General features: G+C 37.1%; 2 protein-coding genes across 9 annotated transcripts; both read right to left on the reverse strand.

Moving 5' to 3' along the window:
• Nucleotides 1–43,554: 43,554 nt before the first annotated feature.
• On the reverse strand, nucleotides 43,555–46,504 carry LOC104086030 (rust resistance kinase Lr10-like). The gene is made up of 3 exons (XM_009590171.4): nucleotides 45,359–46,504; nucleotides 45,024–45,074; nucleotides 43,555–44,827 (listed from the first exon to the last, which is right to left on the reverse strand). Exons 1-3 carry the CDS (start codon nucleotides 46,092–46,094, stop codon nucleotides 43,722–43,724), a joined length of 1,893 nt encoding a protein of 630 aa, XP_009588466.2. The 5' UTR covers nucleotides 46,095–46,504; the 3' UTR covers nucleotides 43,555–43,721.
• A 128-nt stretch (nucleotides 46,505–46,632) lies between these two features.
• LOC104086031 (probable protein phosphatase 2C 3) lies at nucleotides 46,633–51,417 on the reverse strand. 8 transcript variants are annotated; one of them, XM_033653361.2, is made up of 10 exons: nucleotides 51,300–51,417; nucleotides 50,785–50,856; nucleotides 49,931–50,282; nucleotides 49,582–49,753; nucleotides 49,326–49,479; nucleotides 49,177–49,240; nucleotides 48,977–49,084; nucleotides 48,745–48,870; nucleotides 48,146–48,378; nucleotides 46,633–47,155 (listed from the first exon to the last, which is right to left on the reverse strand). In XM_033653361.2, the coding sequence occupies exons 3-10, from the start codon at nucleotides 50,141–50,143 to the stop codon at nucleotides 46,936–46,938; spliced, it is 1,290 nt and encodes a 429-aa protein (XP_033509252.1). In that variant the 5' UTR covers nucleotides 50,144–50,282; nucleotides 50,785–50,856; nucleotides 51,300–51,417; the 3' UTR covers nucleotides 46,633–46,935. The 8 variants fall into 8 exon arrangements, with proteins under 8 accessions (XP_033509252.1, XP_033509246.1, XP_033509245.1 ...); XM_033653355.2 differs by having other exon boundaries at nucleotides 49,931–50,548; XM_033653354.2 differs by having other exon boundaries at nucleotides 49,931–50,670.
• Between the last annotated feature and the right edge of the window lie 15,131 nt (nucleotides 51,418–66,548).

The following is a 66,548-nucleotide window of genomic DNA, read 5'->3' on the forward strand; positions in this document are numbered from 1 at the left end:
GTTAACAATAATTTTTATTAAACCAGCAGAAATAATTAAATTCCTTTAATCCGAATAAATTTCAAATTTATCAATTAGCCTCATTTACAGGAATAACAATAATTTCCTTAACAAGCAGAGATAATTAATTCTTTAGATTTCTAATAATTTCCAATTTATCAATCAAATTCCTTCAAGTGCAGCAATTTTTAATCTATTAATTAAATCGACAAGCTGCAATTAAAAATAGCAAAGTATCGTGTAATTATTATTATTAGGCACGATTTCTGTTGAGGTCGTACGACCCGATCCAGAGTGTCATGTACACTCTCGAGGGACGTGCGGCACGATCCATAGATGCATCTATCCTGCCAAGGCGTTCGGCCCGCTCCACAAGAAAGGAGGACATTTTCTTATGTACCTCCAGAAGGAGAATATATTTATTATAAGATAAATTCAGGAGGAAAGACAATTTCTCTTAACAATTAATTAATTTAAACAGAAAATCAAGTATATGAGATTTTCATCCTTTAATATATTTATCTAACAATTCATAATATACAATAGATATATATATATATATATATATATCAAATAATATTAATTAAACAAAGAATACAATTTACACAAGTAATTCATACTTTGAGTCCTAAACTACTCGGATTTTAGCATTAATAGTAGCTACGCACGGACTCTAGTCACCTCGTGCGTACGTAGCCCCCACAATTAGCAACAATTATTACTTTAATTACCTATGGGGTAATTTTTTCCTCATAAAATTAGACAAGAGACTTACCTCAATTTGCTCCAATTTAATCCAATAGGAGGTCTTTTCCATGATTATCCAACTCTGTATGGCTTGAATCTAGCCAAGAATAATTCGATACAATTACTAAAAATTATAGGAATCAATTCCATAAGAAAATACTATATTTTTCAATAAAAATCTGAAATTAACTCAAAAATAGACGTCTCGGAATCCGACGAAAGTTACGAAATATGAACGGCCACTCAACCACGAGTCTACCCATACCAAAATCACTAAATTCCGATAACAATTCGGCCCACAAATCCTCAAATCTATCCAAGAGGGTTTTCAAACTTTTCCAACTCAATTCACCAATTAAATGATAAAAACAGTGATGGATTCGGGTAATTTAACCAATATTGAGTTAAGAACACTTACCCCGTTTTCTCTGAAAATATCCCAAAAATCGTCCAAATCCGAGCTCCAAATCGTTAAAAATGGAAATTTTCAGAACTTAAACTCTCTGCCCAGTGATTTCTTCTACGTGATCGCGAACTTCCTCATGCGATCGCGTAGCACAAATTCTTCTGCCCAGAAAATAACTCTACGCGATCGCATAAAGTCTCACGCGATCGCGGAGCACAAGGTTCCAACTCAACGCGACCACATCCCTCTTCACGCGATCGCATAAAGCAAACGCGTGGCCAACTTCCTCTCCAGTTTCCCCTAAGCGATCGCAAATAATGCCACGCGATCGCGATGCACATGCTAGTCCAACCTAAGCGATCGCGTATGTTCCCTCGGGATCGCATAGAACAATATTTTCAGCTGCCCAAATTAAGCCTACGCAATCGCAACCCCATTCACGCGATCGCGTAGAACAAATTCACCTCTGCCCAAATTACCCTACGCGATTGTGTATAAGGAAATCAGAAGGAAAATACTAGCAACTATCAGCAGTCTCCCAAAGGACAAAAGTGATCTGTTAGCTGTCCGAAACTCACCCGACCCTCTCAGGACCTCAACCAAATATACCAACAAGTCCCAAAATATCACACGAACTTAGTCGAACCCTCAAATCACACCAAACAACGCTAAAATCACGAATCATCCTCCAATTCAAGCTTAATGAAACTTAAGATTTCCAACTTCTACATTCGGTATCAAAACCTATCAAATCAAGTCCAATTGACCTCAAATTTTTCACACAAGTCATAAATGACATAACGGAGCTATGAAAATTTTTGAAACTGGATTCCGACCCCGATATCAAAAAGTCAACTCCCCGGTCAAACTTTCAAACTTAAATTCTTGTTTTAGCCATTTCAAGCCTAATTTAACTACGGACTTCCAAATACAATTCCGAACAGGCACCTAAGTCCAAAATCACTATACGGATCTATTGGAATCGTCAAATCCCGATTCCGGGGTTGTTTTCTCAAAATTGTTGACCAAAGTCAAACTTGCCCCTTTTAAAGCCAAACTAAGGAACCAATTTTTCTGATTTCAACCCGCTCACGTCCAAATTCCGAACCAACCATCCCCGCAAGTCATAAATTAGAAAAGGCACATACAGAGAGTCTTATTTAGGGGAGCGGGATTCTAACAGTCAAAACGACCAGTTGGGTCATTATATTCTCTCCCACTTAAATATACGTTCGTCCTCGAACATGCTAAGGATTGTTCCGGAGTTGTCCCAAAATCACAGTTTAACACTTCGAGCACCTACCCGTGCTACCACACCCAATTGAGCACATTAGCTCAAGCAAATGTGAAGATTCTTCCTTTATTTAGGCAATTAAGCCTTAGAGCCCAATTCTAACATCCAGAATTCTCCACCATACCTGTTTCCAACCTACGAACACCGTATCAATCACTACACGATGCACCAATACAGGATTACATACTTTGGTTTAATTTAGACCATGCATCGCACCATTCACATGACCATAATAACATCCTACGATAACAATAGCCAAAATTCCACGAATCTGATGTCCACAACACACCTCATGATACATATAAGTCTTGTTCCAACTCTTGAAATGCTTCCACGTTGGAAGAAATGTGTAGAAATTCACAACCAACTGCCAAGTCAACAAATTATTGAGTTTCTCCTTCTGACAAGAACCATTGCCTCATTATGGACCAAATAATGGTATTTGCTCTTTATTATACTTCATATAATCTGATTGCACTGATCCCGGATCTAATAATCTCGTCTCCCCTAGCATGAGCTACTTATGCAATAAGCCATCTCAAACACGGCAAAAAGCCTCATAAGATGCCACAATGAGCTAATAAGCTACGGACTCGATTGTGATACATAAGGAAAACGAACTCTGGAAGGGATTACTCAACCCACGTGACTAATTAAACAACTGAAAAGGTGCTATGAACCTTCCTCAGAAAATGGGACATAAAACACAAAAAAAATAGAATATAGGGAACTGTACTCAACATCACACTGTTGCGGCGTGCAACCCGATCCAAACAACATACCCGTGGCGGCGTGCCACCCGATCCGCATAAAAAGAATCTATAAGGAAGTACTTACCGAGCTAGAATGCTCATTACTTACAAAATATCCGAATATCGGACACAAGCACGCTAAGTGCATTATACCATCCTTGGAAGGACCGACAGCGCCATACGCTACAAAACTCAAGCACAACTAAGGTGTGATATATGATCTGAATCTCGAGAGCCATCCTGCTCACATAACACCATCGCTACGCGAAACCTCAACACATAAGATATTTATCAAGCCATTTCACAACTCACACAGCATAATGTATTATTACATGAAATAGCCGACGACGAAACGACATCCAACGTCCGAATACTCCTCTATAAGGAGCGCTATACTGAATGAACACATCCGGCCTGATATAGAGTCCATATTCATATTTAAATCCATCCATAGACCTCAAGCCGATTCTGATCGCACCATACTAGGCTAATAACCCTTCAAGGATCCAAAATGACCCTTTTTCCCATAACACACAAGAACAACCATCATAACCGGAACAAACTTCCGTAGTCCACAACCAAATGAACCGAGCGCCCTCCAGACATAAATTCTCGAATTAGCGATATCGCCATAATCTTCATACTTGGTTTCAATCTTTACTCAATTAAGTGACTACATGCCACTCTTACACAATCTTTTCGTGGGACACGCTTCCATGACCTTCTGCACCAGGTAACAAGTCTGCATATCCATGCCACCGGTCACATTAATGTTGTAAAGCATTCAAGAATCCACAAATCAATACACAAGGTCTCTTACACCTTACATCGACCTTAGGTGACGCCGAAAATAATACCATCTTACTTTAAACATCTAAATCTTTTTCCTGCTCATCCGAGATCATGACATCCTTGTCAACATCGAACCGAAATCTTGAATCCTCAACTTTCGAATCCCATGCTACTTAGTGCACTTAATCACGCAAATGCGCAGGAGTACAAGAATTCTATCATAACTCCTGAACCACTAATGGGGTAAACACTTCATCATATAAAATCTTCTTCTTAATTCATTTCAAGAGAACCATTGCAACACGTGACTGAATTCTCATATCCGCAGAAAATACCAACCTCTAGTGGTGGTCTAAACCACCATAACTCTTCCGGGATCCCTCTACACATAACATGCCATAATACTTGAATTCCTCCAAATAAAACCAATTACGGCGGCCGACAAACCTCGCATGTACCGCCACAAATCACATGCATAACTCAATGCTCTGAAGGAACTAATCATTGTCACCATCATGCCAATTCAACCATTGTTAGTCGAGCCGTCTTTTCTCAATTTATTCTCAACTTGCCTTAGAAATAATAATAGTCCCATTCATTACATCAGGAACTCAAATCCGCACTCATCTCGAGTGACCTTATTTCACGAGACCACGCGGTTTCAAAACCCACGAATTGTCTTATACCCCTCCTTGTGCGCACTTTTACATCTTCAACTGGTACACCCATTCTGATACTTCTTTTATGAATTCGAAGTTATTTTCTTCCATTTCTCTAATGCTACACTACAACCTGAAGATAACGCAGAGTACTCCAAACCCCGTTTCATAATCTGCTGCAAAAGCTCGATACTAAACCATACTACGGACTCGAGATCCTTAGGAATCACACTTTAAATTTTTGAACCCACTAAGACCGTTATTGAGAGTCACTTGCTCTGACTTGTTCCCAAACCTGATCAACTCCAAGGCCCTGCTAGCACATGGACACTTTCTCAAGTAAACACCCGACTGTCTCACTTTTCCTGTGCATTACATCTACATGAAACATAAACTCTGAGTCTTCCCAAAGCTTGGACATGAATTGATAAGGCCAAATATGGCACACATTCCTCAAATCCTTTGCTCAAATTACCACCGATGTTTTCTTTCCTTAGTTGAAATGACCCACCAATACACCGATAACCAGAAACCTCACAAATATACAACCCTGCAATCCAATTGTAGACGGTGGGGTTCTCCCACTTATCTTGAAGCTAAAATTACAAAATTCTGGAATCCACCGAGATTCTTTCTTCATCATTAACATGATCCTGCACACGCAACTCGCCAAATTTCTCGAAATCCTTCTATTAACCTTTAATAAACACTCCGAACCAATAACCACATTTACATATTAAATCTCTTACCGGGTAGCCAGTAGAATTCTTTGTAGAAGCTTCATCAACACCACGCGGCCGCTAACCTTCTCACATGAGATAACCCACATGTGGAAATTACATGCTGACATATTCAAACGTCGCTGCACTGGGTGCAATTACTACGAAATCAGTAGATCATCCTGGGTCTGAGCTCATTCACCAGTTGCACCAGTCCGTTCACTCCTCATGGACGTCAACTAAAGGTGCGGCAATACATTCCAATCCAAAGTCATGTTGTATCTTTCTTCATATCAAGCAACTCCCTCCTATCACACCCAATCTTCCTCAATATAGCAGCCAATATTCCAAATTAAGCCCGTAGACCTAGTCACTGTCCACCATGAATCCCAAATCACTTCAAACTTTCCTCAAGCCGTGCAGTTATCCTACCACGTAATCCATATGCTACCTTGCCACTCTCCCACTTTGGTCAACCATCTCCTTTAAGCAACTACTCGACTTCTGTTTTCTTACACTTGGCCTTCTCGTAACCTAACACCACAATAGACATTCCACATGTCCTTCCTCATCCTTTGCTGCCCAGTTATTGCCTTAACTAAAAATCCGTCTCTGTAGTACTTGAACCAATAGGTCGTTGCCAGCTTTAAACCTTTCCGAGGATCATCTTTCTCGAGCCATCAATACTAGGAACACTGCTTCAATCCTGAACCACTACCCACCGCGATCTCCAACAACTGCTTCCCCTACACCAATTCCTAACACCTCGCCGTGAAGGCGAGTTGAAGAAAACTATAACACAGGCAAACCTTAACGCATTTAACAAAGCGATCACACCACATCAAAATTGACAACTCTACCACGCTTGAAAATATCAGGCTTCATTACTCCATCAACCTCAAAACTAAACATTCATAGTCCGATTGCCTTTTCTCTGCTGGAAATAAAACATGGAACCTCTGAATCATGTACTGGGAAAAATATTTTTTCAAGTCGTTTACTGCCCCGACACATAGACATGCATTCTACCATTACTTAAACACTGTGCGATAACAACGCATGAGCATAATAGCAATATGTGCATCGCCTTAAAGCTCCCAGAAGTACAGCTACTGAGCTGAAATGACAGAATATCTTTCCACAAGGCGACGACAATAGCCCAATCAATTACCTAGGGAGAAACATCATGCACTACATCTGTAGTACCATTAAAATTTTCCTCGATCCCCAAGTTATAACAAGCGCTTTACGTCGCATAAGATTGAATAGGAAGGAAATGAAGGCATAAGCCTTAAAGGAATCAAATCGCACGATGAGGAATCAAAAGGGAAGTATTCCTACCTGCCCTGTAGCCTCTTGAAGATAAGTACAGACGTCTCTGTATCGATCAACAAGACTCTACTAGACTTGCTCATGACTCGTGAGAACTAAGTAAACCTAGTGCTCTGATACTATGTTGTCACGACCCAAAATCTATTAAGGTTGTGATGGCACCGGACACCACTGTCAGGCAAGCCAACCATAATCAATTAACTTAATTACCCATTTTAGTATTTTTGAAATCAAAATTTCTTCAATAAAATAATAAAGATAGAACTCATAGAGTAAATGATAATTATTTTTAGCAACTAAATTTCTAAATAATTCACAACCATTCCCAAAACCCGGTATCACAAGTGCATGAGCATATACTAGGGAATTTAAAATAATAAAATACAGCATCTGTCCAGAATATAAATTAGACAGGAAAATATAATAACTTAGAAGGAGACTCTGTTGGCTGCGGATCGTAATACAGAATGCAGCTCACATATGTCCCCACAATTATTAACCACACATCTGCGCCCACAAAGCCGCTAGACATATATGTCCATGCACAGTAAAATATGTAGCAAGTGCAGTATGAGTACGAAAACAACGTATACCAAGTAAGTATCAAATCTAATCTCGAAATACCAAGTAAGTATCAAATCTAATCTCGAAGAGGTAGAGACGAGATGGCCGACTTTGACACTCACTATGGGTCAATAATATTAAGTAATCATGAAAATAGAAATATTTATATCAACGTGATTCACAGAGTTAACAATAATTTTTATTGAACCAGCAGAAATAATTAAATTCCTTTAATCCGAATAAATTTCAAATTTATCAATTAGCCTCATTTACAGGAATAATAATAATTTCCTTAACAAGCAGAGATAATTAATTCTTTAAATTTTCAAAAATTTCCAATTTATCAATCAAATTCATTCAAGTACAGCAATTTTCAATCTATTAATTAAATCCATAAGCTGTAATTAAAAATAGCAAAGTATCGTGTAATTATTATTATTAGGCACGATTTCTGCCGATGTCATACGACCCGATCCAGAGTGTCGTGTGCACTGTCGAGGGACGTGCGGCACGATCCATAGATGCATTTATCCTTGCGAGGCGTTCGGCCCGCTCCACAAGAAAGGAGGACATTTTCTTATGTACCTCCGGAAGGAGAATATATTTATTATAAGATAAATTCAGGAGGAAGGACAATTTCTCTTAACAATTAATTAATTTAAACAGAAAATAAAGTATATGAGATTTCCATCCTTATATATATATATATATATATATATCAAATAATATTAATTAAACAAAGAATATAATTTACACAAGTAATTCATATTTTGAGTCCTAAACTACCCGGACTTTAGCATTAATAGTAGCTACACACGGATTCTCGTCACCTCGTGCGTACGTAGCCCCCACAATTAGCAACAATTATTACTTTAATTACCTATGGGGTAATTTTCCCCTCACAAGATTAGACAAGAGACTTACCTCAATTTGCTCCAATTTAATCCAATAGAAGGCCTTTTCCACGATTATCCAACTCTGTATGGCTTGAATCTAGCCAAGAATAATTCGATACAATCACTAAAAATTATAGGAATCAATTCCATAAGAAAATACTACATTTTTCAATAAAATTTCGAAATTAACTCAAAAATAGACGTCTCGGAATCCGGCGAAAGTTACGAAATATGAACGCCCACTCAACCACGAGTCTACCCATACCAAAATCACTAAATTCCGATAACAATTCGGCCCGCAAATTCTCAAATCTATCCAAGAGGGTTTTCAAACTTTTCCAACTCAATTCACCAATTAAATGATAAAAACAGTGATGGATTCGGGTAATTTAACCAATATTGAGTTAAGAACACTTACCCCATTTTCTCTAAAAATCTCCCAAAAATCGTCCAAATCCGAGCTCCAAATCGTTAAAAATGAAAATTTTCAGAACTTAAACTCTCTGCCCAGTGATTTCTTCTACGTGATCGCGAACTTCCTCATGCGATCGCGTAACACAAATTCTTCTGCCCAGAAAATAACTCTACGCGATCACATAAAGTCTCACGTGATCGCGATGCACAAGGTTCCAACTCTACGCAATCGCATCCCTCTTCACGCGATCGCATAGAGCAAACACATGGCTAGCTTTCTCTCCAGTTTCCCCTACGCGATCGCAAACAATGCCACGCAATCGCGATGCACAGGCTAACCCATCCTACGCGATCGCGGACGTTCCCACACGATCGGATAGAACAATATTTCCAGCTCCCAAATTAAGCCTACGCGATGGCAACCCCATTCACGCGATCGCGTATAACAAATTCACCTCTGCCCAAATTACCCTACGTGATCGTAGACCAACTTACGCGATCGCGTATAAGGAAATCAGAAGGAAAATACCATCAGCTATCAGCAGACTCCCAAAGGCCAAAAGTGATCCGTTAGCCGTCCGAAACTCACCCGAGCCCCTCGTGACCTCAACCAAATATACCAACAAGTCCCAAAACATCATACAAACTTAGTCGAACCCTCAAACCATACCAAACAACGCTAAAACCACAAATCATCCTCCAATTCAAGCTTAATGCAACAACAACAACAACAATAACCCATTATAATCCCACTAGTGGAGTCTAGGGAGGGAAATGTGTACGCAGACCTTACTCCTACCATGAGCTAGAGAGCTGTTTCCAATAGACCCTCGGCATCCTTCCCTCCAAGAATTCCCCACCTTGCTCTTGGGGTGACTCGAACTCACAACCTCTTGGTTGAAAGTGGAGGTTGCTTACCATTAGAGCAACCCCTCTTGTCAAAATTCAAGCTTAATGAAACTTAAGATTTCCAACTTCTACATTTGGTACCAAAACCTATCAAATCAAGTCCGATTGACCTCAAATTTTGCACACAAGTCATAAATGACATAACAGAGCTATGAAATTTTTCGAAACTGGATTCCGACCCCGATATCAAAAAGTCAACTCCCCGGTCAAACTTCCAAACTTAAATTCTTGGTTTAGCCATTTCAAGCCTAATTTAACTACGGACTTCCAAATAAAATTCCGAACACGCTCCTAAGTCCAAAATCACCATACAGAGCTATTGAAACCGTCAAATCCCGATTCTGGGGTCATTTTCTCAAAAATATTGACCGAAGTCAAACTTGCCCCTTTTAAAGCCAAACTAAGGAACCAATTTTTCTAATTTCAACCCGCTCACTTCCAAATTTCGAACAAACCATACCCGCAAGTTATAAATTAGAAAAGACACATACGGAGAGTCTTATTTAGGGGAACAGGATTCTAACAGTCAAAACGACCGGTTGGGTCATTACATCTATGATGATGCTTCATGCATGCAATAGACTCTATTCATTATGAACTTTATTTTATTTGGAGAATTAGCAGCTGGAATATGACATTTAGCTTTGGGTCAGCAAATACGCCTAACAATATCTTGCAAATGAATTATCACTTGAACTTCAAGTTCACACTTTCTCCTACGAGGATCTAGATGTGCTCTAATAATTCATTACATGCATTACTTTTTCAGTTGCCCATTTTCTCTCTCTATTATTGGGATCACCAACACATATCCCTAGCCTTATTTGGGGATCCATCTTTGTGCATTGTGGTAGAACAATATATAGCACATTCATATTTCTTGATGGAAATTATTTGGTTCCTGACCCTGGACCGATTGTGATAGGGAGAACTTATCAGAATTTGGCTAGATGCGTACAAGTGTTGTTATATTAAATAATACATTACATACCTAATTTTATTTTGGCAGTTTTGCTCTCATAACCAATGGTTTAGCTATAATTGGAGGCATACAATTTCTGCTAAACCAACTTGGATTTAAACTAGTATATTCAAGATAAATCATTATAATTTATATTTTGGAACTGTGCTTTAATAATTAGAGCAATCAATCTTGCAAAATTCAAACTGCAAATTGATAACAAATGTACATGTGACCATAAAATAGATGCATCTATTAAAATCATAACATAGTAAACGGTCCACATGGCAGGTGACTGGGCCCATATATTTATCGCCTTTTATTCATTCCAGAAATCAAGGGATTCAATCCCAATCTTACTTGGTATATCATGAGAATAAGCATCACAATATAATTCTTGAAGAATCTTATATTTCTTCAATATATGCCAATGTAATTCTCAATTAATTTTTTGCATCATAATAGAACCGAGATGGTCAACCGGTCATGTCAACTAATATTATTTTCAGTAAACCTCTAGTTTACTTATGACATATGATTCCATCATTGTCACAACCCGAAATTTCCACCTTCGGGACCGTGATGACCCCTAACATTTCACTTCCTAGGCAAGCCAATGTTAGAATATAACTAGCCACTTTAACAAAATTTTAAATTAATTAATAACAAGGAAAGAAATGCGCAAATAAAGTCTGAAATAAAGTGAATAATCCATAATAATCGCGATATCTAAATACCATCCCAGAACTGGAGTCACAAGTGTACGAGCTTCTAGAATAATACAAATAAAGGTCTGAATAAAATTTAAGTTGTTTGAAATATAATACAAAACTGAGATAAGATATAAGGAGACTTCAGAACTGCGAATGCTATGCAGTTATACCTCAAGTCTCCACTGGTAGTTGTATCCGGGCAAATCTACAGTATGCCGCTGGGACCAACTGTGAAATCTACACAAGAAGTGCAGAGTGTAGTATTAGTACAACCGACCCCATGTACTGGTAAGTGCCGAGCCTAACCTCGACGAAGTAGTGATGGGGCTAAGGCAGGTCGCTTACATTAACATGTACACAATAATAATAATAATAATAACGGGAATAGTAGTAAGACCGGTAAATAATATCAACAATTGAAGTCAATTTAGCAGTCACAATCCCTCAACTTGTTTCCATTGCGGCGGGCAACCCGATCTCCCAATATAAACTTAGAATAAATCTGTTGCAGCGTGCAACCCGATCCTCTAATATAAACTTTTAAATAAATCTGTTGCGGTGTGAAACCCGATCTCCCAATATATTTAACAACTCTTAAATGTAATAAAAATAGTATAATAAATATCACGTTCAATGAGAAACTATTAAGCATCAAGGCATACAATAATTATAATTTATTTATGAAACAAACAATGACAAGTAGAAATATATTGTAGAAATCATGGAGAAAATAAGCAGTTTAATATTTAATATGCTAAATGTCAAGTATAAATTGAGACACATAAATCAAATAAGCATGTAACAATTATTGAAGAAATTCAAGAATTAATATTTGACAAGAAATAAGAAAGAAACAATTATTATAATAATTAATTTATATCTTGAAATAATTTAAGATATTTAAATAATTAAGCAAACAATTAATTTGACAAAGTATATGCACTCGTCACCTTGCCTATACATCGTTACACATGAAATTCACATAGCAAATAATTCAAGGGTTCTATTCCCTCAAGTCAAAGTTAACCACGACACTTACCTCGCTTTGCAACCAAGTTCAAGAATCCAATAAACCTTTGCCTTGTGAATTCGTGTCTAAAATCCTCAAATCTAGAGTCATAAATAATTCAATATACTCAATACAAATCGTAGGAATTAATTCCATATGAATTTACTAATTTTCCGAATTAAAATCCGAAATTCATCTCAAACATCGACAGTAGGGCCCACGTTTCGAATCTCAGAAAAACTTATGAAATCCAAACACCCATTCCAATACGAGTCCAACCATACCAAAATTATCAAATTCTGATGTCAAATGGACCTTCAAATCTTAAATTTTCATTTTTGGAAAGTTTTACAAAAATTCCAATTTCTTCCATTTAAATCCAAAATACATGATGAATATATACATGGATTTATGAAATATAATCACTTTTGGTTATAGAACACTTACCCAATTCAAAGTCGTGAAAAATCGCTTTGGAATCGCCTAAATCCGAGTCTCAAAACTCAAAAATGAGTAAAAATGGCTAACTCCCGATTTTTATGTGTTATGTCTAGCATTTCCACTTCTGCGGAAACTTGACCGCTTCTGCGAGCCCTCATCTGCGGTCTAAAATCCGCAGGTGCGATTACACCAGAAGGCCAAAATTTTAGATTTTTTCTTAAGTCCAAATTTTGATCCGTTAACCATCCGAAATCCACCCGAGGCCCCCGGGACCTCAACCAAATATACCAACAAGTTATAAAATATCATACGAACTTAGTCGAGACTCAAATCACATCAAACAACGCTAAAATTATAATTCACACCTCGATTCGAACTTTTGAGTTTCAAACTTTTCAATTTACAAATCTTGTACCGAAACATGTTAAATGAATCCGGAATGACTTCAAATTTGGCACACAAGTCATAAATGACATAAAGGAGCTATTCCAATTTCAAGAATCGAATTCCGGCCTCGATATCAAAAAGTCAAATCCGTGGTCAAACTTTGGAAATCTTTAGTCTATAAATTTCTAGTTTTCGTTAAATGGCCATAATTTGAGCTAGGGACCTCCAAATTAAATTCTGGGCATACGCCCAAGTCCCAAATCATAAGACGGACCAATCGGAACTGTCAAAACACTGATCCGGATCTGTTTGCTAAAACTGTTGACCAAAGTCAACTTAATTGAGTTTTAAGGTTGTATTTCACATTTTAATCAATTTTTTACATAAAACTTTTCCGGAAAATTATACGAACTGCGCACGCAAGTCGAGGAATGATAAATAATATTTTTCGGGGTCTTAGAACACAGAATTAATTATTAAATTTAAAGATGACCTTTTGGGTCATCACATTCTCCACCTCTAAAACAAACGTTCGTCCTCGAACGTAATTAGAAAAGTACCTAAGCTGGTAAAAAGGTGTGGATATTTACTCCGCATGTCTGACTCGGACTCCCAGGTAGATGCTTCTACCGGCTGACCTCTCCATTGTACCTGAACTGAAGGATAAATAGTAGACCTCAACTGTCGGACCTTCCAGGCTAGAATAGCTATTGGCTCCTCTTCACAAGTCAAATCCTTATCCAATTGGACTAAGCTGAAATCTATCACATGGGACGGATCACCATAATATTTTCGAAGCATAGACACACTGAACACCGGATGAACCGCTGATAAACTAGGTGGTAATGCAAGTCTGTAGGCTACTTCGCCCACCCTTTCAAGAATTCCGAAGGGTCCTATATACCTAGGGCTTAACTTGCCCTTCTTTCTGAACCTCATTACACCTTTCATAGGTGAAACCCGGAGCAATACTCTTTTTCCAACCATGAATGCAATATCACGAACTTTACTGTCGGCATAACTCTTTTGCCTTGACTGAGTTGTGCGAAGTCGATCCTAAATAATTTTGACCTTATCCAACGCATCCTCTACGAAATCGGTACCCAACAAACGAGCCTCTCCTAGTTCACACCAGCCAACTGGCGAATGAAATCGTCTTCCGTATAATGCCTCATATGAAGCCATTTGAATGCTCGACTGGTAGCTATTATTATAGGTAAACTACGCAAGTGGCAAGAATTGGTCCCAAGAACCTCCAAAGTCTATAACACAAGCTCGAAGCATATCTTCCAATATCTGAATGGTGCGCTCTGACTGTCCGTCTGTCTATGGATGAAATGATGTACTCAACTCAACACGCATGCCTAACTCACGTTGTATAGCCCTCTAAAAGTGCAATGTGAACTGTGTACCTCAATCAAAAATAATAGACACGGGAACACCGTGAAGGAGGACAATCTCAAGAATGTAAATTTCAGCTAACCGCTCTGAAGAATAGGTAACTGTCACTGAAATGAAATGTGCTGACTTGGTCAACCTGTCCACAATGACCCAAACTGCGTCGATTTTTCTCTGAGTCTGTGGAAGCTCAATAACAAAATCCATAGTGATACGCTCCCACTTCCACTCGGGAATTTCTAACTTCTGAAGCAAAACCACCAGGTCTCTGATGCTCGTACTTAACTTGCTGACAATTCAGACACCGATCTACATATGCAACTATATCCTTCTTCATTCTCCTCCACCAATAATGTTGCCGCAAATCTTGATACATTTTGGCGGCATCTGGACGAATAGAATACCTGGAACTGTGGGCCTCTTCTAGAATTAATTCAAGAAGTCTATCCACATTAGGCACAAAAATACGAACCTGCATTCGCAGAACTCCATCTTCCCCCACAGCAACATGTTTGGCATCACCGTGCCGCATTGTGTCCTTAAGGACAAGTAAATAAGGATCATCATATTGTCGCTCTCTGATGTGTTCATATAAAAAAGACCGAGCGATTGTGCAAGCTAGAACCCGACTGGGTTCTGAAACATCTAACCTCACGAACTGATTAGCCAAAGTCTGAACATCTAAAGCTAACGGTCTCTCACCAACCGGAATATATGCAAGACTGCCCATACTCACAGCCTTTCTACTCAAAGCATCGGCCACCACATTGGTATCATAGTCTTTCAACAACTCCAACCATCTTCTCTGCCTCAAATTAAGATCTTTTTGTTTGAACAGATACTGAAGGCTACAATGATCAGTAAATACCTCATACGAGACACCATTGAGGTAATGCCACCAAATCTTCAGCGTATGAACAATGGCTGCCAATTCTAAGTCATGAACATGATAATTCTTCTATGAACTTTCAATTGTTGCGGCGCGTATGCAATCACCCTGCCATCTTGCATTAATACTGCACCAAGCCCAATGTGGAATGCATTAAAATATACCGTATAGTATCCTGAACCTGTGGGTAATACCAATACTGGCACCGTAGTCAGAGCAGTCTTGAGCTTCTAAAAGCTCAACTCACACTCGTCTGACCATCTGAATGGGGCACCTTTCTGGGCCAGTCTGGTCAATGGGCTTGCTATAGATGAAAAACTTTCCACGAACCAACGATAATAATCTGCCAAACCTAGGAAACTCCGGATCTCTGTAACTAAAGTAGGTCTAGGCCAATTATGAACAACCTCAATCTTCTTAGGATCCACCTTTATGCCTTCTGCCGATACAACATGCCCCCAAAAGGCAACTGCGTTTAACCAAAACTCGCATTTTGAAAATTTAGCATATAACTTATTATTCTTCAAAGTCTAAAGCACACTCCGAAGATACTGCTCATGCTCCTCTCGACTGCTGGAGTAAATCAAGATATCATCAATGAATACAACCACAAAAGAATCCAAATAGGGCTTGAACACCCGATTCATCAAATCCATAAATGCTGCTGGGGCATTTTTCAATCCAAATGATATCACTAGGAATCCGTAATGCCCATACCGAGTCTGAAAAGCTGTCTTAGGGACATCAGATGCCCTAATCTTCAACTGATGGTAACCAGAACTCAAGTTGATCTTTGAAAACACCTTGGCACCCTGAAGCTGATCGAATAAGTCATCAATTCTTGGCAGTGGATATTTGTTCTTGATAGTAGCCTTGTTCAACTGCTGATAATCTGCACACATTCGCATTGAACCATCTTTCTTCTTTACAAATAACATTTGTGCACCCCAGGGTGAGACACTGGTCTAATGAATCCCTGATCAAGCAAGTCTTGTAACCGCTCCTTCAATTCTTTCAACTCCGGCGGGGCCATATGGTATGGTGGGATAGAAATGGGCTTAGTGCCCGGAGCTAAATCAATACAGAAGTCAATATCTCTGTCGGGTGGTATCCCCGGCAAATCTCCAAAAAATACTTCTGGAAATTCATGAACAACTGGTACTAAGTCCATAGAAGTAACATCCGCACTGGGATCGCGAATATAAGACAAATAGGCTAGACACCCTTTCTCGACCATACACCGAGCCTTCATATAAGAAATAACCCTGCTGGTAGAATAACCAGGAGTTCCTTTCCACTCTAACTGAGGCTAACCCCGGCATGGCTAAGGTCACCGTCATGGCATGACATTCCAATATAGCATGATAATGTGACAGCCAATCCATACCCAATATGACATCAAAATCTACCATATCAAGAAGTAGAATATCCACACTAGTCTCAAGACTACCAATAGTAATCACACACGAATGATAGACATGGTCTACTACAACAGAGTCTCCCACCGGTGTAGATACACACAGAAGCACCGAGAGAATCATGAGGCACAACCAAATATGAAGCAAAATAGGAGGACACATAGGAATAAGTAGATCCTGGATCAAATATAACTGAAGCATCTCTATGAAAAACTAGAATAATACATGTGATCACGACATCGGATGACTCGGCCTCAGGCCTAGGTGGAAAATCATAAAATTGGGGTTGGGCCCCACCACTCTGAACTGCGTCTCTAGGACGGCATTTAACTGGCTGACCTCCACCTCTAACAGCCTGACCTCTACCTTTAATGGCCCGACCTCCACCTCTGGCTTCCTGACCCTTACCTCTATCTCGCCGAGAAGGCGGTGATGAAACCGGTGCTGGTATGATGGCACGAGAATCCTACCGAGATCTGTTACTCGACAACCTAGGGCAATACCTCCTGATGTGGCCAATGTTCCCACACTCATAACACTCATCCTGATGTCGTGTATGCTGAAGCTGAAGCTAGCCCGAATGGGCCGGATAACCGCTATAGTGACTCTGGAGTGGTGGTGAACTGATAGGAGCTGAATGTGCACTAAATTCTAGCTGCCCAGAGTAAGGCATAATAGAACCGTGACTCCCTGAAGTACCAGGAGATGCCTGGAGTGCTGAATGAAACAGTCTAGGAGGATGACCCATACCAAAATTACCCTTGCCTCCAGACGAGGCACCACTGAAACCATGGAACTAATAAGGCCTTTTATCAGACCTCTGCCCTCTCTCCTGTTCGAGAACCATCTCGATCCTCCTCGCGACATTAGCGGCCGGCTGAAAGAAAATCTCACTTCCGGTCTCCTTGGCCATCTGAAGCCTGATAGGGTGAGTGAATCCCTCAATAAACTTCCTCACTCCCTCTCCCTCAGCAGGTAATAAAAGGAGAGCATGACGGCCTAAATCCACAAAACGGGATTCATATTGAGTAACAGTCATACTGCCCTGTTGTAGACGCTCAAATTGCCTGCGGTAATCCTCTCTCAATGTGATAGGGAGGAACTTCTCTAGAAATAGCTGTGAAAACTACTCCCAGGTCAATGTAGGCTATCCAACTGATCTAGTCAATGTATAATCTCACCACCACCTCTTGGCGGAACCCGTCATCTGAAAAACAACAAAATCGACCCCATTGGTCTAAACTATACCCATGTTCTGCAGCACCTCATGGCAGCGGTCAAGATAATCATGTGGTTCCTAAGAAGGTGTACCACTGAAGTGAACTGGAAAGAGCTTGGTAAACTTATACAGTCTCAATAAGGCCTCAAAAGACATGGCATGCCTATCACCGTCCTGTGCCGCAACAACTGGCCGAACTACCCCAATTGGCGGGGCTGTTGGAGTCTAATTCTAGGGAGCCATCTGCTCCGGAGCGGGAGTAGTGGGAGTTTGTGATCCTCCCCTAGCCTGTGAGGCTGGAAATGTACCATTTTGGGCCACGCCCTTAATAAGACTTACCAAACAGACTAGAGCGTCCTGAAGCACTAAAGTAGCTATGAATCCTTCCGGGACCTGAACTGGTCCAACTGGTATAGTCTGAACCGGAACCTCCTCCTGAAGATCCACCTGAGGTTCTACAACAGGTACGGCTGCTCGAGCTCTAAACTGAGCTCTACCTCTGCCTCGCCCTCTAGCATGACCTCGACCTCGACCTCTACCCCTGGCCATAGTTTTCACCGGGAGCTCTGGTCCCTGTCTGTCGGTAGATGTATTACGTGTTCTCGCCATCTGCGAGAGAATAAGAATAGAATGGTTCAATTATCGATGATAGAATAAAATCACACGACAGGATAAAAAATAAGTGATATTGTTCCTAAACTTCATAGCCTCTGAAAGATAAGTACAGACATCTCTGTACCGATCTTTCAGACTCTACTAAGTTCGCTCGTGACTCGTGAGACCTATGTAACCTAGTGCTCTGATACCAGCTGTCACGACCCAAAATTCCCACCTTCGGGACCGTGATGGCGCCTAACATTTCACTTGCTAGGCAATCCACATTAGAATATAACTAGCCATTTTAACAAAATTTTAAATTAATTAATAACAAGGAAACAAATGCGCAAATAAAGTCTGAAATAAAGTGAATAATCCATAATAATCGCGATATCTAAATACCATCCCAGAACTGGAGTCACAAGTGCACGAGCTCCTAGAATAATACAAATAAACGTCTGAATAAAATTCAAGTTGTTTGAAATATAATACACAACTGAGATTAGATAGAAGGGGACTTTAGAACTGCGAACGTTGTGCAGTTATATCTCAAGTCTCCACTGGTAGCTGTATGCGGGCAAATCTACAGTACGCCGATGGGACCAACTCCGAAATCTTCACAAGAAGTGCAGAATGCAGTATCAGTACAACCGACCCCATGTACTGGTTAGTGCTGAGCCTAACCTCGATAAAGTAGTGACGAGGCTAAGAAAGGTCGCTTACATTAACCTGTCCACAATAATAATAATAATAATAATAATAATAATAATAATAATAATAATAATAACGGGAATAGTAGTAAGACCGGTAAATAATATCAATAATTGAAGTCAATTCAGCAGTCACAATCCCTCAACTTGTTTCTATTGCGACGGGCAACCCGATCCCCCAATATAAACTTAGAATAAATCTGTTGCGGCGTGCAACTCGATCCCCCAATATAAACTTTTAAATAAATCTGTTGCGGCGTGCAACCCGATCTCCCAATATATTTAACAACTCTTAAATGTAATAAAAATAGTCTAATAAATACCACGTTCAATGAGAAACTATTAAGCATCAAGGCATACAATAATTATAATTTATTTATGAAACAAACAATGACAAGTAGAAATATATTGTAGAAATCAGGGAGAAAATAGGCAGTTTAATATTTAATATGCTAAATGTCAAGTATAAATTGAGACACATAAATCAAATAAGCATGTAACAATTACTGAAGAAATTCAAGAACTAATATTTGACAAGGAATAAGAGAGAAACAATTATTATAACAATTAATTCGTGCCTTAAAATAATATAAGATGTTTAAATAATTAAGCAAACAATTAATTTAACAAAGTATATGCACTCGTCACCTTGCCTATACATCGTTACACATGAAATTCACATAGCAAATAATTCAAGGTTTCTATTCCCTCAAGTCAAAGTTAACCACGACAGTTACCTGGCTTTGCAACCAAGTTCAAGAATCCAATAAACCTTTGCCTCGCGAATTCGTGTCCGAAATCCTCAAATCTAGTCATAAACAATTTAATATACTCAATACAAATCGTAAGAATTAATTCCATATGAATTTACTAATTTTTCGGATTAAAATCCAAAATTAATTTCAAAAATTGACGGTGGGGCCCATGTTTTGAATCTTGGAAAAAATTACGAAATCCGAACACCCATTCCGATACGAGTCCAACCATATAAAAATTATCAAATTCCGATGTCAAATGAACCTCCAAACCTTAAATTTTTATTTTTGGAAAGTTTTACAAAAATACCAATTTCTTCCATCTAAATCCGAACTAAATGATGAATATATACATGGATTTATGAAATATAATAACTGTCACGACCCAAAATCCAAAAAGGTCGTGATGGCGCCCAACACTACAGCTAGGCAAGCCAACTAATAAATTAAGCATACATCGATAAAATTTAAAACCAAGAAAATATAAACCCAAACTCTACCAATGTGTGTGCCAAGACCTGGTGTCACAAGTGAATGAGCATCTAGTAGATTATACAAAACTCCAAATACTGTATGAAATGAAATAGACAAAATGTAAATATAAGAAGAGACACTAGTAGTTGCAGAACGGCTCAGTAAGGCAGCTCACCACTATGCCTCGGGATGACGTGGGTGTGATGATAGGTCCTCCACTAGTACCTGTCTCAGATCCTGCACAAAAAGTGCAGCAATTGTAGTATGAATACGTAAACAATGTGTACCCAGTAAGTATAATCTCGAAGTGGTATAGACGAGATGGCCGACTTTGACACTCACTATGGGTCAATAATAATTGAAATAAAACTAGGTTATTTAAATCAGCATGATTTACAGAATTTACAATAATTTATTTAATCAGCGAAAATAATCAAATTCCTTCAATTCAAATAATTTCCAATTTATCAATTAAATTTCATTTACAGGAGTAACAATTAATTCCTTAACAAGTAAAAATAACAATTCATTAAATTTCAAGGATTTTTCAATTTATTGATTAGCTTCACAAGCTGAAATAAATTATTAAAGTACCGTGTAATTATTATTATTAAGCACAATTTCTGCCGAGGACGTACGGCCCGATCCAGAGTGTTGTGTACACTGCCGAGGGACGTGCGGCGCGATTGATAGATGCATCTATCCTACCGAGGCATTCGGCCCGCTCCACAAGAAAGGAGGAAATTTTCTTATGTGCCTCCGGAAGGAGGGTATATTTATTATAAGATAAATTTGGGAGGAGAACAATTTCGTTTAACAATTAATTGATTTAAACAAAAATTAAGCATATGAAAATTTCATATTTTTCTACTTTTCATAACAATTCACAATATATACATCAATTATTTTAATTAATAAAGAATACAATTCACACAAGTAATTCATGCTTTGAGTCCTAAACTACCCGGACTTTAGCATTTACAGTAGCTACGCACTGACTCTCGTCACCTCGTGCGTACGTAGCCCCGCAATTTAGCAAAAATATATTTAATTTAATCACCTATGGGGTAAATTACCCCCTCACAAAATTAGGCAAGAGACTTATCTCGTCTTGCTCCAATTTAATCCACTATAAGACCTTTTCCACGATTATCCAACTATGTATGGCTCGAATCTAGCCAAAATAATTCGATACAATCACTAAAACAAATATAGGAATCAATTCTATAAGAAAATACTATATTTTTAATAAAATCCTGAAATTAATTAAAAATTCGTTCGTGGGGCCCAAATCTCAAAAACCGACGAAAGTTATGAAATCCGATAACACATTCAATTATGAGTCCAACAATACAAGTTTCACTCAAATCTGACTCCGAATCGATACCGAAATCTTAAAAATTCGTTTCTATGAGATTTCTAAAAATTTCCCAAAACACTAATTTATGGTGAAAACAATGATATACTTGTATATGTAGACCAAATCCGAGTTAGAATCACCTACCCCAATATTTTTCCCTTGAAAATATGCCAAAAGTCGTCTCTGCTCAAGCTCAGGTTCATCAAAAATGGCAAATGGGGCGAATGCCCTCTTTTTATAAAACTGCCCAGCAGCCTTCGGAACTGGTCCTCGAACTGGGCCTTGATTGCGGCCTCGATCTCAGGCTCGAGCCTGGACCTCGGTCATGGCCTGCCTTCGATCAGGACATCGAGCATGTGCCTTCGATCGGGGCATCGATCATGGGCCTTCGATCAGGGCATCGAGCATGGGCCTTTGATCAGGGCATCGAGCATGTGCATTCGATCAGGGCATCGAGCATGGGCCTTCGATCAGGGCATCGAGCATGTGCCTTCGATCAGGGTCATCGAGCACATGCCTTCGATCAGGGCATCGATACACAAGCTCGAGCATGTGCCTCATCAACCCTGGGCTCGATATCTGGGCTCGATACCTGGGCTCGATATCTGGGCTCGATCACAACCCAGAATGTCCAACAGAAGAGGAAAAATTGCAGCAGCTTTTTAACTCCAATTTTTGATCCGTTAACCATCCGAAATTCACCCGAGGCCCTCGGGGCCTCAACCAAATATACCAACAAGTCCTAAAATATCATACAAACTTAGTCGAACCTCTAAATCACATCAAACAACGCTAAAACCATGAATCATACCCCAATTCAAGCTTAATGAAACTAAAAGTTTTCGATTTCTACATTCAATGTCGGAACCTATCAAATCAACTCCGATTGACCTCATATTTTACACGCAAGTCATAAATTACATAACGGAGCTATGAAAAGTTTCGGAACTGGATTCTGACTCCGGTATCAAAAAGTCAACTCATCGGTCAAACTTCTAAACTTAAATTCTTATTTTTAGCCATTTCAAGCCTAATTTAACTACGGACTTCCAAATAAAATTTCAAACACGTTCCTAAGTCCAAAATCACCGTACGGAGCTGTTGGAATCATCAAAATTCTATTCCGGAGTCGTTTTCTCAAAATGTTGACCGAAGTCAAACTTAGCACTTTAAGGCCAACTTAAGGAACAAAGTATTCTAGTTTCACCCCAAACACTTCCAAATCCCGAACCAACCATCGCCGCAAGTCATAAATCCTTACAAGCACCTACGGGAAGTTTTATTTTAGGGAACGAGGTTCTAAAAGTTAAAATGACCGGTTGGGTCATTACATTCTCCACCTCTTAAACAAACGTTTGTCCTCGAACGGGTTTAGAATTGTACCTGGAGTGCTGAATAAGTGTGGATATCTGCTCTGCATGTCTTCCTCGGCCTCCCAAGTCGCTTCCTCAACTGGTTGGCCCCTCCACTGGACTTTTACTGCAAAAATCCTCTTGGACCTCAACTGGCGAACCTGTTTATCAACAATGGTAATTGGCTCCTCTTCATAACCCAAGCTATTATCTAGTTGAACTGTGCTGAAGTCTAACACATATGATAGGTCGACATAATACTTCCGGAGCATAGATATGTGAAAAATCGGATGAACTCCCGATAGGCTGGGAGGCAAAGCAAGCTCATAAGCAACCTCCCCAACTCGTTTCAACACCTCAAATGGGCCTATATACCTTGGGCTCAACTTGCCCTTCTTCCCGAATCTCAAAATTCCCTTGATCAGCGAAACCTTCAAGAGAACTTTTTCACCTATCATAAATGATATATCACGCGCTTTCTGATCCGCGTAACTCTTTTGTCTGGACTGAGCTGTACGAAGTCGCTCCTGAATCAACTTAGCCTCACCTGGCTCAAACCATCCGATAGGTGAACGACATCGCCGACCATATAAAACCTCAAATGGAGCCATCTCGATGTTGGATTGGTAACTGTTATTATAAGCAAACTCGGCCAAAGGCAGGAAACGATCCCACTGACCTCCAAAGTCGATCACACATGCCCTGAGCATATCCTCCAAAATCTGAATTGTCCTCTCTGACTGTCCATTGGTCTGCGGATGAAAGGCTATGCTGAGCTCTACACGGGTCCCCAACTCACTCTGTACTGCTCTCCATAAATGTGAAGTAAACTGAGGGCCTCTATCTGATATGATGGAAATTGGCACACCGTGCAAACGAACTATCTCCTGAATATAAATCTGGGCCAACCTCTCTGAAGTATACGTAGTCACAACAGGAATAAAATGTGCCGACTTAGTCAACCTTTCAACAATCACCCAAAATGCATCAAACTTCCTCAAGGTCCGCGGCAACCTAACTCCAAAGTCCATAGTAATTCGTTCCCATTTCCACTCTGGTATAGTCATCTGCTGAAGTAGGCCACCTGGCCTCTGGTGCTCATATTTAACTTGCTGGCAATTTAGACACCTAGATACATACTCAACTATGTCATTTTTCATTCGTCGCCACCAATAATGTTGCCTCAAGTCACGATACATCTTAGTAGCACCTGGATGAATAGAATACCGAGAACTGTGTGCCTCTTCCAGGATCTTTTTCCTCAGTCCATCCACATTAGGAACACATAGACGATCCTGGAGTCGCAGAACACCATCCGCTCTAATAGTAACTTCCCTGGCACCACCTCGCAGTACCGTTTCACGAAGAACCATCAAGTATGGATCATCATATTGGCGAGCCTTGATCTGCTCAAATAGTGAAGATTGGGCCACCACACATACAAGAACTCGGCTGGGCTCTGAAATATCCAGCCTCACAAGTTTGTTAGCCAAGGATTGAATATCTGAGGCTAATGGCCTTTCCTCTGCTGAAATGAAAGCCAAACTACCTCCTCAGACTGAATATCTGAGGCTAATGGTCTTTCCTCTGCTGAAATGAAAGCCAAACTACCCATACTCTCCGCCTTTCTGCTCAAGGCATCTGCAACCACATTTGCTTTGCCCGGATGATACAAGATAGTAATATCATAATCTTTTAGTAACTCCAGCCATCTGCGCTGCCTCAAATTTAGATCCCTCTGCTTGAACAAATGCTGCAAACTGCGATGATCAGTGTAAACTTCACAAGACACCCCATAAAGATAATGCCTCCAAATCTTAAGAGCGTGAACAATCGCAGCTAACTCCAAATCATGTACCGGATAATTCTTTTCGTGGGGCTTCAGCTGACGTGAAGCATATGCAATAACTTGCCCTTCCTGCATCAATATACAACCCAAACCAACGTGCGAAGCGTCGCAATACACTGTATACATCTCCGAACCAGAAGGCAACACTAACACTAGTGTTGTAGTCAGTGCTGTCTTGTGCTTCTGAAAGCTTGACTCGCAATCATCGGACCATCGGAACTGAACACCCTTCTGGGTTAATTTGGTCAAAGGTGCTGCAATAGATGAAAAACCTTCCACGAAACGACGATAATAACCTGCTAAACCTAGAAAACTCCTGATCTCAGTCGCCGAAGTGGAACGATGCCAATTCTGAACTGCCTCAATCTTTTTGGAATCAACTTTAATACCTTCGCCCGATACAATATGTCCCAAAAATGCAACAGACTCTAGCCAAAACTCACATTTAGAGAACTTAGCATATAGTTTTTGTTCCCGCAATGTCTGAAGCACTACTCTCATATGTTGCTCGTGTTCCTCCTTACTGCGCGAATAGATTAATATGTCATCAATGAATACAATGACAAACAAATCAATATATGGTATGAATACCCTGTTCATCAGATCCATAAACGCTGTCGGGGCATTAATTAAACCGAAGTACATCACCAGAAACTCATAATGACCATATCTAGTCTGAAAAGCAATTTTCGGAACATCCGAATCCCGAATCTTCAACTGATGGTACCCCGACCTCAAGTCGATCTTAGAGAATACCCTAGCACCCTGCAACTGGTCAAATAGATCATCAATACGCGGCAACGGGAACTTGTTCTTAATAGTGACTTTGTTCAATTGGCGATAATCAATACACATCCGCATTGTTCCATCCTTCTTTTTCACAAATAATACTGGTGCACCCCAAGGCGATACACTCGGTCAGACAAACCCTTTGGCTAGTAACTCTTCAAGCTGTTCTTTCAATTCTTTCAATTCTTTCGAAGCCATGCGATACGGTGGGATAGATATAGGCTGGGTATCTGAAGCCAAGTCAATACAAAAATAAATATCACGATCAAGTGGCATACCTGGAAGATCTGACGGAAATACATCAGGGAACTCCCGAACTACAGGTACTGAATCAATAGCCGGAGTCTCTGTAGTAGTATCCCGAACATAGGCTAGATAAGCCAAACAACCCTTCTCAACCATGTGTTGAGTCTTTATAAAAGAAATAACTCGATAAAATAAACTAACAGGCGAACCCTTCCACTCCATCTTAGGCAATGCTGGAATAGCCAAGGTAACAGTCTTGGCATGACAATCTAGAATAGCATGATATGGAGATAACCAGTCCATGCCCAGAATAATTTCAAAATCGGTCATCTCAAGCAATAGGAGATCTGCTCTAGTTTCATAACCACAGAATGTAATAATATAGGACCGGTAGATCCGGTTCATAACAACAGAATCGCCCATAGGAGTGGACACATAAACAGGAGTACTCAAGGACTCACGAGAAATACCCAAGAATGGAGCAAATAGAGATGACACATATGAATACGTAGATCCTGGATCAAATAATACTGAGGCATCTTTGACACAAACAGAAATAATACCTGTAATCACGGCATCTGAGGCCTCTGCATCTGGTCTAGCCGGAAAAGCATAGAATCGAGCTGGAGCGCCAACTGTCTGGCCTCCGCCTGGCTGACCTCTACCTCTAGGACGACCCCTACCCACCTGTCCTCCGCCTCTTGGTGGTCGGACTACTGGTGGAGCAACTGTTTCGGTAAGCATAGGCTGCTGACCCTGCTGTACTGCTCTACCTCGAAGCCTGGGGCAAAACCTCCGCATGTGACTGGGATCCCCGCACTCGTAACAACTCTTCGGTGCGATGGGCTGCTGATTAAGTGTCTGGCCCTGGGGACGTGAATACTCACTGGGAGGACTCTGAATAGCTGGTGGGCGGTAAGAACTCTCTGGGATAGCACTGAGATAAGGTTGCACTGGAGCACCTCGAGGAGGTGGTGGTGCTGGATATGGGGGTCTGCTGGACTACCCCCTCACGAACTGACCTCTGCCCCCGGACAGAGCACCTCTGAACTCTCCAGAGTACCTGAACCGCTTATCTCTCATAATCTGCTCTCGGCTCCGCTGACGTACACCCTCAATCCTCCGGGCTATCTCCACAACTCGCTCATAAGAAGTACCCATCTCAACCTCTCGAGCCATAGTGGCCTGAATACCAGTATGTAAACCGGCTACAAACCTTCGCACTCTCTCCGCCTCAGTAGGGGGTATCATTAGTGCATGGCGAGATAATTCAGAAAACCTCGCCTCATAATCAGTCACAGACATCTGACCCTGCTGGAGCTGCTCAAACTGAAACTACAACTCTTCCCTTTGGGAGGGTGGAATATACCTGTGCAAGAAGATACGGGTGAACCTGTCCCAAATCATGGGAGGAGAATCTGCTGGTCTGCCAAAAGCATAAGACTGCCACCATCTACGGGCTCTACCCTCTAGCTGAAAAGTAGCGAAATCAACCACATGGGATTCCAATATCCTCATGTTGTACAGTCTATCCTAGCAACGATCAATGAAATCCTATGGATCCTCATGTCGCTCACCCCCAAAGACAGGAGGATATAGTGTAGTCCATCTGTCTAATAGTTTCTGAGGATCGGCGGCTACAGCTGGCCTAGGCTCAGGTGTAGCTGCTGCCACTTGCTGGACTCCACCCACGGGTAGTGCACCCTGGGTCTGATATACAACAGTTGCCTGTCCATGAGCCTGCGCGGTAGGGGTCTGTGCTCCCCCGCCCGCCTGAGATGTAGCTGAGTCTGCCGGAAATAAACCGGCCTGAGTCATATTATCCATGAATCGCAGCATACGACCCATGACATCCTGAAATCCTGGTGCAGAGGTGAAATCCACCATAGCTGGATCTGCCACAGGCACCTCACCCTGTTCCTCAATAATGGGATTTTCTGCTGGACCCACTAGCGGCATAACTGGAACAGTCCTGGGATGTCCTCGGCCTCTAGCAACTAGGGGAGTAGCTCTTCCCCGGTCTGGAACCTCATTAGAGTGCGTTCTCACCATCTGTGAGAGAATAAGAGAAGGATATTTAGTATTACATTAATTGCACGATGGAATATGGAGAAAGGTAGTTTCCTAACACCCTATAGCCTCTCGAAGATAAGTACAGACGTCTCTGTACTGATCCGCAAGACTCTATTAGGCTTGCTCATAACTTGTGAGACCTAAGTGAACCTAGTGCTCTCATACCATGTTGTCACGACCCAAAATCCAAAAAGGTCGTGATGGCGCCCAACACTACAGCTAGGCAAGCCAACTAATAAATTAAGCATACATTGATAAAATTTAAAACCAAGAAAATATAAATCCAAACTCTAGTGTGCCAAGACCTGGTGTCACAAGTGAATGAGCATCTAGTAGATTATACAAAACTCCAAATACTATCTGAAATGAAATAGACAGAATGTAAATATAAGAAGAGACACTGGTAGCTGCAGAACGGCTCAGTAAGGCAGCTCACCACTATGCCTCAGGATGACGTGGGTATGTGATGATAGGTCCTCCACTAGTACCTGTCTCAGATCCTGCACAAAAAGTGCAGCAAGTGTAGTATGAGTACGTAAATAACATGTACTCAGTAAGTATCAAGCCTAATCTCGAAATGGTAGAGACGAGATGGCCGACTTTGACACTCACTATGGGTCAAAAATAATTGAAATAAAACTAGGATATTTAAATCAGCATGATTTACAGAATTTACAATAATTTATTAATCAGCGGAAATAATCAAATTCTTTCAATTCAAATAATTTCCAATTTGTCAATTAAATCTCATTTACAGGAGTAACAATTAATTCCTTAACAAGCAAGAATAACAATTCATTAAATTCCAAGGATTTTCTAATTTATTGATTAGCTTCACAAGCTGAAATAAATTATTAAAGTATCGTGTAATTATTATTATTAAGCACGATTTCTGTCGAGGACGTACGGCCCGATCCAGAGTGTCGTGTACACTGCCAAGGGACGTGCGTCGCGATCCATAGATGCATCTATCCTGCCGAGGCATTCGGCCCGCTCCACAAGAAAGGAGGACATTTTCTTATGTGCCTCCGGAAGGAGAGTATATTTATTATAAGATAAATTTGGGAGGAGAACAATTTCTTTTAACAATGAATTGATTTAAACAAAAATTAAGCATATGAAAATTTCATATTTTTCTACTTTTCATAACAATTCACAATATATACATCAATTATTTTAATTAATAAAGAATACAATTCACACAAGTAATTCATGCTTTGAGTCCTAAATTACCCGGACTTTAGCATTTATAGTAGTTACGCACGGACTCTCGTCACCTCATGCGTCCCCATAATTTAGCAAAAATATATTTAATTTAATCACCTATGGGGTAAATTTCCCCTTCACAAGATTAGGCAAGAGACTTACCTCGTCTTGCTCCAATTTAATCCACTATAAGGCCTTTTCCACGATTATCCAACTCTGTCTGGCTCGAATCTAGCCAAAATAATTCGATACAATCACTAAAAATTATAGGAATCAATTCTATAAGAAAATACTACATTTTTAATAAAAATCCTGAAATTAATTAAAAATTCGTCTGTGGGGCCCACATCTCGAAATCCGGCGAAAGTTATGAAATCTGACAACCCATTCAATTAAGAGTCCATCGATACCAGTTTCACTCAAATCAGACTCCGAATCGATACTGAAATCTCAGAAATTCGTTTCTATGAGATTTCTAAAAATTTCCCAAATTTAAATCTCAAAACACTAATTTATCGTGAAAACAATGATATACTTGTATATGTAGACCAAATCTGAGTTAGAATCACTTACCCCAATATTTTTTCCTTGAAAATCTGCCAAAATTCGCCTCTGCTCAAGCTCAAGTTCGTCAAAAATGGCAAATGGGGCGAATGCCCTCTTTTTATAAAACTGCCCAGCAGCCTTCAGAACTGATTCTCGAACTGGGCCTCGATCGCGGCCTCGATCACAGGCTCGAGCTTGGACCTCAGTCATGGCCTACCTTCGATCAGGACATCGAGCATGTGCCTTCGATCGGGGCATCGAGCATGGGCCTTCGATCAGGGCATCGAGCATGTGCCTTCGATCAGGGCATCGAGCATGAGCCTTCGATCAGGGCATCGAGCACATGCCTTCGATCAGGGCATCGATACACAAGCTCAAGCTTGTGCCTCATCAACCCTGGGCTCGATATCTGGGCTCGATACCTGGGCTCGATATCTGGCTCGATATTTGGGCTCGATCACAACCCAGAATGTCCAACAGAACAGGAAAAATTGCAGCAGCTTTTTAACTCCAATTTTTGATCCGTTAACCATCCAAAATTCACCCGAGGCCCTCGGGGCCTCAACCAAATATACCAACAAGTCCTAAAATATCATACGAACTTAGTCGAACCTCTAAATCACATCAAACAATTCTAAAACCATGAATCATACCCCAATTCAAGCTTAATGAAACTAAGAGTTTTCAACTTCTACATTCAATGTCGGAACCTATCAAATCAACTCCGATTGACCTCAAATTTTACACACAAGTCATAAATTACATAACAGAGCTATAAAAATTTTCGGATCTGGATTCCGACTCCGGTATCAAAAAGTCAACTCATCGGTTAAACTTCCAAACTTAAATTCTTGTTTTTAGCCATTTCAAGCCTAATTTAACTACGGATTTTCAAATAAAATTTCAAACACGCTCCTAAGTCCAAAATCACCATACGGAGCTGTTGGAATCATCAAAATTCTATTCTGGGGTCGTTTTCTCAAAATGTTGACCGAAGTCAAACTTAGCACTTTAAGGCCAACTTAAGGAACCAAGTGTTCCACTTTTACCCCAAACACTTCCAAATCCCGAACCAACCATCCCCGCAAGTCATAAATCATTACAAGCACCTACGAGAAGTTTTATTTTAGGGAACGGAGTTCTAAAAGTTAAAATAACCGGTTGGGTCATTACATTAACTTTTGGTTATAGAACACTTACCCAATTCAAATTCGTGAAAAATCGCTTTGGAATTGCCTAAATTCGAGACTCAAAACTCAAAAATGAGTAAAAATGGCTAACTCCCAACCTTTATGTGTTCTGTTTAGCATTTCCGCTTATGCAAAAACTTGACCGCATCCGCAGTTTCCACTTCTGCGAAAAACTTGACCGCATCTGCGGTTTTCGCTTCTGCGGAAACTTGACCGCTTCTGCGAGCCCGCATCTGCGGTCTAAAATCCGCAGGTGCGATTACACCAGAAGGCCAAAATTTTAGATTTTTCCTTAAGTCCAATTTTTGATCCGTTAACCATCCGGAATCCACCCGAGGCCGTCGGGACCTCAACCAAATATACCAACAAGTTCTAAAATATCATACAAACTTAGTCGAGACTCAAATCACATCAAACAACGCTAAAATTACAATTCACACCTCGATTCGAACTTTTGAGTTTCAAACTTTTTAATTTACAAATCTTGTGCCAAAACATGTTAAATGAATCCGGAATGACTTCAAATTTTGCACACAAGTCATAAATGACATAACGGAGCTATTCCAATTTCCAGAATCAGATTCCAACCCCGATATCAAAAAGTCAAATCCGTGGTCAAACTTTGGAAATCTTTAGCCTTTAAATTTTTAGTTTTCGTTAAATGGCCATAACTTGAGCTAGGTACCTCCAAATTAAATTATGGGCATACGCCCAAGTCCCAAATCACGAGATGGGCCTACCGGAACTGTCAAAACACTGATCCGAGTCCGTTTACTAAAAATATTGACCAAAGTCAACTTAATTGAGTTTTAAGGTTGTATTTCACATTTTAATCAATTTTTTACATAAAACTTTTCCGAAAAATTATACGGACTGCGCACGCAAGTCGAGAAATGATAAATAGTACTTTTGAGGCCTTAGAACACATAATTAATTATTAAATTTAAAGATGACCTTTTGGGTCATCACATTATCCACCTCTAAAACAAACGTCCGTCCTTGTCCGAATGTCCGAGGTGTGGATATTTACTCCGCATGTCCGAATTGGACTCCCAGGTAGATGCTTATACCGGCTGACCTCTCCATTGCACCTGAGCTGAAGGATAACTCTTAGACCTCAACTGTCGGACCTGCCAGGCTAGAATAGCTATCGGCTCCTCTTCGTAAGTCAAATCCTTGTACAATTGGACTAAGCTGAAATCTAACACATGGGACAGATCACCATGATATTTTCGGAGCATAGACACATAGAAAACCGGATGAACCGCTGATAAACTAGGTGGTAATGTAGGCCTGTAGGCTACTTCGCCCACCCTTTCAAGAATTTCGAAGGGTCCTATATACCTTGGGCTCAACTTGCCCTTCTTTCAGAACCTCATTACACCTTTCATAGGTGAAACTCGGAGCAATATTCTTTCTCCAACCATAAATGCAATATTACGAACTTTACGGTCGGCATAACTCTTTTTCCTAGACTGAGCTGTGCGAAGTCGATCCTGAATAATTTTGACCTTATCCAAGGCATCGTGTACCAAATCGGTACCCAACAAATGAGCCTCTCCCGGTTCAAACCAGCCAACTGGCGAACGATACTATCTTCTGTATAATGCCTCATATGGAGCCATCTGAATGCTCGACTGGTAGCTATTACTATAGGCAAACTCCACAAGTGGCAAGAATTGGTCCCAAGAACCTCCAAAGTCTATAACACAAGCGTGAAGCATATCTTCCAATATCTGAATGGTGCGCTCTTACTGTCCGTCTGTCTGTAGATGAAATGTTGTACTTAACTCAACCCGCATTCCTAACTCACGTTGTATAGCCCTCCAAAAGTGCGATATGAACTACGTAACTCGATCAGAAATGATAGACACAGGCACACTGTGAAGGCAGACAATCTCACGAATGTAAATTCAGCTAACCGCTCTGAAGAATAGGTAACTGCCATTGGAATGAAATGTGTTGACTTGGTCAACCTGTCCATAATGACCCAAACTGCGTCGAATTTTCTCTGAGTCTGTTGAAGCCCAATAACAAAATCCATAGTGATATGCTCTCACTTCCACTCGGGAATTTCTAACTTCTGAAGAAAACTACCAGGTCTCTGATGCTCGTACTTAACTTGCTGACAATTCAGACACCGATCTACATATGCAACTATATCTTTCTTCATTCTCCTCCACCAATAATGTTGCCACAAATTTTGATACATTTTGGCGGCACCTGGATGAATAGAATACTTGGAACTGTGGGCCTCTTCCATAATTAATTCACGAAGCCTATCCACATTAGGCACACAAATACGAACCTGCATTCGTAGAACTCCATCTTCCCCCACAACAACTTGTTTGGAATCACCGTGCTGCATCATGTCCTTAAGGACAAGTAAATAAGGATCATCATATTGTCGCTCTCTGATGCGCTTATATAAAGAAGACCGAGCGACTGCAAGCTAGAACCCGACTGGGTTCTTAAATATCTAACCTCACGAACTGATTAGCCAAAGTCTGATCATGTGCAGCTAACGGCCTCTCACCAACCGGAATATACACAAGACTGCCCGTACACACAGCCTTTCTAATCAAAGCATCGGCCACCACATTAGCTTTTCCGGGGGTGATACAAAATGGTGATATCATAGTCTTTCAACAACTCCAACCATATTCTCTACCTCAAATTAAGATATTTTTGTTTGAACAGATACTGAAGGCTACAATGATCAGTAAATACCTCGCATGAGATACCATTGAAGTAATGCCACCAAATCTTCAGCACATGAACAATGGCTGCCAATTCTAAGTTATGATAATTCTTCTATGAACTTTCAATTGTTGCGGCGCGTATGCAATCACCCTGCCATCTGCCCGTACACACAGCCTTTCTAATCAAAGCATCGGCCACCACATTAGCTTTTCCGGGGGTGATACAAAATGGTGATATCATAGTCTTTCAACAACTCCAACCATATTCTCTACCTCAAATTAAGATATTTTTGTTTGAACAGATACTGAAGGCTACAATGATCAGTAAATACCTCGCATGAGATACCATTGAAGTAATGCCACCAAATCTTCAGCACATGAACAATGGCTGCCAATTCTAAGTTATGATAATTCTTCTATGAACTTTCAATTGTTGCGGCGCGTATGCAATCACCCTGCCATCTTGCATTAATACTGCACCAAGCCCAATGTGGAATGCATTAAAATATACCGTATAGTATCCTGAACCTGTGGGTAATACCAATACTGGCACCGTAGTCAGAGCAGTCTTGAGCTTCTAAAAGCTCAACTCACACTCGTCTGACCATCTGAATGGGGCACCTTTCTGGGCCAGTCTGGTCAATGGGCTTGCTATAGATGAAAAACTTTCCACGAACCAACGATAATAATCTGCCAAACCTAGGAAACTCCGAATCTCTGTAACTAAAGTAGGTCTAGGCCAATTATGAACAACCTCAATCTTCTTAGGATCCACCTTTATGCCTTCTGCCGATACAACATGCCCCCAAAAGGCAACTGCGTTTAACCAAAACTCGCATTTTGAAAATTTAGCATATAACTTATTATTCTTCAAAGTCTGAAGCACACTCCGAAGATGCTGCTCATGCTCCTCTCGACTGCTACAATAAATCAAGATATCATCAATGAATACAAACACAAAAGAATCCAAATAGGGCTTGAACCCCTGATTCATCAAATCCATAAATGATGCTGGGGCATTTTTCAACCCAAATGACATCACTAGGAATTCGTAATACCCGTACCGAGTCCGAAAAGCTGTCTTAGGGACATCAGATGCCCTAATCTTCAACTGATAGTAACCAGACCTCAAGTCGATCTTTGAAAATACCTTGGCACCCTGAAGCTGATCGAAAGTCATCAATTCTTGGCAGTGGATATTTGTTCTTGATAGTAGCCTTGTTCAACTGCTGATAGTCTATACATATTTGCATTGAACCATCTTTCTTCTTTACAAATAACATTGGTGCATCCCAGGGTGAGACACTAGGTCTAATAAGTCCCTGATCAAGCAAGTCTTGTAACCGCTCCTTCAATTGTTTCAACTCCGGCGGGGCCATACAGTATGGTGGGATAGAAATGGGCTTAGTGCCCGGAACTAAATCAATACAGAAGTCAATATCTCTGTCGGGTGGCATCCCCGGCAAATCTGCAGGAAATACTTTTGGAAATTCACGAACAATTGGTACTGAGACCATAGAAGTAACATCCGCACTGGGATCGCGAATATAAGCCAAATAGGCTAGACACCCTTTCTCGACCATACGTCGAGCCTTCATATAAGAAATAACCTTGCTGGTAGAATGACTAGGAGTTCCTTTCCACTGTAACCGAGGTAACTCCGGCATGGCTAGGGTCACCATCATGGAATGACAATCCAATATAGCATGGTAATGTGACAGCCAATCCATACCCAAGATGACATCAAAATCTACCATATCAAGAAGTAGAAGATCCACACTAGTCTCAAGACTACCAATAGTAATCACACACGAACGATAGACATGGTCTACTACGCAAGACTCGCGTAGCTGTTCTGTCACCCTTTAGTAAAAAGGTCATAACTTCTTGTAGAAATCTCCAAATGACGAACGATTTGAAACATTAGAAACTAGACACATAGACCTTTCATTTGATAGGTCACAAAACATATAAAACTTCATATCTTGATAGTTATGCTCGTTTGAAGTTAGGTCTCGTGCGAACTCACTTGAAACTTTACCCCATCATATAATTTCCAACTTTTGCCAAATAACCCCGGAACGACCTACAGACCTCCAAATCCACATCCGAACACACTCCTAAGACCAGAATCACCATATGGAGCTATTGGAATCATCAGAATTCAATTTCGAGGTCGTTTACATATAAGTCAATATCTGATCAACTTTTCCAACTTAAGTTTTTAATTAAGAGACTAAGTGTCTCATTTCACTCTGAAATCCTTCCGGACCCGAACAAACAAACTCGGTAAGTCATAAAATAAATGCAAAGCATAAATTAAGCAGTAAATAGTAGAATATGGTTATAATACTCAAAATGAGCGGCTGGGTCATTACAGACTCCCACCAGGCGACTCAGTCTTCAGTGGTCCACATAAGTCAGCATGTACAAGCTCAAGACAACATGTAGCCCTCCATGATTATCCTATAGGAAAGGATTTTCTACTTTGTTTCCCAAAAATTCAACCTTCACACAAATCAAGCTCCCCAATTTTTGGTAACCCAACAATCACGTTCTTCTTAGTCAACAATTTTAACCCATTAATATTTAAATGACCATAGCGAAGATGCCAAAGTTGTGTTTCATTAACACCTTTAGCAACTAAAGCATTTTTCACAACATTTAAAACATTAAGGGGAAACATGTTGTTTTGTGTCATAGACACAACTGCAATAGTCTGACCAATTTTTTTATCACTAACAATACATTCTCCATTATCAAACAGAATAGAGTAACCACTAGCCATCAATTGTCCAACACTCAGTAAATTATGAGCCAAACTAGGGACAAATTGCACATTATAGAGAAGTTTTACATTACCATGTATTGTCTTTGTGGCTATGGTACCTTTGCCTTCAGCTTGAACTTGCTTGTCATCACCAAGTCAAACTTCACTCTTCTGTGACTCATCGAGGTCTCTAAACAAAGACCGTGTGGCATACATATGATTCGAGCATCCACTATCAATGAACCAAACACCATCAAAAGAGTTAGTAATTGGAGAATAAGCCATGAACAACTTACTTTCTTCCTCCACTTTCTCTGAGAAATTAGCATGCTTCTGCTCATTTTTTGCTTAGTCCAGCAATATGCTTCAATATGACCATACTTCTTGGAATATCGGCATTTCATGTCACTCTTGGGCTGACGTGTCTCATTAAATTGACCTCTGCCTCTACCACGGCCTCGACTACGAAATCTACCTCTTCCTTTACCTTTACCAAACAAATTTGCAAATTTTTCTCTGGAAAAAGATGATGACTCCTCTTTCACCTGGAATGTTTTTTCTTCAATTTTTTCATGAGACCTGTTTAACCTATCTTCATGTGCTAACAAAAAACTCATTAATTCATCAAATTAGATAAATCCTTGGATTCTTCAATTGCAGCAACCACATGCTCAAATTTATTGGTTAAAGACCTCAACACCTTTGCTACAACAATTCATCACTAACAATCTCCCCATAAGATTTCATGATATTAACAATGGAAGATACTCTAGACATATAATCTTGCACCGATTCATTATTTTTCATGCTCAAAGTTTCAAAATCATGACGCAAAGTTTGCAATTTTACTGCAATTACCTTCTTATCTCCCATATACTCCTGCTGCAAAATTTCCCAAGCGTCATGGGAAGTCTCTGCTGCTGAAATTCGGGGGAAGATATCATCATCAAGGGCTTGTTAAATCAGAAACAATGCCTTCGAATCCTTCTTGCGATTTTTCCACAATCGTTGTGCGTGGCCTTCATCCGGGTCTGGAAATCCATTCTCCACCAAGTCTCATAATTCCTGAGACTTGAAGAGAATCTTCATCTTAAGACTCCAAAAATGATAATTCACCCCTTCGAAAATTGGAAGATGTTGAGAGTTAGTGTTAGAGTTGGAATTTGCGCCATTATTATCTCTGATTTGTGTTTAGAACTTTCTCTCTAACTTAACTATTTGGTGTACAACCTGGAAATAGAAAAGAAGAAGGTTTATGCTGTAACCCATTTCTTTTTCTAATTGCTCTGATATCAAATCTGTTAACCCACTTCTTTTTCTAATTGCTCTGATACCAAATCTGTTAAAAACAAAGGCAGAAGCTATAAAAGTGATATACGAAAGAAAGTTTTTTTCACTGCTCAATTTACTTTCTTTGAAAACAAGAACACCTACTGCCTTTTATAGGCTTACAATTTAACCACTAAGCCTAAAATATAGCAACTAACATATAATGGAGAACATGAGAAAAAAGTGGAAAAAATGGTCCACTACTAAGTGATAATGCTGTAAAACTAACAAGAAAGACCAAGTAAAACATAAGTCCACTACTTCTAGAAAAAAGTCACGGCTAAATCATGTGCAACTGAACTATTTTGAAGAATTAGTTAACACGGGTAGTGCAAAATTTAGCCAAACAACGGTATAATAACAATAATAAAGATAATGGAAGTTGATAACAATGGCAATTAAAGCATATAAAGAAGAGACAAATTTAACGTGGTTCGATCAAAGTGACCTACGTCCACAAGCGAAGAGGAGCAATTTTACAATACCAACAAGAGTATAAAAGAGAGTACAAAATTAGAGTAAACACTCTAATTAATCCCAAATACCCTAAGAGAATAACCTCACAAGATCACTCCAAAGAAAGAGTTCATACAAGTATTTTCCAACACTAACTCTCATACAAAACACTCTTAATAAAGGAGAAAAGGAAGAAATAAGAAATGAAAACTCAAGTCTTGTTGGTGTGTCTAAAATGAACTAATGGCCTTCCCTTTTATAGGCAAAAAAGTCTTGACTTCTTAGGTGTAAAAGAAGAGATACAACTTATGCAAATGATGTCCATCACACAATGCAATATTTTTGGGTCCCAAAGAATATTGCCAACAAAGTCTACACTTTGCAAAGATACTTATACTTATGTGAGATGGACTCCATTAGCCAAAATATTGGCCATAATTATAAATCTCCACCTTGGCCTAATTTTGGCTGATATAGTAAGTTTGCTCCACCTTCTTCGCAAAAGCCCCAATGGACATATGTCAAAATTTAATGCCATCAAAATCAGACAGCTTGTCTGATACCGAAACTATAGTAGGGCATATAACAGTGGATCCTTATAAAGTATAGAACGAACCAGATATGTGTGATTTCATGATAACAAGAGCACCATGAGAAACTTTCAGAACTCCGCCTTCACCTGCGTACTTGCACCCAAGAGATTCTAGAGTGCCCAAAGAGATGAGATTTTTCTTCAATTCAGGAACATGTCTAACATCGGTGAGAATTCTCACCACACCATCGTGCATTTTGATTCGAACTGTACCTTTTCCAAAAACTTTACAGGCAGCATTGTTGCCCATCAAGACAACTCCACCTCCAATAGATTCATGTATGGTAAATAAATCCCGATTGGGACATATATGATAAGAATAACCCGAATCTAAAATCCACTCATTGTTAGATTTGAAACTATTATTAGTTGCTAAAAAAACAGTTCCCTCAGTCTCATCAGCAGCTACACTTGTTTCGGAAGTGTCAGTATTTTTGTACTCATTTTTCCTTTCCTTATGTTTTTCTTTATTTTTCAGCTTATAGCATTCGGAGATAATGTGACATTTCTTATGACAATAGTGACACTCTAAATTATTGTATCTGAATATGGAATCGGATTTTTCCCTAACAAACAAGCCAACTTCCGCTTGAGTTCCACTAGCTTCCCCAGTAATATCACTATCTATTTGTTTTTTTGATTTTAAGATAGATTTAATATCCTTATAAGAGATATTATCCTTTGCATAAAATATAGTATCTCTTATATGCTTAAAAGATGGGGTAGAGAATAAAACAGTAACACGGCTTGATCCTCATCCTTAATTTCAGCATCTATATTACTTAAATCCATAAGAATGTAATCAAAGGTGTCAAGATGAGAGAGAATAGAGGTACTTTCACCCATACGAATTGTATAAAGCTTCTGCTTCAGGTAAAGTCTATTTTCCACCGTCCTCTTCATAAATAAGGTTTTCAATTTTTCCCACTTGCCTTTGCTATGATTTCTACAGAAACTTCACGTAAAACCTCATTTGAGAGATTTAAAATGATACCTGCTTTTGCATTTTTGTCTATGATGGCAAACTTCTCGTTCGTCATTTTATCCTGCTCCTTCTCTTTTCCTTGCAACGCAAATCTAAGCCATCCTGAATTAGGATAGCTTCCATCTTTAATTGCCACATTTCGAAGTTTGCACTTCGATCAAATTTCTCAACATAAGTCTTTGTTAAAGTCATATTGGCTACTGAAACAAACCCGATTAGATCCGGCTCTAATACCAATTTGTTAGGATCGGAAATCCGGGTAGTGCAAAATTTAGCCAAATAACGGTATAATGACAATAACAAAGACAATGGAAGTTGATAACAACGGCAATTAAAGCATATAAAGAAGACACAAATTTAACATGGTTCGGTCAAAGTAACCTACGTCCACAAGCGGGGGGGACAATTTCACTATATCAACAAGAGTACAAAATTAGAGTAAACACTCTAATTAATTCTAAATACCCTAAGAAAATAACCTCACAAGATCACTCCAAAGAAAGGGTTCACACAAGTGCTTCCCAACACTAATTCTCATACAAAACACTCTTAATAAAGGAGGAAAGGAAGAAATAAGAAATGAAGACTCAAGTCTTGTTGGTGTGTCTAAAATGAACTAATGGCCTTCCCTTTTATAGGCAAAAAAGTCTTGGCCTCTTAGGTGTAAAAGAAGAGATACAACTTATGCAAATGATGTCCATCACACAATGCAATATTTTTGGGTCCCAAAGAATATTGCCAACAAAATCTACACTTTGCAAAGATACTTATACTTATGTGAGATGGACTCCATTAGCCAAAATATTGGCCATAACTACAAATCTCCACCTTGGCCTAATTTTGGCTGATATAGTAAGTTTGCTCCACCTTCTTCGCAAAAGCCCCAATGGGCATATGTCAAAATTTAATGCCATCAAAATTAGACAGCTTGTCTGATACCGAAACTATAGTAGGGCATATAATAGTGGATCCTTATAAAGTATACAACGAACCAGATCTGTGTGCTTTCATGATAACAAGAGCACCATGAGAAACTTTCATAACTCCGCCTTCACCTGCGTACTTGCACCCAAGAGATTCTAGAGTGCCCAAAGAGATGAGATTTTTCTTCAATTCAGGAACATGTCTAACATCGGTGAGAATTCTCACCACACCATCGTGTATTTTGATTCGAACTGTACCTTTTCCAAAAACTTTGCAGGCAGCATTGTTGCCCATCAAGACAACTCCACCTCCAATAGATTCATATATGGTAAATAAATTCCGATTGGGACACATATGATAAGAACAACCCGAATCTAAAATCCACTCATTGTTATATTTGAAACTATTATTAGTTGCTAAAAAACAGTTCCCTCAGTTTTTCTTTATTTTTCCTTTCCTTATGTTTTTCTTTATTTTTCAGCTTATAGCATTCGGAGATAATGTGACATTTCTTATGACAATAGTGACACTCTAAATTATTGTATCTGAATATGGAGTCGGATTTTCCCCTAACAAACAAGCCAACTTTCGCTTGAGTTCCACTAGCTTCCCCAGTAATATCACTATCTATTTGTTCTTTTGATTTTAAGATAGATTTAATATCCTTATAAGATATATTATCCTTTGCATAAAGCATAGTACCTCTTATATGCTTAAAAGATGGGGGTAGAGAATAAAACAATAACACGGCTTGATCCTCATCTTTAATTTCAGCATCTATATTACTTAAATCTATAAGAATGTAATCAAAGGTATCAAGATGAGAGAGAATAGAGGTATTTTCACCCATACAAATTGTATAAAGCTTCTGCTTCAGGTAAAGTTTATTTTCCACTGTTCTCTTCATATATAAGGTTTCAATTTTTTTCATATGCCTTTGCTATGATTTCTACAGAAACTTCACGTAAAACCTCATTTGAGAGATTTAAAATGATACCTGCTTTTGCATTTTTGTCTATGATGGTAAACTTCTCGTCCGTTATTATATCCTGCTTTTTCTCCTTTCCTTGCAACGCAAATCTAAACCATTCTGAATTAGGATAGCTTCAATCTTTAATTGCCACATTCCGAAGTTTGCCCTTCGATCAAATTTCTCAACATAAGTCTTTGTTAAAGTCATATTGGCTACTGAAACAAACCCGATTAGATCCGGCTCTGATACCAATTTGTTAGGATCGGGAAATCGGGTAGTGCAAAATTTAGCCAAATAACGGTATAATGACAATAACAAAGACAATGGAATTTGATAACAGCGGCAATTAAAGCATATAAAGAAGACACAAATTTAACGTGGTTCGGTCAAAGTGACCTACGTCCACAAGCGGGGGGGAGCAATTTCACTATACCAACAAGAGTACAAAATTAGAGTAAACACTCTAATTAATTTCAAATACCCTAAGAAAATAACCTCACAAGATCACTCCAAAGAAAGGGTTCACATAAGTGCTTCCCAACACTAATTCTCATACAAAACACTTTTAATAAAGGAGGAAAGGAAGAAACAAGAAATGAAGACTCGAGCCTTGTTGGTGTATCTAAAATGAACTAATGGCCTTCCATTTTATAGGCAAAAATGTCTTGGCCTCTTAGGTGTAAAAGAAGAGATACAACTTGTGCAAATGATGTCCACCACATAATGCAATATTTTTGGGTCTCAAAGAATATTGCCAACAAAGTCTACGCTTTGTAAAGATATTTATGCTTATGTGAGATAGACTCCATTGGTCAAAATATTAGCCATAATTACATTTCTCCTCTTCATTCATTATCCCAATTAACTGAACCATTGAAGAGCAAATCCTGGAAAGAAATGTCTGACTATAAAAATCATACTGCAAAGACTTGGGATTTGAAAAGTCTCTGCGTTAAACTATTAGATATATCCAAATAAAATCTACAAGGGGAAAATACTTATATGTACTAGGAGTTTGCACCAAACTATATCAACTTGTCATTGTTAAGTCATAAAATGATGTGAGAATTTGTAGTGATTAACTTTGGGTTAAGTGATAAAAATTTGTGTGCAAATAAAAGTCGTGTACTTTTTTTTCCTTCCTGTTTCTGTTAGCGACAGTATTGTTGCATTTGAAGAAATTGGAGGTATTGAGGAAGCAAAGAAAAAGAAGAAGACTAATAATTGAGGAATGCAAACAAAAGAAGAAGACTAAGATATATGGAATCATCCCATGCTCAAACAAAAAATTCCTACCTCAAGAAAAGGAAGACTAGATATTAACTTAATGGATATAGGTATTTCTTAGAAACACATTCAAAACACTGTGAAGAAATTTTCCAGGTGAGATACTTTCCTGAATGTGAAAAGATACACTATTTCCAAAAGTCATTAGATCCTTTCAATTTTCATGCAATAATTTTACATCCCTGACAACTAATGATAATTGCAATACAATCTTAAATCTTCTACATTAAATATGTTCCTTCTTCTGAAGTTTTAGACTACAACATTGGTTGAACCAAATATTTCTTCTCTTTACTAGTTAAGTGCAATTAGCATATACTTTTCCTGGTAAAAAAATTGGCTTTATGTTTGATCTATTCCATCAAAATACTTCTGCAAATTGTTAGTGGCTATAGGATGCCATTAAATTCATGTAGGATTATTAAAGGACAATCTGATTTAGATCCTACCAGCACTTCTAAAATTCCCCCATTACGCAAATCGCTGATCTTTTTTAGTGATAAATCATTAAGAAAAACATGAAATTTACAGCTTCCCACACTCAAGGACATCTAAACACATTGGATCCCAGCTTTTGCTAAAATTCCATAACAAAATGGACTACATGGATAATAACTGACATATCGACAAATAAACACTAGACCAGTTCTACTACTGATGAATCTACCTCTGATCTTGAGGGAGAATATAGGTAAGGCTTGGGAGGAATCTGCAAAAGCTCTAGGTTCCCTTCTAACATTTCTACAACCTTAGTCATAGATGGTCGATTCGAGGGATCAGTCTGTATGCACCATAAACTCACCATCACCATCTTTCTTGCACATTCTTTCTCCTCTTCATTCATTATCCCAATTAACTGAAGCTCTTCGTCTAGTTCAATTCGTTGATAGAGCCAGTGTGGAAAGTATATTTCACTTGTGCGATCTACTCTGGCATCAACATTTTTTCTTCCTCCAACCATCTCTAGGACCATCATTCCGTAGCTATAGACGTCTGACTTGTGAGATACACCTCCCAAGTTTCTGCAAACAATTTCTGGAGCGATATAACCGATAGTCCCTCGTGCACCTAACATTGACACAATGCTTTCCTTTTTCATGCACAGTTTGGCAAGACCAAAATCAGAGATCTTAGGACAAAATTCTTCATCAAGCAGGATATTATGAGGCTTTATATCAAAATGCAAAATCCGAGTGGTACAACCACGATGCAAATACTCTAATCCTCGAGCAATACTTATTGCAATTTTGTACAATATTGGCCAGCCCAATTGGCGAACTCTGTCAGATCTTTCCTCATAGATAAACTTTTCAAGAGATCCATTTGGCATGAATTCATAAATGAGTGCTCTTTTGCGACCCTCAAAACAAAATCCCACAAGGTTCACGATGTTAACATGTGATGTCCTGCTAATACTTGCCACCTCGTTAATGAATTCTTCACCACTTCCTTTTAGTATATTTAGGACCTTCACAGCCACATGACTTCCATTATGCAGACTCCCTTTGTATACAGAACCAAATCCTCCTTGACCTAGTTTGTTTTTGAAGCCACTGGTGATACTTTTGACCTCTGAATAGCTGTATCTCTTTGGAGCATATGACCCATAGTTCTTAAAAAATGCTTCAATATTTTTGTGATCCTCAGGATTAGATTCCCAAAACCTGATGTTCTTGCACCACACAATCTTTTCTCTAAAACAGAAGAGTAAAACCAACAATGCAACAGTCAACAAAACTGCACCTGTGAAGAAAAATGAAGCCATGCACCATCAGAGAATATAAATTCATTCTGAAAGTCCTACAGCACTCTTTGGGTTATAGTCTGTATTGTATATGTGGACTAAAAAGAATATGTTCGAAAGAGCGAAGGGAAAGAAGGTAACTGAGAAATTTTCTTGGCAGTTACAGTTTTAGAGAAGAAAAAGAAGAAGAGATACCTGTGGTTAGTATGAACCAGATTCTCCGATGCTGGCCTGTTTTTGATGTTCCTGTTGTAGATTTCATAAATAGAAAAAGTTAAAAAACCGTTGATCTTCTTAGTTAGATAATTTGTAGCTTTGAAGTACATCCCAAAGAGTGGCTGAAGCTTATGGTGCCCATGTAGGTATAATTAAACGCCTCGGCTTAAGCCCAATTTTACAAGCAGTAATATTACTTAATGAAAAAAACTTAGTCGTTTTTGCTCCTAAAATGAAGAGGGAAAATAATATGAAATTTTTATCATTATGTGATATGAAAACAAGCAAGGACTCTTAAGGGATATGCACTAGACCTTGAGCATGTGGATTATACTGATTTGTACAGTGAAACTTTTTGGTTTTATCAGTCTGGCATTGACCTCCACCATAGTGACATTGGTAACACTCATCAGACAGTTTCCATTCTACCCGAAAAGCAGGACTTAACATTTTGAACACATCACCATCATCTGGCATTGAATTTACTGGCAATCTGATAAGTGAACAGTTGACAGTAAGGTTGCCTGCTCGAATGTCTTCATCGCGATCTTGGAAAAACTTGTAGTATATGCTAAAGCCTTTACAACCATTGTATTTTTCATAAACAGGAAAATGGTTGATCTTCTTCTGGGTAGTACTAGTGCTGTTGCATTTGAAGAAGTTGACAATATTTGCTGGGAGAACTTTGTAAGAAATAGAAGGAGAGTCTGGAAGGGAGATATTTTTGTTAAAAGCCTGGCAATCATGTTGCCTCAACTCGTCATGAAGCTTCGGGTCCCCAAGCGCAACTGTATAATTATTCAGCTTGGCCAAAGCATAATACCAATCTCCTCCAGGAAGTAGCTGGATTCTTGGAGGTGTTTTTGCATCACAACCAGAAATGGGCATTATTCCACAGTCAGGTTGTGTGGAAAGAGAGAAAGGAAAGCTCAGGCCAGTAAGACTCCCACATGAAAAGGACTTTGGACAAGTAGAATCGTTTCTGCCTTTTGCCTGTACTAAGATCAGAAGAAGAGATAGAAGGAAGCTTACAAATGAAGTGATAGCCATATAGAATCCTCCTACTGATCAAACAAACAATTTCCTATCTCAAGAAGAGGAAGACTAGATATGAACTAAATTTGTGTTTAAAAGTATAGTGTCTTTGGAAAAATTGGCAGAAACGTATATTATGTGCTGTTAGGGAATTTTCAAAGCACTTACTTTTCACTGGAAAGACTTGGAAGTCTTGCATCAATAATTAGGCTTCATTGTCAAGCCTAGTGAAGAAACTGACTTGATATGTCTGAGATGACTTCATTTTAAGACACTCCTTCGTCGCAAAAGAGACAAGCTAACAGGGATGAAGGAGTAGATATTGACTTAATTGTTCAGTGGAATTCTTTTTTGTGATTATTATTTTCCAGTCAATTTAGGCTGCTTATTCGGGGTCAAGGTTGTTAGTAGATATGGAAATGTTCTCAGAAAGCTAGACTAATGAAGATACAAACTCAAAACACTGTGAAATGATGTTATTTCCCTTTCTGATAGTATTTTCTTAGTCTGATATGACATATTACAACTTATAGTATATTTATTGAGCTTGTAATTTGCTTCAGTGCCAACTGAGATTCCAAGCACATTTTCATTCACTATCTTAAGTACAAAATAAGTAGTTTTTGTGCACATTTAATGTCTCTTAGAATCTCATAACTACTATGAAAGAAGGATCATATAACATCCCAATAACCTCTATCGCACTTTTCCATTTGATAGAACCTATTTACATTATTGGCTGACATACAGTATGCTCTGATGCCAATGTTCAATAAATCATCCTAACTAAGATATGAGGCAGAAATCAGAAAGAATTATAACAAAACTGTTGACACACTTGGCAATGATGCACGAGTTAAGCGACTTTAACACCACTTGGCCGTTTCCCTTCCATGGCGTCCTTCTTATCACGACAGTCAGCACATAGGAACGGACCTTGCCAAGGCTTTGAGCTCGTCGAGAAAATTGAACCAGCATGTACTGATATGCCTTCGCTTGCAGCAAGGTCAACCTGGCAAATAGCACAGATGAAGAGACTGGACATTGATGGACCATTTGAATCCTCACTCCCTAATCTGCAATCCACATGATAATAAAATGATCAAAGTTTTCTTCTTGGAAAAGTGAGAACAAAAAGTCAAGAATACGTTCCATTCTTTTGACATTCTGGAATGTTAGCCTTGATTAGCAAAGGCCAAAGAAACTCTTAGGGGTCGTTTGGTAGGATGGATAAGTAAAAATAATCCTTGAAAAAAATTTATTACCACTTTATCCCTTGTTTGGTTACTAATCCTTTATCCCAGGATTAAAAATAGTACCGGGATAACTTATACTTGCCAGAGGGTGGAATAATAATTCCAGGATAAGTTACACAGGATAAAGAAGTAAAATTAACAATCTCAGGATTAATACAATATACCAAACAGTCATTAAGAAATAATACCAGGATAACTAATCCCAACATAACTAATCTCAGTATAACTAATCCAAGCATAACTAATCCCAACATAACTTGTCTTTACAAACAACCCCTTAGTGCACTCTTAATGCATTTGATTCCCAGACAATTCTTGTCGTTAACTAAAATCCATATATCATGATCTCTTTGTCAACTGACTCGTACCTTTACACATGCGACAAAGCTACAACCTATATTGCACGGACTCGCCAAAATGTTGCGGACTCGTGTCGGAACCTCCAAAAAAAGTACTACTTTTGGAGGATCCAGCATGCACCCCGAGACATTTTTGAGAATCGGGACAACATAGGCTACAACAAGTTGCATTTCTAAATACTGATTGATTTTGAAGAATCTGACCAGTATATAGTGATATATCATCAGATACCCACCAACCACAACAGTGTAGAATCTACTCAAGTCAAAATGTAATACCAAGCTACTAATATGATATCAGTGTGAAAAGGCTATATGTGAATAAGCATCTTGATATCTTATATCAACAAATTTTCTCTAATTACTCCAATCAACATCAACTGAAATAAAAAAAGCTTCATGAAATATTAAACTATAGATTGAAGGTTTCAAAGTTGAAGAGAATGCTAACCTTTCAGCAAGCATTGCTGATCCTTCTTCAAACAGTTCCTCTACAATGCCTATAGCTGACAGCTTTTTCGATAGTTTAGCAGTAGATTTCTGTGACTTTCTTCTGAAGAAAAGAGATTGGAGTTTGTTATATTTCTTGGTCGGAGTTGCAGGCTGTACAGTGTTATCGGGAGGAATTATGTCAACTACTATGCACGTCGTGTCATCCTTCAGCCCACGCGTCCTCAAAGCTTCCTAAACAATCAACAAATTGGCCATAAATTTAACTATTTCTCAAACAAAAAGCTTAAATCCGTTAAAATCTCTGTCATCCAAAATACTTACTCCCTCTGTCCCAATTTATGTGCCATACTTCTCATTTTAGTCTGTCCCAAAAATAATGTCATACTTCCTTATTTAGAAGCATTTTTACTTTAAAATTCATACTTTACCCTTAATGAAATGATCTACATCCACACAAATATCTATGGCTTGTTTTAGACCATATGTTTCAAAAGTCTTCCTTTCTTTCTTAAATTCTATGTCGAGTCAAATACTACCGCATAAAATTGGGATGGAGGGAGTATTATGGATGCAAGGAATTCGTGTGAACGCCACTACCTTCACAACTTGCCTAGCAGCAAGCTCAGCAGGCAAGCCACGACAAGACTTTGCAGCCATGTCCGACGATAAGGAGTCCCAAATTCCATCGGATGCAATGATTAGCCTTCCACCTGCAGTTGATAGCTTCACAATGTTGAAAAAGTTAAGGCCTAAGACATCAGATATAGAACTGAAAAGAATACAGCAGGATTTGGTTACAAGAGTGTAAGAAAGACAAGAGAGTTATTACTTTTACTTGTTTGACATATGGTATTGGAACAATGAATTCCCCTACATCCATATCTCCGATTGATCTTGAAAGACATAAACCTCCTGGCCAACAGCGAAGAGGACCAACCTGCAGATATTAACAAAAGCTTGTTTTACACCAGTAATGTGATGCCAGAACGATTTTCCTATGCTCGATCAGACACAAATTTTACAACTCACCTCAGTACCAGCAAAAATACTAAGTCTTCCTACTTCACCACCACTTGCTGTGACACGCTCCCTTCTGCGAATAATCAAGAGACGGTGAACATTTTCATATCAACGGTTAACCAGAAAGGAAGATTTAGAAGATAGAGATAGACGCTTACTCCTCCGCATTTTCTTCAAGCCTATGGTCTACAGTTAATTCTGAAACAGCACCACCCTGAGTATCCAAAATGCAACGCGAATCTCCAACACACGCAACTGTCACAGTCCATCCATCAACAATCACAAATGTAGCTGTGGTTCCGGAAGTTTGTCCTGCAGTGACAAATGAAGGCATATATGGAATTAGCACTACTGAAGCATGAATTTAAGACAATTACCTCGAAAGAAGATATGCAGAAAACACAAATTTCATGCCTTTTCTCTGGAACTCCTTATCAGTTTTCACAAAGCCTGCAACTAGTGCACGAGGCAAAGCGTGTAGCCACTCGTCCCTCCCTAGTCCACGAGGAATGGCACTCAAAACATGATTTAGTAAATGATCCTTTGAGAACACTGCGGCTGCTGTCCCATTATGTCCATCAAAGATCTGAAAAAAAGAGGAATTATAATCTGATGAACAATATTATCTATACAGAAAGATGGAGAAATGTATCGCGATGAAATGGACCTGAATAGAGCAAAATTGATGCAAAAGATTCATATGTGGACTCCATCTAATTTGGAGAAAGGTGGAGATTGATTGAAAATATGTTGAAATACATACCGCGAACACAGAGAAGGAGGATGAAGGATTGCCTTGAACTCTCTGGCAATCTGATTTCATCAGAAAATAATCCTCACCTTTCTTGGACTGAGCTGCACATCCATATCTAACAGTTGGCTTCTCCATTTTTTCATTCCTCAGTTCTCTGCTAATCAGTGCTGCTAATGGCACAAGATCATGATTTAACCTATGCCTCTCTTCTCTTGACCCCATTTTTCCTCCTACTAATTAATCCAAGCTAAACCTCACTAATTCCTCCACAACCTCGACGCTTATCCTTTGTTTGGTCGAATTTGGATAATATGAACTTCTCGCGTTCTCCTTATCAGACAATTCAACGCCAGGGGCGGATCTAGTATGCAACATACGAGTTCATTAGAACCAGTAGCTTTAGCTTGACATGTATATGAGTTAAAAATTTTTACTAAAAAGGTACGAATAAGAGAATTGGGACCCAGCAAAACAAATGGACTGTGTTAGGATACCGAACTCGAACGCGTTCAAATCCTGAATACGCCTTTGTTCAACCCAACAAACATTTACTCCCTGACAACCTCAATATTCCCAAATAAGAGCTCTCATAAAGTTTCAAACTTTATCTCCAAATCCAATCACACACTACAAAAACACAACAATGAACACATAAAACAAGATGAAACTTCAAGAATCTCCTAACAATTTCATTCCAAAATAAGAACTCTCTCAAAGTTTCAAACTTGATCTCCAAATCCAATTACACACTACAAAAAACACAAGAACAAACACTGAAACACATAAAGAACATGAATATTCAAGAATCTGCTCAAAACTCCATTTCATCACTTGACTTTTGCTAAAACAACCTAAGAATTTACCTCATTAAACAAGGCTTTTTACGTACTATGTTTCTCCCCGCAAAAAAAGCCAAAATGCAGATCTGATAGTGACTGCAGAGTCAAGAATTCACCTCCAAGTTAACAAATTTAATAATAAAAACTTTAAAAAAAAAGGAGCAAAATCAAAACGGAAACAAAAACGCGGGTTGCTGACAAGATATGAACTGTAATAAACCAATCATCAAAACCCATTACTTAAAAAGTTTTTTCACTCAAAATAAATGAGCAAATAAACAAACATTCTTGAAAGAGAGAGAGAGACATAATAATATACACATAAATTAAATTCAATATAAATAAAACAAATGATATGAATTTTAGTATTTTACTTGGTGTAAGATATATAACACGTCAGCAAGAAAGAAAACAACAGCCAACTTCATAATTACAACAACAGAAGTAAACACAGATATTGTCTTCCTCTTTTTTTAGTGTAATTACTAATAAAGAAGTTACATAGAAATGTAATTAAAAAATAAAAACAGAAAGCTGACCTGTTTGTTCGAAGAAAGATGATGGAAAGTGAAAGAGCTGACTTTGATAGACTGTGAACTACATTGTGCTTTCTGTTTTTTACCGACTTTCTGGTGCAGCTAAGCTTTATCTTTCTTTTTTCTATTTTCTAATTATCTTTTTTTCCCTTTAAATATTACTTATAAGGAATGGACAAAAAAAAGATATTTCATCTTTTGTCTCTTGTTTTTTTTTTTAAATGATAATGATCTTTTTTCCTTTTTTTCATGTTACTTATAACTTATAAGGATTGGGGAAAAAGATATTTCAATAGACATTTCCTCATTTTAAAATTTCTTAAATTATTTTAAAATGTTTTCAGTGCCGAATTTTTCTTTTAAATGCTTTAGGATAGTTATTTTTATCTTTTCTAAACAAGTTGACTCTTTATATTTTTTATTTAATTCTGGATCTACCTCCAAGCGTTCTTATAATTTATTTCACGAGTCGCCTTCATCAACATTGGATAGTTTACATTAGTAATATAAAAAATTACTGACACCTTATGTTTACACTAAATTGCATTGATGATAGTATCCTTTTGAGTAGAACAAAAGAAACTTATTTGGATAAAATTCATAGAATTGTTTTTCCTTAAATTTTGTAACTGGTAAGTAATATCAACAAGAGACATTTTTCCAAATTTCTGTCCAAAAATTTTACGAGAACAATAATATACCCTAATCCCATAAATGAAATTTGAGGAAGATAGTATATATGCAGACATTATCTATAACTTGTGTAAGTAAAGAAATTATTTTAGACAGACATAAGTGTTAACAAGAACATGCTAATAACAAAATGGAACCAGAGAAAACATTAATCTTTGGGTACTAATAACTTAATTAGCAAGTGATTAATCTTTGTTGAATTGGATAATACTAAAGTCATGTTTTTTTAGAAGATGCAAAAGATCAAACATTCATGTCATAGGATACTAGCTAGACTATTGGTAAAGGCATGTGATATCAAACATCAGACACCTTTTGCCATGTGCCAATTTTTTTTTTTATTTTGAAAAAGCAATAAGTTGAGGAGAACAAAATGAACAATTTGTTATAAAATAAAAGCAACTTAGTAAAACATGAACAAGACATGTTGTTATGAAATAAAAGCAATTTAGTAAAACATGAACAAGAAATGGAGATAGAGAGAAGAAAGAGATTTTCTTCTTCAATTATGTGTATTTTCCTATCTATTACAAGGCCTTTATATAGGCATGAAAAGTGAAAAAAATATATCATTGAATATGTCATTAAGCATAGAAATATGTCATGGAATATGTCATTAAGCATTTGAGAAGATCATGGAAGAAGAGTAGACATCCACCATAATTTTATTTTTCTTATAACACTCCCCCTTAGATGTCCATAGATAATGTGCCTCGTTAAAACCTTATTAGGAAAAAACCTTATAGGAAAAAAAATCCTAGTGAAGGAAAAAGAGTACACGTGTTTAGAAATACGTCTTTTGGTTGCCTCGTTAAAAAAAATCTTGCAAGGAAAATCCAATGGGACAAAACCTTGTAAGGAAAAAAGAGTACAACGCATATTAACTCCCCCTGATGAGAGCATCAATTCACATCCTTGAGCGTTCGCATCCCAATCTTGTATACTAGTTTCTTGAAGCTTTCGCACATTGATATCACCATTCTTTTGAAGATCATGTGTGAAAAATAACTTTGGTGAAATGTGCTTTGTCCTATCCCCTTTTATGAATCCTCCCTTCAATTGGGATATGCATGTTGCATTGTCTTCATACAAAATTGTGAGTAGTTTGTCACACCTCAAACCACATTTGTCTCGAATAAGGTATATTATAGACCTCAACCATACACATTCTCGACTTGCTTCATGAATAGCAATTATCTCAGCATGATTAGATGAAATAGCCACGATTGATTGCTTAGTCGATCGCCAAGATATGGCAGTGCCTCCATATGTAAACACATAAGCTGTTCGAGATCGAACCTTTTGTGGGTCATATAAATACCCAGCATCGGCATAACCAACAAGATTAGGACTGCAATCATTGCCATAAAATAATCTCATATCGGTAGTCCCTTTTAGGTACCGCAATATGTGTTTGATTCCATTCCAATGTCTCTTTGTAGGAGCAGAGCTATATCTTGTTAAGACATTAACTGAAAAAGTTATGTCAGACCTTGTAATGTTAGAAAGATACATTAGTGCACCAATTGCACTAAGATATGGTACGTCGGGACCAAGAAACTCTTCATTATTTTTATAAGGTCGGAATGAATGTGCTTTATCCATATAAAATCGCTTTAAAATTATTTTAGTGTATGTTGATTGATGGACAAAAATTCCATCTTTCATATACTCAATTTGTAGACCAAGACAAAATTTTATCTTTCCAAGATCTTTCATTTCAAATTCTTTCTTTAAATAGTCTACTACTTTAGGAAGCTCCCTAGGAGTTCCAATGATATTTAAATCATCAACATACATGGCGATTATAACAAATTTAGATCCAGATCTTTTTTTTTAAAGACACAAGGACAAATTGAATCATTCTGGTACCCTTCTTTCAACAGGTACTCATTCAGGCGATTATACCACATGCGCCCTGATTGTTTCAATCCGTATAAGGATTTTTGAAGCTTTATTTAATAAATTTCTTGGAAACCTTAATATGCTTCAGAATAATTTAAATCCTTCAATTATTTTCATTATACGCATATCACGTTTTTCTTGTATTGCCAGATTAAAACCTGAAATAGCGACATCCACCACAGGAGAACATGTCTTTATATAATCAATGCCAGGATATTTACAAATCTTCTTGTGACACAAGTCGTCTTTATGTCTATCGACTTGACCTTCTTTCTTTTTTTTTCCGCACAAGAATACATTTATACCTCCACTGGCTTTATACTTTCAGGTGTTGGGACTATCCGTCCAACTTCATATTTTTCATGTGAAATCAATTTTCATTACGTATTTTTAATTTGGCCAATCAATTATCTGTCCAAACTTCATGACAGATTTGAGCTCAAGATCCTCGTCAATATTAATAACATTGAGCGCTACATTATATTAACAATATCGTCGACGATCATTTTATATCGGTTCTACTATTACCCAATAAAGACATAACTTATTGAGATCTCTTTATCTTATTATTTTCAGGTACCTGAACCTCTCCCATGAGGTCTTATGAAGTGTTATGTCGCGGTGCTCTTCTAGAGCACTTGCCTCCTTATTATGACCATCTTAAACATTTGTTCATCTCCTTCTTCAAGGAGTTTTATCTTTGGAACCGATTAGTCTATTATGCTTTATGCATGCCATGGACTCTATTCATTATGAACTTTATTTTATTTGGAACATTAGTAGCTGAATATGACATTTAGCTTTGGGTCAGCAAATACGCCTGGCAATATTTTGCAAATGAATTATCACTTGAATTTCAAGTTCACATTTTCTCGTACGAGGATCTTGATGTACTCATAATAATTCATTACATGCATTACTTTTTCAGCTGCCCATTTTCTCTCCCTATTGTTGGGATCACCAACACATATCCCTAGTCTTATTTGGGGATCCATCTTTGTACATTGTGGTGGAACAATTAAATCATATAGCACATTCATATTTCTATATGGAAATTATTTGGTTCCTGACCCTGAACCGATTGTGATAGGGAGAACTTATCATAACTTGGCTAGATGCGTACAAGTGCTGTTGTATATTAAATAATACATCACATACCAAATTTTATTTTGGCAATTTTGTTCTCATAACCAATGGTTTAGATATAATTGGAGGCATACAATTTCTGCTAAACCAACTTGGATTTAAACCAGTATTATCAAGATAAATCATCATAATTTATATTCTGGAACTGTGTTCTAATAATTTGAGCAATCAATCTTGCAAAAGCCAAACTACAAGTTGATAACAAATGCACATGTGACCATGGAATAGATGCATCTATTAAAATCATATAATAGTAAACGGTCCACATAGAAGGTGACTGAGCCCATATATTTATCACCTTTTATTCGTTCCAAAAATAAAGGGATTCAATCCCAACCTTAACTGGTATATCATGAAAATAAGCAGCACTAGAGAAATCTTGAAGAATCTTATATTTCTTCAATATATGCCAATATAATTCTCAATTAATTTTTTTCGCATCATAATTGAACCGAGATGGTCAATCGGTCATGCCAACTAATATTTGTTTCAGTAAACCTCTAGTTTACTTGTGGCTTGTGATTACATCATCATGCTTATACTTGTGTAGTACAAATAGAAGAAAAGTCAGGTAACCTTTCATATTTACCCGGTATGATTATAGTAATATAAAAATATTCAATCTTCTTTTCATTTATAGTCTCAATATGCCAACCACTTTGGCTAATATATTTGTAAATCAAAATATTTCTTTTAAGATTTACTACAATATTAATGTCATGAACAATTTCATTCATCCTGGTAGTAACAAATTAGTTCTTTCAGAGCTCTTAACTGCTTTTGTACTACAAGATCTTTTGTCACACCATCCATATAATGAATGTCTCCTTCACAAAGAGAATCATATCATAATAATTGTCATGTTCAAAATCATCACAAGCAAAATAATTTCTTGCTTTAATCTTGCTTTTAATAACTTTCATAAGGCATGACAAAATATTTTTGGCGCATCACATGCATGCGACCAATGATATATTCATGTAACTACACAATAATATTCATTATCTTTCTTTGTCTCAAACCTCCCTTAGAGGTGAGTTGTAGTATTTATCCAACTATGCACAAATACATTATTATGCATAATCTTTATCATATATATATATTTTCACATTCACTTTCAGGAATGAGTATATATATATATATATATATTCACATTCACTTTCAGGAAAGAGTATGCAATCTCAATGTTTATCACAAGTCATATTCTCTTCAAAGAATTTCTCCCTTTTTATAATTACCATAGTGATAACTATTATTATTTTGGCCTTTCGCACGCCCACATTCATTGGTCAACCACTTGTCTTTATTTAGACTTATCATGCACTGCTATCACATTCACTTCAAGAATGGAGCAAATCAAGTGGGACAAGCTTCATGCTTTTTCATGAAAATTACATTATTTTTTCTTTAGTTATTATTATTATCAATATGGTGCATTAGGACTCAAACCCAATGTCTTACCCATATAAAGGATAGGCCATAATGCATTGGAACTTGAATCCAACGTCGTTTCATCAACATAGTGCGTTGGGACTTGAACCCATCGTCTTACCCTTAATCTTTGGCACAATAGGCCAAAATTCACTAGGACTCGCACTCGAGCCTTTAAAATATTATTACTTCATAATTATAGGCATAAGTAAATTAACTTTCAAGAAGACATATATAACTATTTTAATCTTGAAACAGTTCTTCTGCAATAAAAATGCTAGTTAGGATATATGCCAATTTTGCTTTCAATGTAATACATCATGTTATGGTAAAAATATTATTACTAAATTATCTTAATAATTATCTATCATAGTATGTAAAAGGTCAGAACATATATATACGTTGGAATATTATCTTTGTCATATAAGAGATGTAGCAAATAAAGACATGCCTTTCCAATTCTTTATTTCACTAGATACAATTGAAAAAAATATTTTTACTAAACACTGCACATAAAGTTAATGCAAAGATATGAAAGTATGAATGGGTTGCGTACATGTGATATGCTCAAATATTTCGCATACTAAAAGAAACCTATAAAATTAGTTGGTGAAAGAATAAATACAACCTCATATTACAAGTGTGAAACACATGTATTTAATTACCATATAAACAATTTCGCGAGATGACATTAGCTCAAATAGAAACCAAATTACATGTGTTGCATTTTGATCGATGTGTTTAATAAGTTTTGTGAAATAAAGTAATCCAATACTTTCTGCAGAGAAACCACCCAAACAATGAAAGCTATAGTTTTTATGTTAAATAGGTGCCTAACTTAACAAAACCTTTTAGAGAAGATCAATTTATCTAAACTATATAAAATTATAGAGAATACATTTAAATTATTACGAGGATATCATCATGTAAGCGACAACCTAACACACTTTTATGAATTAGTTTTAAAACACAAGCATGATTTTGTAGTAAATATAGCTAGTCAATCAACTGATATTGTCCAATTGGAAAGTATTAATTCTAGAAAAATTACTTGGTATGTTACTCTTTCCACCATCATGTATCACCAAGTAACTAAAACAAGAGTTAAAGGTGAGAACATGACAGAAAGAGCATACTAATTATAAACCATAATTATAATTTATACTAGGTGTACATACCTCATCTGACTTATTTATTAGAAATGTGCATACCTTGTTTGTACGCTTAGAATGATCAGTAGAGGACAATTCTTACTGTTTGATGGCCATATAAGTGTGGTATAAGAAAAGTCCCAAAACATGAAAACTATTGAAGGATGAACTCTATATAACACACTAACAAAAGTCAAGACCTCAACGAAGCTAAGTCTACAATTCTGTTATCTCTTGTAGGAAGTGTAGATAAAATAGCAAATCGTGTTGATAACGTGTTATAAAATAAAAGCAACTTAGTAAAACATGAACAAGACATGTTGTTATGAAATAAAAGCAATTTAGTAAAACATGAACAAGAAATGGAGATAGAGAGAAGAAAGAGATTTGCTTCTTTAATTGTGTGTATTTTTCTATCTATTACAAGGCCTTTATATAGGCATGAAAAGTGAAGAAAAATATGTCATTGAATATGTCATTAAGCATAGAAATATGTCATGAAATATGTCATTAAGCATTTGAGAAGATCATGGAGGAAGAGTAGACATCCACCATAATTTTATTTTTCTTATAACACAATTGATATTTTTATTGGTGCGCTTGGGATTTTTTTTTTCTAAAAAATACTCATTTTTAAATATATTTTTATGTATTTGCTTGATGAGTGAAAAATATTGTGCGAATTGTTTTTAGTAATGATTGGTTATATACTATTATCAAATTGAATAGTGCTTCGATGAATTTTTATTATTAAATGTTAATAATTATATCTAATAACTTGTTGGAATTATGAAATTAAAAGTTAAGATAATTGTGAAAAAATTAACTTCCGCCCAAAAGTGAACCAAACTCTTTCCCCTCTTTTGGTACAAAATAATTTCCTTGGAAAATATCTGGCTACCAAATGCCAAAAAAATACTAATTTTTTTAGAAAATAATTTTAAAAAATATAAATATATATTACTACTCAATAGACGTGTTACATACACAAAAGTTTTCTTTAGCTCTTTCAGTAGTAAACAATTAAACATGACACTTGTTCACTTATATTTGAACAAGTACATACTTTTTTTTAAATCAGTCTATCATAATATAATTTACAAATACTAATTTTACAAATTTTCATTTAAAATTATTTATTAGCTCATTTACTTTTTTGGGTTAGAACTTTACTAAGAAAATTGAGCAAAAAGAAAGTAATGAAAATTCCTCATAATTATAATAATGGGTTGTAGTTTGCCTTAATAAATTAAACTGGTAAGATATTAAAAAGTGAATGCCATGGGACCAAGGGAATGTTACAAGATTCTTAGGTTAATTAAATTCTAAGGAATATGATTTAAAGTAGTGGGCATCCAATAAAAACAAAAGTTTCTCAAAATATTTCAATAAAGCATGAGTTGAAATTTCAACTTCAAATAATGAGCCATATATAGAATAATAGAATTTACTTCACAAAACGAATGCGATAATTATGGCTTCCAATTGATATATCCAATTGAAAGTTGAAACCTATTATTTGCTACTCATGGTAGGAATCATTGAGCAATAATATGTGAGTACTTTTTAAGTATACTCTATTTTCTTCAAGATAAATATAGTAAAAAAAATATTCATGCCGATTGTTTATATCAAATCATACTAATTTACTGTGGTTAAGTGATAAATTAAGATAAAAGTATTTACACTAAATCGGACTAATTTATTTGTTCACTTCAAATATTATATATTTATTAAGTTGATATAAACAACCGATATGAATAAGTATTTATCGAATAATTACATAGCCGTTTTTTTGGGAGCCAGTGCCTTTTTTATGCTTCGAAAAGAAGCAAATTAAAGGAGATACTTTAGTACCAAACAGGGAAACAAAAGTATGCAGAAGATTTTAACCAATTGTTCTCTGGTCTTTAATTTTTATTTTTTTGGTTTTTGACAAAATTCATTATGTTAATGGTTATTACTCTTTAAGTAGGAATTGGTGAAAGGATTAGAGTATCCTTAGCATGTCAATCAGTTTTTACGTTCTTTTCTTTTTTATTAAGCGGTGAAAATAATTAGTTGATGCCAAAATGCTAAGAAACTAATAAATTATAATTATCTAACTTTTTCAACAAAAATTTGATGTTTTGATTCTGAAATTATATGAAAATCAGTGTTTTTTAAGTTTCATCACAACTCATTTTCCATTGGCCTATTCATGTACTACTGTTTGAGTTATCTTCTTAATGATTTTCTAGAGATAATCTTTAGACAAAAGCAATATTTGTGTCATGTGCAAGAAGAAGAAAAAATAATTTAGGAAAACCATTAGTTAAGATTCATTGGGTTAATGACTCAATTAAGTCTTGTTTTACAGTTGGCTTCTGATAAGTAATTTTCTCTTGTAAAAAGAATCTTGATAGAGTTATTTTAAATGATTTTTTTTCTCTCCTTTTTCAGAAAGCAATGTCTTTTATGTTTATTCTGATCACATGATGACACTGCAGTTGAAATGGGAGTTCTTGAAACTAAACCAATAATAATACTGCCTCTCATTCAAATTAGATGAGGTACTTTCATTTTTAATCTGTTTCAAAATAAATGATATATTTTTAAATTTGGAAATAATTCAACTTTAACCTCTTCATTTTACCCTTAATGAGAAGCTTTTATAACTACACAAATGTCATGACCCCACAAAGTTTTTACCCCTTAAACTTTTAAGATCACAGGTTTCAAAAGTCTTCTTCTTTTTTCTTAAACTCTGTGTCGAATCAAAATGCAAATGCATAGAAACATATCGGTCATTTCATAATTGATATTGAGACGTTTAAGTGCACGAATTCGGATTAGTCGAACCTTAATTAAAACAGGAACTTGATACTGAATGAGAAATCCAACAACGTAACAACAACAATAACAACAACCCAGTGTAATCCAACAAATATAATATGGGGAGGCAGATGCAAAGCTATACTCTGGTAAATTAGGTTGGCTAGTTGATCACCCTTAATTGGAAAATTACACTGCGTATATAGGTAAAATATTAGGTTTTAGAGGTATATAATATGTATTGAACATCCTTTGTCGGGAATTATTTTTTCTTCTTTTAAGTTTGAATACCCATAAGAAAATTTCTGATTTCGCCACTATGAGGAGAGTAGTATATATGCCGACTTTACCCGTGCCTTATGCAGTTAAAAGAAGTTGTTTCAGGAGAAAGGAGTGCAAAACCTCACTCTAAAGGACTAATGGTCTCAAGTAATAAATAACCTATCCAAAATTATGTAAGTACTTTGACATTGAACAAGAATCCTAAGATATCAAGACCCAATTATGATTTGATGTAACAAGCATTTACTTCAATGCATTAATGAAAAACAGGTGGGTGGATTTCAGTTGGAAAAATAACAATAAGGTTTGATTGCGACAAAGAGTATTACAGTATTATGAAAATGACTTGAGATGGCTTTGCCTATAGACCATTGATAATGTGACTCAACTTGGTGGTTGTGTGATTTCAAGTGCTTCGGAACATAAAACATCTATATATATATATCAAATTGAAATCTATAATGTTATTATTTTTATGGTTTCTGTTGATAGTACTATTATATTATCTTTCTCATTCTCTTGAGTCGAGGGTCTATCGGAAACAGTCTCTCTACCCCTTTGGGGTAGGGATAAGATTTGCGTACACGCTACCCTCTCCAGATTTCACTTGTGGGATTTTATTTATTTTTTGTTGTTGTTATAGTATATCATATTGACACCTACCTTGTTTTCTATACACCTAAATTAGGGTCCATCATTTTTGTGGTGTATGATGTTTGTATGATATTCTCCGTCCGAAAATGATCTTCAATAACTATTTACAACATAAATAGAAGAAAATAATCTTGCAAACGCCTCATGTGTTTTATTTATGAATTTCTAAGTTACATTTTACTGATCCTCGAAGTAAGAGAAGTTCATTAATGAAAGAAGTGGTGATCTTATATTGCTTTTTGGGAGATAGGAAGCTTCCGGATCATTTTTTCCAGCTAGATACCGAGCGATCACTCATCAATAAATTCTAAGTGAAAGCAGCATAAAAAGACGATGTCTTAATCAGTAGACAAGAACGGGAGCAACTATTCAGAGATGTCACGATAAGAATAATATATCCGTCAATCATATCAAAATTAAGAGCCCGTTTGGACATAAGAATTTTTTTATTTTTTTCGAAATCAGTGGTTGATCATAAAATTTCTAATTTTCACTTGAAAATGAATTTTATATTATACTTACTTTATAAAATATAAATATAAGAATTTGGCTCTCATCATGCCAATATACTCCCTTTTTCTTATAAGTATCTTCCAACCTCAAAGAAAATCAGAAATAAAAATGCTTTTAGGCAGGAAATTTCTCTTGGATTTATTAAAAACTTATTTTTTTTCCCATAACAATAAATCCTAGGAAAATTATCCACTTCTGCACCCTGTTGATTCCAATAACTCTTAACAGGCTGTTAAAGGTGTGTATTGGGCCCTACATGCCTGGGCCTGTTTGCTCCACATACCAAGATAAGCAAATAAATGGTCCAGTCCACTAGCACCAAATGTTATTTATATTTGTAAATTGGTCCTCCCAAGAAAACCATGCAGCATTTTAGTGGCTTCTTTGAATAGGAAAACAAATTATAACCTTTTAATATTTTACTATTCGGTATCGAAATTTATTGGCCTGACTAAGCTTACAAATGACTTCTTTTTAATAGGAAAACAACTTATAAGTTTTTTTTTAGGGAAAAAGCATAAGTATCCCTTCAAATTAGTCTCGTATTTGTTGTCACACGCTTATACTTTGTTGGGTTCTATTACCCTCTTGTACGTTTTTAATTTGAAATAAATACCTCCTTGAGTGATGACATGGCAGAGAAAGTGAGTGCATTCTCTTGGAAGCAAGTGAGAAGCAAAATGTAACTTACAAATACTTACACATGTCAGTTTCTAGTGGAAACTAAAATTAAGTTTACTAAATTAACTAGGCAGAATAGCCTAGTAGATACTTGTACTAAAGCAATCCCTTACTGAAAGTGTTAATTTTTAGTTTTTCTAATTTCAATTTCTGATGAGAAGGCATGAATTTATGGATTTCCCAAGTTAGTATGAATAATCACATGCATATTTACTTTTTACTGTTAAGTGGAATCAAAATAATCAATTGAAATTCATGGCTTAAATCATGAAACAAACTGCTTCAATTTTGATCCCCCTTCTAAAATTCGATTTCGACAATGGTGTCACGGAAGGTGCTACTGCTGGTAAAAGAATCTCATAATTTTTATCGGTTTTTCTTTAATTATTTTTTTGACTTTTCCAATTCTTTATGAGATATTTTAAATTGTGGTGGTTAAGCATTGTACTTTCTATAGTATTCTGCTAAACATGCGGTAGCCAAAAGGGATTGCTTGAATTTTAAAAAGTGATAGTAAAAGTGAAAAGAAGAGGAGTGTACTGATAGTTTTGGAGAGATTCATCGGTAACAATGACACATTGAGGATAACGTGGCTGATTGAAAATTATAACTAGGGGCGTTCATAAAACCCGAAAAATCGAACCAAACCGACCAAATAAACCGATATTTTTTAGGTTTGGTTTGATTTTGGTTTTGAATTTTAAAATTTCTAAACCGATATATAAAGTTTCAAAAATTTTATGGTACATATTAGTCGTTTATATTTTTAGTCTAGTTTTTTGCTATTATAATAAACTAATTCTTTGCATGTACATTCTAGTTTGGTTGGTAGTTTTGGTTTGCTAAGTACAAGAATTTATTTGATGTAAAAAATAATCGATTTTTAATTGAGTACTTAAATTATTCATCACTAGTTGATTCAATATTTGAAAAACTAACTTACTTGGTTTGGTTTCTTTATAGGGAAAAATCGATCCAAACCGAACCATGAACACCCCTAATTGTAAACAAACGTGGGTTTGGTTTTGTATTTGCAGACGAAAGAGGAAGGAGTGGTGATGTCTGGTGATGGTGGGTAGAAGATTGAGAAATGGAATAGTGGAAGAGAGGATTGTTTGAGATTTTATATTTTGGAAAAAAAAGGGATGGAGTTGGAATTTTTATAAAAAAATAATATTTTGTAATAAATAATAACGTGGCGTTAATTTAGTTGAAGTGGATATGACATGTCTTTCATGTCAAGTGAGTGAGCAGCAGATGTATTTAAAATTTATGTTTTAATCGAGTTCAAGTATCCGATTGAAACTTTGTGAAATAGAGGGACCGGGATGACAAAACCAAACTAGTACAAGTGTCTCGCAAGCTATTATGCCAATTAACTATTCACTTATCCGTAAAACCTTCCCCTCTTCTTTTAGCCCGTTTGGCAAAGCTGGAAAAATCAGCTTATTTTGAAAAGTATTTTTTTCAAAAGTATTTTTGGTGAGAAGCGATTTGTGTTTGACTAATTAATTTAAAAAATATTTCTAAGCATCAATTAGTGTTTGGCCAGACTTTTAAAAAGTACTTCTAAGTGTATGTTTTTCAAAAGTACTTCTCAAAAAAGTATTTTTGGGAAGAAGCTACTTTTTTCTGCTTCTCCTCAGAAGTATTTTTTTTTTCTCCTAAAAGCTTGGCCAAAACATTTCAAATTTGAAAAAAAAAATACTTTTTTTAAAAAACAAAAATGCTTTTGAACTTGAAGAACCTTGGCCAAACAGGGTTGAACATCTCTGCAAGCTCCCCATGGCAGAAACCTCAACGGCAATTTTTCTTCACATTGTTGGAAAAAATTTCAGCCATTTGTCTAATCATATCTCATTACAATAAAAAACCTCAACAGAAATTTTATTCTACTTGTTATTGTACTTGAGTTAAAGGTAGATGTCGAGATTTTATTCTTTTAGGATTAAAGGTCGGAAGCCTAGAAGCTAGAAGTGTGAATATTGTTCAAACTATGTCAAATCAAGTTCTCAATGCTTGAGGGAGATCGAAGCACCACCAAATCCATTTAATAAGATATGCAACTATTTTTGGAAAGATCATATTAATCGTCCAATTTTCTGCTGAGCAAGGATAAGATGTGTCTTGTTTTGATTATATATGAAATTAAGGAAAGATCATATTAATCTCGCTACTAAATTTATGCTAGACTATTTTTTAAAAATCAAAATCTAATGAATATATCAAATGGGTGGTTTTAAAGTGGGTCTATTATTTTTCCAGCTGTCGTGGAGTGATGGTTGGGGTGAAAAAATGAAAAACATAAAGATTAAATGATAAAATACACGTGTCAACCAATTTCAGGCGCGCGTATTTCACCTTTTAACCAAAGGTCTGGTTCAGACTTTTCAAGGGAATATTTATTTTACTTTTAAAATGTTGAAGGGGTAATAGGATTCCCATAAAATATAAGCGTGTAACAACAAATTCGTGTCTAGAACTTATTAATGTCACTTATTTGAATTTGCATAGTAGTAAGTCCATTCTAGGAGATTTGTTCGAAGAAAGGAGTTTCGGACAAAGAGTTGGAAAGAAATATTTTACGTACCTTGTTCCAGGTGAATTAGTGTGGATCTGTTTGCCTATGGAACGATAGAAAGGAGCAAACGATACCAACTAACTCGACAAAGATATTTGGATATGAATTTTTTTTTTAAAAAGACATGCTAACCTAGTGTTAGGGGGTGTACAAACCGAATCGAAAATTCGCACCAAATCGAAAAGTCAAATCAAATCGATTAAAAAATTCGATTAGTTTTAGTTTGATTTGGTTTGGTATTGAATAAAAAAATTCGAACCAAACTGACCTATAAATATATAGTAATTTTTATATATACTTTTAAAATTTTATATAGAATTTTCTTTAAAAAATGTATAGAAATATTTGGGATTATCTTGCGGGATATAATATTTAACAGTATATAAAGTACTCCATATTTATTAACCTTAAATAATTGGTTGTATGATCACTTTCTCATCAAGTGTTAATGAAATGCGTCAATCTGTTTGTTCTTCCATATTCATATCATATATTAAGATCTATTACATTTTTATATCTTTTTCAAATGTGAAGTGATTGTTATTATTTAGGTATCATATTGATTTTATGTTTTATTACTATATTCGGTTCACCTTCAAAGTGTACATCGACGAAAAATTGTTGTCAGACGACTAAAAAAAATAACTATTATGTGTTACAAAGAAAATTCTCCCATAAGAATATTTTAATAGATAATATATTTGTCAATCTTTTATATTTTACTAAACATATATTTACTTATCAAAAATTTGACAAAGTAAGATTGAAATAATATTTAAATAATAAAAATCCCGAAAATCCTAAAACACCCGACAAAACCGAACCAATCCAAACCGATATAGTTGGATTGGTTTGATTTTTATCAAAACTGAACCAACCTGATCCATGTACATCCCTATCTAGTTGTCACGCCTCGAACTAGGGGAGCATGACTAGCGCTCAACCGAGTGAACCCAAGCGAGCAAGCCTACGTTACATCAACCTCTCATCATAACTCATGCATGATTTATCAAAACATAATTAGATCATGACTTTCATATTGAATACATTTGGCCCAATGGCCCATAAATGTATTTTTTCTTTTTTTTTTCTCTCGTGATGGGTACATAGCTTCATAAATATCTGTGAACATAAATACATGACGAAACTCAAAACTTAAGTACATGACCCACAGTGTACATGAATCTTCTATGACAATAGATACCTAAGTACATAAAACCAACTAGACTTGAATGCCCACTGGTATTGTAGCGGGCTCACCATAATCTGATACGCAAAAGATCCCTACTAAAGACCCATAACATCCTGTAGAAGTATACCTGCATCCATTAAAAGATGCAGCGCCTCCGGCAAAAGGGAAGTGAGTACATGTGGAATAGTACTCGCATGTAAGGCAAACAA

The sequence above is a fragment of the Nicotiana tomentosiformis genome, chromosome 10, assembly GCF_000390325.3.
Source record: "Nicotiana tomentosiformis chromosome 10, ASM39032v3, whole genome shotgun sequence".
Classification (NCBI taxonomy): Eukaryota; Viridiplantae; Streptophyta; class Magnoliopsida; order Solanales; family Solanaceae; genus Nicotiana; species Nicotiana tomentosiformis.

Excerpts from the sequence above, each read along its gene's own strand:
- LOC104086031 (XM_033653361.2), bottom strand. The coding sequence starts at position 50,143 with ATGGGGTCAAGAGAAGAGAGGCATAGGTTAAATCATGATCTTGTGCCA. Across the intron at positions 48,871-48,976 it reads CATATGTCAAACAAGTAAAA|CTATCAACTGCAGGTGGAAG; the intron begins GTAATAACTCTC and ends AACATTGTGAAG. Across the intron at positions 48,379-48,744 it reads CTGCTAGGCAAGTTGTGAAG|GAAGCTTTGAGGACGCGTGG; the intron begins GTAGTGGCGTTC and ends TTGATTGTTTAG.
- LOC104086030 (XM_009590171.4), bottom strand. The coding sequence starts at position 46,094 with ATGGCTATCACTTCATTTGTAAGCTTCCTTCTATCTCTTCTTCTGATC. Across the intron at positions 45,075-45,358 it reads GTATAATCCACATGCTCAAG|GAACATCAAAAACAGGCCAG; the intron begins GTCTAGTGCATA and ends AATCTACAACAG. Across the intron at positions 44,828-45,023 it reads CTGGTTCATACTAACCACAG|GTGCAGTTTTGTTGACTGTT; the intron begins GTATCTCTTCTT and ends TTTTCTTCACAG.